At 47.2% G+C, this 72,089-nt stretch overlaps 1 protein-coding gene across 3 annotated transcripts; it reads right to left on the minus strand.

The window, feature by feature from the left end:
- Positions 1-14,727: 14,727 nt before the first annotated feature.
- On the minus strand, positions 14,728-47,554 carry LOC138580139 (myosin light polypeptide 6-like). 3 transcript variants are annotated; one of them, XM_069650455.1, is made up of 6 exons: positions 47,438-47,554; positions 44,280-44,307; positions 35,188-35,331; positions 33,285-33,458; positions 32,169-32,246; positions 14,728-15,058 (listed from the first exon to the last, which is right to left on the minus strand). In XM_069650455.1, exons 1-6 carry the CDS (start codon positions 47,438-47,440, stop codon positions 15,030-15,032), a joined length of 456 nt encoding a protein of 151 aa, XP_069506556.1. In that variant the 5' UTR covers positions 47,441-47,554; the 3' UTR covers positions 14,728-15,029. The 3 variants fall into 3 exon arrangements, with proteins under 3 accessions (XP_069506556.1, XP_069506555.1, XP_069506554.1); XM_069650454.1 differs by lacking the exon at positions 47,438-47,554 and adding an exon at positions 46,021-46,050; XM_069650453.1 differs by lacking the exon at positions 47,438-47,554 and adding an exon at positions 44,416-44,538.
- Positions 47,555-72,089: the final 24,535 nt, after the last annotated feature.

A 72,089-nucleotide genomic window follows, 5' to 3' on the forward strand; every position in this document is an offset into this window, starting at 1 on the left:
TTTTGAATGCATAACCTTATCAAATATTCATTATTACAAACCTCCTCCCACTCCATTTCTCACATTTCTCACACAATATTTCCTTTCTCTCAAGGTCAAAAAACAATTGTCCCATGCGTGGGCTTCCTTAGCTCGCAACCAAAAAAAAAAATCAAAGCTGCTGACCTTCACTCAGATTCTGAATACATGTTCACTTTGCAACAACATGGCTCAACACATTCATGAATACTCGTACTCGCATACACGTGCACGGCCGCTGTTTCCATCAAACACAGCCTCAGATGCCAAACTCTAGGGGGCACCAGTCTGACTCCAATATTATTTTAAATACATTGTAACACAGACACATTAGTCCTTCACCTGTACTTTACGCACATTATATTGAGGAACACCTCCAAAAGTACCGTATGACTTTAGTGACAAAAAAACACCTCTTTTTTACTTCTTGCTGCCACATCCCATCCCATCCTCATCAACCCTCACCTCCCCAGACAGTATTTGATAAGTTTAACAAGTGCAATGTTGTGTTTTTTTTATATGTTTTTGCGGTTATGTCCGCGGACACCAAAACATGGATCAAAGATGGCGGACGCATTGGATCAATATGACGCACTTCACCATCCAATGAGCAAACGCGTCACATGTCCGCGGACATGACGCGACTGATTAGGCAATCGGTATCTTGTCCGCGAAGAGCAAACAGGGAAGTGTGTCCGCGGAGCGGACAGATATCACAAATTTTTTTAGACCTACTTTTTAATTGTTTAAAAAAAAAAAAAACTACTGGACGGATTTTCACCAAATTTACAAAAGCACGCTTTCGGGACCAAACCGCAGCTCCTGCCGCAAATTTGGTGAAAACCCGTCCAGCGGTTTGGGATGTAGGCGTGCGCAAAGTTTTTCCCCCATTCAGTCTATGGGAAAAAAATAAGTTTTGGGACCCCCCTATACTTTTCCCCCCCCTGGACCAAACCTTACCAAACTTTGCACAGAAATTCAGAGTGGGCCATATACTTTTTTTTGCAAAGTTTGGTAAGGATTCGTCCAGGGGGAGCGAAGTTATAAGCTGCCAAAAAAGTGTTCTTCCTATGAAAACAGCAATTTAACCATAAATACACAGCCACTACTATATATATATATATATTTTTTTTTTTTTTTTTTTTCAGTAAACACAACTTTGTTAAGGGACGTTATGGTTAGGTTGCGCTACTAAAAACCTATGAAATGCAGTAAAAAAAAAAAAGGGACGTTATGGTTCCAAGTAAAACCGAAAAACCCCTGAAATTCGCCAGTTATGGTAAGCTAAGCAACCATAATTCGCGCCTCCACCGTGCACTGGTAACACTAACACCCAGGACAAACATGACATCACAAATGTCATTGATGACATCACTGATAAGATCACGTCTGACTCGCTGTTTTTTCCTTTAGTGATATCTCTTAGACAGTAATAGTTAGGCACAAAAAAAAAATCAAAAAAGTACTATATTTGTAGACTTATACTTTAAATATGTTCTTACAATAATTCTCTTAGGGTCCACTCACACCATATAAAACATATACATAGGAAAAATACACAATCAGTAAGGTTATCAACACTTTCTTATGCTTTTGCCGTTTTTTATTACTGTACTTTCTCTGGATGTGCTCATATTTGTATTTGCATTAGTTTCTTTAGGGTGCAGTCACATGTGATATTTGTACATAGGAAAAGTAGTAGGTTTGAAGCAGAGCAACCCTTTCTGTGCATAAAGATAATCAGTTAGGTTGTGAACACTTTCTGCTTTTACTGCTGCTTTTTTGCATACTTCACTTTCTCTATATATACTCATATTTGTATGTGTTCTTGTGGCTTTGTGTTTTGTATGTAATAATGAAAATATGTAGTAAGCGGTTTTATTAGCTTCTTATTACATTTTGCACAGTACACAAAACTCATAAAAAAGCATTTCACTATTCAACATGGTCAGATTATGAATATTGCACCTCCACCATGTATACTGCACACAATGCTTATATTTATACTTGAGTCGCTTAGTATAGTGTAAAGAACTTCATAATGAAATGCTATTTATAGCAATGCATTGCCTAATCCACTACATAGCTCAAGACATCTATTCCAATTATCCTTCAAATTTTCTCTGTCAACATTATGATAAGAATCCCTTGTACAGAGTTTTCATGAAAAGTAAATGCACATGTGATGTTATCAGTGATGTCATCAATGACATTTGTGATGTCATCTTTGATGTCCTGGATGTTAGTTTTAGCATTGCACGGTGGTGGCGCGAGTTATGGTTGCTTAGCTTACCATAACTGGCGAATTTCAGGGTTTTTTCGGTTTTACTTGGAACCATAACGTCCCTTTAACAAAGTTTTTTTTACTGTTCCAAGGAGAACTATTGTTCCTTCTGGCTAGTCCAATTGTGTTTCTGGCCGAAACGAGTATTAGTTTGGAACTCGCCACGCTTTCCCTGCGATAGCAATATCAGTCCCAGTATGCATGTAAAGTAAAGGTAGTGATCTCCTATAGTGAGATATCAGTAAATGGAACCACTTCCCAAGCCCCAGAGAATCCTTGAGTGTTCATGACATTGCCTGACAATGTAAATGTTCCTTCCCTAATGCATGACATAGTCGTCCCGGTGTCCTCAAGAAAGGAAGACATTTTGTCACCCATCACCACCCCTATGCGAGGTTACTCTGCTGGGTTGGGTGTGATCGACAGGATGGGACACATCAAGTTAGTCTGTGGGCTGTCCTATTGAGGGTACATGGACAACCCATTTCCTGTAAAGGGGTTGTTCCCTACCATGGCGACTCCTCCCCTCCCAGTCGGATGAGTACTGTTGCCACTGTGTCCATGTTTGCTGGTGCGTCGTCATTCTGTATCTGTGCTAGTTGGGGTGTGCTCCCTCTAATCTGTGGTGCTTGTAAAAATTGGGGTATTGGTGCCGGCATCTGTGCTAACGGTGCTTGTGGCATTTGCTGAGTCTGCCCTTGTGGTTGCTGGCCCTGTGCATAATCATCTTGGCCTCCTTGATATTGCTGTTGGTGCTGCCCTCCCCCCTTTGTTACGGCACTCTAAACAGGCATACCCTTGAGATGTGCCCTAGCTGCCCACGGGTCCAGCACTGTGGTTTTCTCCCTTCCTTGCCCCGGAAAACCTCCTAAAATGTTCACTGGGTTCTGCTGCACCTATTGTCATATCTGGGAAACCCCCCTTGATTGTGATGCATCTGTAGCCTGAAGCTACGCCCCCTTTTGTAGGCCTCCCCTTCCTAAGAACCCCTGCTGTGGGCTGCCTCCACCCCATGTACCCTGCTCCCGTGAGCAGTGCAAATTGTTGTGGCTGTTGATGCTGCTTTGCCTATGGGGTGGGGCTGGGCTGATAACCACCCCCTCCATTCGCATATTTCCATAGCTTTCCTCTGCACTAGTTCCGCCTCATCTGCATTCCTGTCTTCCGCTCTTTTCTTAACCTTCTCCTGCCATAGTCTACAATATTGTACCATCATGAGCTTTTATCTATGGCCATCCTTTCGCTTCCATCCCTACCAGTTTCTTCAAACTATTCTGAACCATCTTAGGTAGCCCCTGCACTAATATGTGATAAAATATTGCTACCGTTTTGTCCTAAGGCTCTCTAGTTTGAGGCACCAAAGCTCTTGAATCTCCTGAATGTACTGCACAGGATCCCTTCATCTTCCCTCATCTCACGTGACGTAATCGCTCCAATGTCTGATGTGTCTGGGTATGATGTCCTTAAGGCTTGCCATACTGCCGCACTGCAGTTTGCAAATGACAACCAGTAGTGCGCTGTGTTCTGCGTCATCACCCCCAAGAACCACACCATCTTCCATAGGTCATCAGCTGCGTCGCCAAATATCGACACCAACATTCCCTTTACGTCACCCACTGCTAACTATGGCCAGATGTCATTTTCTCCATCTCAAAAATCCATTTTCCAGCTCCTGCGCGCAACAATGTTAACCTACACTTCACATTCTCCTGTCTGTGTGCTTCCACTGCATGTACTGACGTCTCACCCCTCCACTCTCCAGTAAAGGCATCTGTGTGTATGCCATCGCCTCCTCAGGCGACCTCTTCTGGTCAGTCTAATCTGCCGTGGGCCCCCCCTCACTTTCAATGCCTACACATGCATCTACTGGCTCCAATATGGGCACTCTCATTGTGTTGTCATAAGCTCTGGTCAATCGTCCCCTTGAACAAGCTATGGCCATCTCCTCTCTTTCGTTCTGGGAGATCCCTTAGTCTGTTAATGTATGTGTTGTGTGAGGTGCAAAAGTCATTGCCTGTTGCCCCATCTCATCTGATCCACCTCTCCCTTCTTCCAGTGTGTGTCCTGAGCTCCCATGACACCAGTTTGTCTGTCCCCGTGGACTGTGATCGGTACTGCTCCCCCTTCTCGTACCCACTGTTTTTGTCCGCGTTTTCAGAACCTGTGTACATGTTGCTACAAAAATCGTCTGCAAAACTCAATGTCAAGTATGTGTTGGGCTTCATGCTGAGACCGTTGTCTCAAATAACCTTGGCATCCTCCTGCCGAGGCCTCGAGGCCTGCTCCACCGCCCTCACTTGCACTCCCGCCCGAGAGTTAAGGCTGTCTGGTTCAGTCTGTCCTCGTCAGATCTAGTCCTTCCACCATCCAGTTTTACTTGCTTCTTCCCCGCCTTATTGCTTCTTCGTCGTCCTCCCTGCTCGTTCATTCCCTTGCCAGTCTGTCTAACTGCAACTTCCGCCGTCCCCGCTCAGCAAACATGCGTTTTTCTTGCTATGCTAGCTCTACGTCTCTGCCTTTTCCAGCTATTTCCCTTTTCTCCTGCATCTCCCTTTCCACTCTCTTCCTTTCCTTGAGGTCTCGAGTTTCTTCCTGCTTCCTTTCCAAGTGTTCCTTCTCTTCCTCCCTTTTTCGTTTCCGTCTTCCCATTCCAGTTTCTGTTCCCTCTTTCTGTTTTGCGCTGTAATCTCACCTCCCTGTCCCTGTCCTTCCTGTCCTCCTCGTCCATTAGTTCTGCCCAATCTGTCGTGGCATTCCTCTTCAGACTTATCACCTCAGTTGACCCTTCTGCCTCTCCACTGGTTTTCCCTTGGAGCTTCAAAAGTACCTGCGCTAGCCATTTGTTCACACTTATGCCCGCTAGCTCCTCCTTTGCACGCTGCTGCGCCTCACTGCCACACCTCACTGCTCGGCCCTGGATCACTAGCTGGCTACCGTACACCCGTCAGCTTCTCCTCCTTTGTATATGGTGGAGGCTTATATGTCAGATTTGAATAACCCTCTGCTGCCCTTAGTTCCCTCATTGGATACATTCCCTGTTCGTCTATCATCAGAACCCACACTTGGAGGGGCAGGGGGAAGTGCAGAGGGATGGGTCCCTTTGTCCTTCACCTCCTGCTGGTTTAGCATCCACCGACCCCTCGCAGCATCCCCCCACCCTCCTGGAAAATGCGCCACAACTCAAATATGGCCATGCGTTTCAATTTCTTACCCTTGTAGGTGCCCTGTATGTGTGTCAATGGCACATATTTGCAGAAACTTCCACAAGGTGGCCATGGTTTGGTTACTTTACCCTCAGTACTTTTGGACCATTCTATGCTATATCTTTCTCCTATATGGTGGAAGTGTCTTACACAGGTGCTGAAGGGGCATATCTCCTCCACTCTTGCCTTGATACATCTCAATACCTTTTTACCTGACCTCAAGTTGAGGGTTTAGATAGTCGCTGTTTGGGGAAAAAGGCACAATGCTAATACTTTTCAGTTTCTACAAGCCTCTCTGGCTCTACAACTCATCAGGCGTGCTCTGCGCACAGCCCCTCCTTCACAACTCCTGCCTCCTCAGGTACACCCACAATCTTGCGCATGCGCCTTTCATGCACCGCCGCTGGTTCACCTGGTCTGCAAAACCCAAGTTTCCAATACCAGCTTCTCACCGTCTCAAGCTCTGTGTCCTATGTGAAAATCTACAGGCGACGTTACCAAGCTACCAAAACAGCATAGGAAAATCAAATATCAGGCGCACTGTAGTAACCAGTTACTCCCAAACCCACACAAAAACCCCACCGCTATCTTCCTGCACTCCAGGCAGAGTATACCAATATTGTCTTGCGATCAAAGGGCACCCTCTGCGTCGCCTAGCATGCAAAACATCTCAATTTGGGAGACTTAACCAGTCAGTTTATTCAGCAATCTAGGCCAGCTCCAATGCAAACCCTTACGGGGATACCGTCATCTATGACCCAACCTAAAACGATCAACCCACAGGAATACAGTTATTTACAGAACTTTTGTCATCCAAGCCTCCAAGTCGATAGTCTAGGTTATTTACCAGAACCTTTTACCTCCAAGACCGAACATGCCCTAAACATAGAAAAGGGGACTTCTAGCTTCGCTCCAGTCCCCCATCACTTTTGACAATACTTTAATACTAACCAATACTCCACAATGCTCAACCTCCCTCACACCCACAGTTGCCGTTAGACTGGGTCAATACTTACGCTCCGTGGTGTGCTAGCGCTGCTCGGCTGCCAACTCCCTGTCAATGCGCTTGCCTCCCCGTCTTGGTCTGCCTGAACAACCCGCCGACTTCAGGTAGGATGATTCACATGGGGCTCCTGACGACCTGTAAATGGGCATGCGTTTCGCCAGTTTTATATGAGAGGGTCCTGCAGCCTCTCCAGTTCAGCAGTGGAGAAGACCCGGTGCCGGGCTGGAGCAGCCAGCAATACCTCGGCTACCAACTTACTCGGACAAACTCCCAGGTATGCCAGAGGGTCACTAAAAATGTGCAGACTTTCGGAAGGCCCAACACCTTCCACAGGACAAACTGAGGACTCAGTCAACAGCAAGTTCAAACTGAGGTTTATTACAGGCAAAACCAACAGGGATCAGCACTGGGACAGAAGAAATCCATGGACATGTCAACTTCTCCAGCAGGCCGGATTTGTACCCTAATGCGGCACAGTGAAGTTACAACCTCGGCCCTTCTCCAAAAAACCTATAAAAGACCACTGGATTGGCCGTCAGGAGCCAAATAACCTATATGTTTGCCTATATATATGTTATTCTACTGGCTCTCCCATATCAGGTTGCTGGCCTGGTCCATCCATAAATCACCATCTATAACAATGTTGCAGCATGAGGTTCTTGTGAATTGGTTCTTGCCTGTTGCTACCCTCCCCTAGGATACTAAACAGATTTGCTAGAGCCAACGTCCCTAGGCCTGGGAAAGGTTCTCAGCTCTTGGTGTACCTTTTCAAGGTAATAAGAACGACTCCATCTGCATTGATTTAATTTTGAAGAATTTTTAATGCGCACCAGACAGAGTGAACCATATTCGGGCGCAGAGGACAACTAGAGTTTAGCATTCAACAGCCAGAAGAACGAATTAGCATTGCAGTTCTAAATCAGTCAGTTTCCTCCTTTAGTTAAATAGGAACGTTTTCATTTTCTTCCTAAATATATCAAGGGTTTCACATGTTCTAATTTGTAATGGGAGTTTATTCCAAACTCTGGGGACAGATGCTCCGAAGCTTCCATCTCCTCTTGATACGAACTTTGTTTGTGGACTACAGATGAGGCATTTATCCTCTGAACGTAGATGCCTTTTGGGGTGAGCCAAATACCCAGGCGCTAGCCCCTTCAAACATTTGAAAACCAAACATGCAGTCTTGAATTTGACTCTGTCCTCCACCCTCAACCAGTGTATGGATCTCTGCATTGATGAAACATGATCCCATTTCCTAAGGTTCCTAATTACTCTGATTGCTGCATTCTGTGCTCTCTGCAGTCTGTCCATTTGTTTTTTTGGGATTCCTGCTAACAAACTGCTGCAGTAATCCAAATGGGGGTTGGTCATTTCCCCCACCACAGCCGCCCTATCTTCTATTGGAATGTAGGCTAATATACTCCGTAGTGAGCGCAGTAGATTGTTTTTACCTTCACTCCCACCCGACTCTCACTCCCCAGATTCTCCTGCCACCAGCAGCCTAGATGCTTTACTTTTTTGGCGTACTGTAATTGTTCACCTAGAATCAATGGTGGTGGATTTTGTCTTTCCTGTGACCTTTTACTTTTTGGATCAAACAGTATGATTTCTGTTTTTGCCGTATTTAACTGTAACTGATTGTCAGTCATCCACTCCTTGAGTTCTTCCATACATTGATTTATTAGTTCGAAGGCATCCTGACTATTCTGAAGTTATATATATATATATATCTGTGTGGCATCAGCGTATGAGTGAAACAGCAGGACATACTTTTTAAATATTCTTAAAACTGGACGAAAATACAGATTGAAGATGAGAGGGGATAAGGAGGAGCCTTAGGGCACCACGCATTCCAGCTCCGCCATCTGGGAAGTAAATCCATCTAGTATAACCCTTTGTGATCTGTCTTTAACAAATGATCCAAACCATCTCACCACTTCCTTAGATGCTTTTCCCACTTCCCCAATACGCTGAGCCATTGTCTGGTGGATCACGGTATCAAAAGCCACGGACAGGTCCAGCATCAACAAAAGTGTTGATCTCCCCTTGTCCGCCGCTTTGAGTAAGTCATGTACAGCTAACAGAGCTGCCTGTGCCATGTTTTGGCCGAAATCCTGACTGAAGATTATCTAATAGTTCTTCCTTATCTACGTATGCTTGGAACTGTGAACAAGCCCCTTTTTCCAGGATTTTAGTTGGCCACATCAGATTTGCCACTGGCCGATAGTAGTTCATTATTTCCGGATCTAAATTGGCTTTCTTTAAGAGTGGTTTTATTAACGTCTTTTTTAGGGCTTCAGGCACGAGAGTCTTGTAAGGACTAATTCATAAAGGTTTTTATAAATGGTGTAAGCTCTTTTGCTAGCCGTTTGGCGGCATATGCTGGTATCCCACAAGAAAGATCATTTGTGGGTTTTAATTGACTCAACAGCGTGCAAATCACCTTTTCGTCCACCATTTGAAACTGAAATGCTGTCTCTCCCTGTATTGTGTTCTCCTGTTCTTTTTCCTCCTCCAACTCTTTCTCACGTTTTAGGGGCCTTCCTCGTTCTATATCCTCTAAAATCGTAATTATCTTTTCTTTAAAAAAAAGTATTAAATGTATATGCTTGTTCCTGTGATGCGGCTGTATTCACATCTAAACAAGATGGTTTACTAAATCTTGTGACCGCTTCAAAAATGACCTTTGATTACCAGCTTGCTTAATTTCTTTATGTAAGAAATCACGTTTAGCTATAAATAACATGGTTTTATATATTTTCAGAGTTGCCTTTGCTCTATCAGCATCATCATCAGACTTTGAATATCTCCAGGTATCGTTAGCCTTGCAAAGTTGTTTCCGCAACAATACAAGTTCTGGACCAAACCAGGACTTGGATTTTAGTTTTTTTCTGTTTCATGGGTGCATATTTGTAGCAAATTTCCTCCTATATCTCGATACCTTTATCAATAAATTCCTCACAAGTCAATGTATAATTTATTCCTTTCAATTTGTTCTGCACATCTCCCCCTGGAATTTTATCCAGATCGGCGACAGCACGTTTCCACATTGATGGCATTTATCTCCCTCCGTCTTTTTGTGGCTCCTTACAGGAGAACACGAAGGACTGAATGTAATGGTCAGACCATAATATTGGGCATGTCTCTTTAAAGGTTACAACTTGTCCCCTAGTTGCCAAAATATCAAGACAGTGTCCTTTGTTATGTGATGGTGCGGTTGTAAGCACCATCAATCCATGGTTGTCCAGGATTTTTCTCAGAGCCATTGCATCTGGGTTAAACTATCCACCCAGATATTCCAATCTCCACAACAATGCAGTTCTTTATATGTGTTCCCAGTTGTGGTCAAATATAGGTCCAATAATTCCAGGAAATTACCTAATGGTCCTGGGGGCCTATAACCTAGCATCACTTTTATAGAAGTAGAGTTTGACATAGTAATAGTAAAGTCTCCCATTTGTGTCTCTTCTCCCCAATCCAATTCTACCATATGTGAGAGGTTTATTGTAGATTTATAAATAATTGCTATACCCCCTCTTTTCTGTGTACGATCAATTTTCTGGATAGAATAGTGATATGGGACCAATGTATGAAACATTGATTGGCTCCCCTCAGAGAACCATGTTTCTGTTAACAGCATGATTTCCAAATCATGTTCTTGGATAAAGTCCTTTACTTCTGCTGCATGGGCCACTGCAGATTGTGCATTGACCAGTGCCGCCTTAAAGGTAATAAATTCCTCCTTTTGGCTCTTACTTTTCTCCCCTTTTAAAATGTTACTGTTCATTTCCAAGGCACCGATCTTATTCAGACTTCTTAAATCTATTTTCCCCATCCCATTGTTACATTCTACCAGGTATTCCTTAGTATACATTATAACACTATGGGAGAAGTAGAATTAACTCACGAAAAATCAGCGTTCCCTGCCGACTTCCGGCAAACCAGGCCGCAAACAGGCCTAAACAGGCTTCGCGTCAGCACTTTGCGCTGACGCGAGTCAGTTAAAGCCTGTGTAGGGCGGGAATGACGTAATCCGCGCCTCGACAAAGACAGTAATTATGGGAAATGTAGTCTCCCCCTACACGCACATACGCAGCGTGTTCCGAATTGCAGTTTTTGCAATCTTTCGACCTCTGCACCGTCTTATTCAATGCCCAAAGGTTTAGCCAGAGTACAAATACAGTTCAAATTACATACACAATATATTTGTTAAAATGGTTAAAAAATTCGAAACTTCTAAAATAGCCTAACAGCTTAAGGTAATTCGTAACTTGTGCAATAAATTCAATATTATTGTAAATAACGCCATCCTGGACAAGCGTCTAAGAATCCAGTACAAGTTACACATTGTAACTTGTGTGTACCACCTTAGGCTATGAGAGTGCTCATTCGCTCTGTGCAACACTTGTCTCACATTGTAGCATCTTTGTTGCAGTCGTCTGCCTGGTAGCGGGAGATCGGCTCCCTTTCCCAGCACCAGTCACTGTCCATTGTCTGCGTTGGCCGGGTCACGTGTTCGGAAAGAATGATTTGGAGCTGTGCAGTACTGAATTATTTGTGCTTATTGCAGCTGGTGCTACTGTCTTTCAGGGAATGGAATGTCATCTGTATCTTGTGGCTTTGGCAGTGGGCCTTGTGCCACACGTCTTGCTCTCTGTTCAGCCTGAATTCAGCTGCGCTCTTGCTGAGGCCTGTGGCCTGCTGTAGTTTTCTTTAACCATAATGCATGGTCTACAGTGTTTGTGCTATTCTTTATTCTCCATAGGTTAGTAATACTTGGTTCTGTCAGGTCCCATAGGTGCTCCTGCAGTTCCATAAAGTTATTTGCATTCAAGCATCTGTAAGCTTTACTCAGGATCTCTTGCTTCTCGCAGTTGCTGCATTTGGCTAATGGCAAAATAATAAAAGCAATGTCAGTATGTATATGTATTTGTCCTCCATAGAACTGTACGGTCGTGTATTTAAGTGAGTGTTTGTGTCCCGATGTGCGGATGGCAAGTGTGCTTCATGACGAAGACCAAGTCATGGTGTCTAACGAGGTTGCAACATGGTTTCTTGGCGCTTCGATACGGTCTATTGAGGCGTCTTTGGTTGCAGCCTGGGGTTCCCATTATATTCTGGGGTAAATTTGTACCAGCCCTGGCCTGCAAGGCTGGCTGAGAGGGGGCATCTCTTGACATTTGTCAACCAAAGGTCTGTTGGGAATCCGTCCGAAACAGGATGGGTAATTGCGACTTTTCCAAGTCTTCTTCTGTGTCATGCATTTCATAGGAAGGGGAGGCAGGGTAGGCTTCCCCATCCCTCTTCAAGACCAATACCCTTCAAGCTGAATCTACCAGTGAAACAGGAATTAAATAAAGTGTTTGAAAGTGGTGTGATAGAAGCTGCTGAATGGATTTGTCCCATTATTGCACAACAATAATGGCAATAGTTGCATGTGTGCAGACCATGGATAACCCAAATGTTCATTTAGTGACCAAACATCCCTTACCTAGAGTACAAGAATTATTAAAAGTATTACCGGGTGCCAAATGCTTTTCAACTCTATTCATCCAATGTGTACCACCAAATTGAACTGAAGGGACAATCAAGGCATCTTGCATCCTTCATAACCCAGTTCGGAGCATGTAGATTCAAACAAGCCTTTCGGTCTACCTTCTGCAGCCGCGACTTTTCAGGGACAACGCAAATATAATTTAAATGTTTTCAAGACGACATTTTGGCCGTCACACGCACTGAAGAATGCAGGACGTCTCAAAAGAGAGAAATGTCACTTTAAAGTACCTGAGGTAACGTACCCGGGACATGTAATAATAACTGAGCATATTCGCCACAAATAAACTTGCAGCTATGCAAAACGCACCCACACCTCCCGAGAGCATTCCTAGGTTAAACTGAATTTTATTCTAAGCCCATAGATAATTCGCCAAGTGTGCCCCTCTTAAGAGAATTGCTCGAAAAGGGCGTTACAAAAAATATAGTAGAAGACCCTACTCTAGTAATGTTGAATCCCCTAGAACAGACAATCTTAAACACTGATGAAAGTAATGTATGGTCGAGAGCCATTTTTAGATAAAGCAGGGAATTGTAGCTTTTGCTTCTCACACTCCAAGGAGCCAAAGTTCTACAGTAACAAAAGACTCACAGCGTGCAAATGGGCAACGGAACCGTTTCTTATGGGGCATTCTCGTCACTATATGCACAGATCATAAACCACTCATACATGCTTTATATAATACAAATAGGTGTCTGCCTCATCCAAAATCAACAGATGAGTGCTTGCCTTCAAGAATGTAACTTTAGAATGAGCTACACCCCAGGTGCAAGCAATGTGGTAGCCGATGGTCATGATTGCCAACTGCAAACTACCCCATAGAGACTAGTGCGGAGGGGGATTCATGGCCCTCTATAGCTTAAGTGAAGTGGGGTCCACATTTAAAACTGAATCATGGCAAAAAGCTTATGAAAAAGGATCAGGAAATACTAAAGGGTATGAGACTTATTGAAATCAGGCTGGTGATCGTCTTCCAGTGAAGGGAAGGAATAATTTCACTGTGGGGAATTGTGGGTTGAGGGGGGCATGCTTTTTAGAGGGGGTCGGGGGAGAAGAGAAATCATACCCCAAGGGAGTCGGGCACCAAATCATCAGAACAGCTTATGCGGGACTTTTGGGCAGAAGTCTAACTATGCATGTCCGTGAGTGGGAATGGTGGCCCAAAATGGACAGTGAAGTGGTCCTTACTGTGAGAAACCAGAGGGGGTCTCACGGACTGGACCCCAGGGATCTGTCGCCCAGGTGGACATGGCACGGCCACCGCAATTAGATCCAGACCTTGGAAGGATGGAATGTTCATTGAAGAATTTGATGAAACGCGAATAAAAGCCAGATGGCGAAAGAAGGGAATCAAAGAAATCCTTTGAACTGTATATAAGATACAATACCACAAAGTGGTCCGGCGCCCGTGTGTGCCCAGTTGAAGGTCTCCGATACACGTAGCTTTGTAAGAAGCGAAAGTAGCGAAAAGCAGGGAAAATATCGAAGTGGTACTGTGAGCGTATAAGACAAATCCCTATCAAAAGTCTTCGATCTACAAAGAAATGTAAAACAGTGAAAGACAGGCTGGCGACCGGTCGGGGGAGCCCATATTTTAACAAGAGGGTCCGAGCCTGGCTGAGAGAGACCCGGAATGGACGATACACCCAATTTTTGCAGCAAGAGAACTTGGAGTTGAACTTGTTAAATCGCAGCATTCTTCAACCGAGAGACTTTTTGGTATTGGCAAGAGACTTGGTCTTCGAAGGCCCGGCTATGCAATAGACTGCCTCCTCGTGCCAAGAGGAATCCAAGTGGGCTCAAGTGTGTCGGCTTACCCTGTGCTGGAACATGGGGGGAGAAGGTTATGGTCCAGCAATCCTGAGCTACCATATTACCTGGACATATTGTACAAAGTTTCTTTTCACATGGCATTACCCCCACATCCTTTTAGTTCTATGAGTAAGGTTTGGCAATTTCTTTTTCTTTTTAGTATAGGCCATTTATTTTGACAAGACTAGAAAAGGACTGCTTTATTATATTATGGTCGTAGCTTGGTCCCATCTTTAGAGTTGGGTTTAGATATGGTTTCAAGTTCAATAAACACCTGTGAACTGTACTGCATTGTGTTGGTTGTACTTTTGATACCATACCTTCCTTACGTGACCATGTGTTGAGTGATAGATCTCACGTGTGCACTGAAACTCCTCTCCAACCAACAATGATTCCATCAACTAAACTTGCCTTCGACATCATTGGACAGTTGGACAATGAAGCGTACAAAGGCTGGTTCATCTTTGTTCTTATGGATTATCACATCAAACGGCCATGTGTGGTGGTCCGGTGATGGCACAGTCAATTGTGTAGTGCAATTTCGAAGTAAAATATTTCATGAGGAACGGGGGGCACCCCCTTCAATATTGAAGACTGACAATAGGGTCCAATTTAGGTTTAAGGAGTTTGTATGGAATTCCTAAATAAAGCAGGAGTAAAGCACAAGATCACAGCCTTATACTGTCCGACAGAATGGAATGAAAGAGGTTCAACAGTGTGATCAAAAGGGGAATTACAGCTGGGATGAATAGGTGCTATATGAAACAATATTTGTTCTACATGCAGAGCCCCCACCACACTGAGTCCTACCATCACACCCTTGCTTACAAACCATACAAAACACAAGTCAGGCGATGTGAAATTGTTGCCTTTATTACAGCAAACCTAGCAACAGGTACAAGAAACCAGATGTCCCCATACATAGTTCTCTGCAGCCTGTGCACACAACAGGGCTACAATTGTCAATGCATTCCAGAGAGACCAAAGGAGCAGTTGGCGCAAGAGCAGTGTGTTGATGCAGCATCCGAAACCAGTCTTGATAACTTGTGTTGGTGGGAGGTGCTCAGCAGTTGAGAAATGCACTGAACCAAACAAAACGCGTGTTTGAAATTGGTGGGTAAGTCAACTCCAGGAGATCCAGCAGCTGCTGATTTAACCATTAAACACCGTCCGGACCAGTTCTGAGGAGAGAAAGGGAGACAGTTAGGAGGGACCAATGAGCAACAGAGCATCAAGGTTTGGACCAGGTGGTGAACAGGCTCCCATGACGACTCAGGAGAAGGATACCCAGACTTCTCAGAACTGTGGCTTAGCAACAATTTTGGCCCATGTCAAGCCAATCTGATCCCTCACCACCACAATCTCTCTCTCAGTCACAAGTCTTCTCAATAATACAAAAAATGACTATTGCAACACAGAGCAGTTCGGTCATTTGAAAGTCTGAGAGTTAAAGGTGTCAGATGCAGTTAGCTCCCAGATCACCTAGTGACCCTTCACTCTAGCAGAGACAGTAGTCATACACAACTCTAGTCGGTGGGCATATAGAAAACCTCCTGCAGCAACAAAGCTGTAGAAAATGTAGCTCTGCTACCTCCCTTTAAACTACACTACACCAGGGTTCCTGGAATTACTATGAAGATCAGGAACAAGTGCTATGCACAACACCTCATAGATCAACAATATTATCACTGCATTTACAATGTCACTATTTAATGGGAACCAACTACTCACAGGCCTGTGGTCCCGTTGTGCATCTATGGGGATGGGAGTGTGCCATCTGGTGATTGAACCTACACCCCTTAAACACATCCTAGGTTTTTAATGTAGCGCATTGGCACACAGATGCCTACTATGCCTCAATGTTTACCTGATGTCCAACATTTTATGTGATTTGTTGTTTTTGTATGACCAATTAACTAGGATATGTATTGTATGAATTCAGTCTATTGCTGTTTTTTTGCACTCCCGGGTCCGACACTTATTCGGAATATGACGAATTTGGCTCACAAGAAATAGTGACAGTGTAAATGTGGTAGTTATGTTGATCTATGAAAAAGTGCTGTACATAGTACCGCCCCTCCGAAACGAACGTTTATATATAAAAAATAAGAATAAAGAGTGCCTGCCCCCCCCCAAAACCACGCTCCCACATGTAGCAATGGGATGTAGGATCTTAAGGCTCATACTTTTACAATACTTTGATAGGCTGTCAGAGCCACTATTTTTTTATTTAAAATGATGTAGTTTACAAAAGAAACTTTTCATTTTCTAAATCTTATCACATTATTTCATTAAGAACCATTTCAAATGAATATGGTCTATTCACCCAGCCAGGGTCTCAGCCCTTCTCATTTTGTTCCAGAATATATCAGGTTCTTGTCATGTCCTAAGAGGATCTGAGCCCATCTAATTTCAGCACCAGAGCTTGTGTGATTGATCTTAAAATAATTTCTACAGACATCTGTTTGTAGCTCAGGACGTTCCATGATGATGTGAAAATCTGCAGTATTGTTGGGAAGTTTAAGTATTTGTTTTGTAATCGCTAGGCTGGATCTTGTAGGTGATGTTCAGACGTTTTCAGATAGAGGTTCCTGATGGTTTTGTCCGGAAAGATCCTCAAATAATTTGGTAGTTGGTTCAAAGCTCCAACGTCTAGTTTGCATGTTAGATTTTTCATTCATTTTCTTTAACCGGTCATTGCGCATGATTTTCCACTTTGCTTCTTGTGGCCGATTAGCATTTCAACTGATATTTCCTCATTATTTAGGATCACTGCGATCTGTACCTTCCACTCAGACAAAGCTTTGGAACAGATGACATCTTTGTTCTTAAGATGTCAATAGCTGGAATCACATCCTCGCTCGTAACTTTGCGGAATAGGTCAATTTTCTTCCAGCATACAATCGAGGTCAAGGGTTGTGTTGCAACCTCAAATCTTATTCTTGTAATCAGGAAGGAAGTTGGTAGCATCTCGAATTTCCTCCGAAAGATGGCTTCCATTTTTGACCATACCGAAGGTAAGAGGTTAATCAGCGTTTCACTTCCATAAGTTAGACACGGTACAACTTTATTTCTATAGAAGGCTAGAATTGGTTTAAATGAAAATTTCCCAAATTTTCCATGCAGAACGCTTCCTTGCCGTGCAAGCGAGTGCATCTTGATCAGCAGATGGGCTGCCCATTCTTTTCCATCTGAGGACTGGTTGATCAAATTTAGTGTTGCGACTGCGGTTAACGGCGTTCCTTTTATATGTAAAGACGGCATCTTCACTTTTTTCACACAGGTCAGCGACACGATTTTAGTTTTTACGATGTTAACTTTTAGCTTGTTGCATTCCATGTACTCCCCCATCAGTTTGAGATGGAGTTGGAGTCCCCGAGATGTTTTGTCCAGTAAGACAATATCATCCGCATACATCACTGGTAACGCAGTGGAATTAATTATTGGTGGATTTAGAGTCATTGACGTCATCTCATCTTCAAAGTCAGCGGTGTAGAGATCAAAGAGTGTTGCCGCCAGCGGGCAACCCTATTTTAATCCATTCCAGGTTTCAATGAATGCGGTTTGGACTCCTTAGTCAATCTCACCCGTATCTTTGTACTCAAATATAGCAAGAATGGACCCAAAGATTTTTCCCAGAGGATCGAGCAGGGCAATGGGTCTATAATGGACCGGATCTTTGTTGCCTTGTTTAAACGGGAATTAACTAGCGTTCTTCCAGGACTTTGGGATTTGATTATGCAGATTGATTAATCATGTCGGACCAGACTTCTGGAGCTTGCTTTAAAGTTTCATTCCTTAGGCCATCCAGACCAGGGGCGCGTGAGTTGCTCAGGTGCTTGATGATCTTTACTAGGTCTTCTTTATTCCAAGTCACCTTCCATTTCTCTTTATTTATCGCGCTACTATCTGTCATACCTGGTCTTTTGCAGTGTAGGGCAGTGAAATGTTCTCTCCATGTTTGTTCTGGTACATTCTGTATAAGGTGATGTGGACTACTGTGCGTTGGGTTCAACAAACTCCAAAGCTCGCGAGTGTTCCGATTGAGAGCATCAAGGATTTTTTCTGCATCTTGTTGGTATAATGTACTTCGTCATTTTTGCCCAGTTTGATATTGTTGGTGCGGATCTCATTTGATTTAGATTGTCTTCAGTATTATTCTTTCGCAACCTTCTCAGGAGTTTACGTAGTTTTTTTTCCCCTTTATTTGTGAATTGAACTGATGGGTATGTACTATCGGATTGCTCTTTACTTTGTTGGTATGGGTCAAGAAGCTATCCATAATTTATTTTGTCAAGCCCTTCCATCTGGGTTTGTTGATACTGTTCCGACAGATTTTCCAGTTAAAACGGCTTGATTCGAAGCCTAGTTCTTGGGTAGTTTTTAGTTTGCGTCGTTGGTGACCTGCGCCGGACCATGTGAGAGTTTGTATTTGATGATCGCTCTTCTCCATTGTAATCTGGGTCTTGATTAATATTTATATAAAAAAAAAAAAATTAAAAAAATCAAGTACAGCCTTAGACGCACAACGCATCCAAGTAGGGATGATTTGCTTACTTGCACCTTGAGGATTCCCTGCACTGGTCATCTTTCTTAAAGCCATTTCTTTCTTCCATGTACTTGCCCTTGAGGTTAGTTCCATTTGATTCAGTGGATTACCTTGTGTGTCAAAAATATGAATGTTCAGGTCTTCGCAAATAATAAACTCAATGTGTCGATGTCTGGCTGAAAGTGAGTCAATCACAGTAAGAACTGTATCCAAGAATCTTTCCTCATTGATCGCCAGCGGGTTCCAATATATGTTAAAAATACCCAATCAGGTATCTTCTGCGGTGATCTTACTAGAGGTTTTCTGCGAATCCATCCTCTGCAGTATCATGTATTGGGCCCATGGATTCAAATTGGTGGAGGCTATTGCCGTCCAGACTGAGTCAATATTTATCAGGATCAGTATACCTGATGATGGCCTGTCTTTAGTCTGGTGAACTGCTGGATTCATGTAAACAGTAAAGCCGTTGCAAATTGGTTCTGTTAGCCACGTTTCTTGAAGGCAAATTATGTGACTCCTCACCAATTCTGGGGCCACTTGTAGAAAAAGATGCCCGTGTATTCCACAAGCAAATAGTCCAAAGTAGATTGGTGTCACACTCGCCTGTCTCTGCAGGAGCGATGGATGAGCCTCCTCGACCCAGAGTTCTCAGTTTCACCCGTAGGAACACCTTGGTTTTTAGTGTGGTGTGCACTCCATCCTGCATACGCAGGGTCGCGAGTCTATGGGAGTCACAGGCCTACACTTGTGGGGATGATGCCAATGTCTGTTTGCCGGGTTCCGATGCCACACGCTGTTCTATGTCTTCACAGCGAGGCAGAGTGTTCCATGTGCTAGTTTCTTCGCTAGCAAGAAAGTCCTTTCCAAACGGCGAACGTTGCGTGGTGGATTTTGAGAGTCCCGATTTGTCCGAATTGTCTTCATTTTGCCAAAGGTATCTTGGGTGAGTAGCGCTGTGTGTAGAACTCAGAACCGCCGGTAGGTATGCGTGGCGATATAGGTTCGAGCGCACCAAATAATCTCTCCTTTTGTTTGCAGGAGTGGATTATGGAGTGCTGGGTTCAGCGCTACTGGAGAGCCTTGGAGGTCCGGTAAGTATGCACAGAGGCTTCAGTAAGTATGCATAGAGTTATTGGAGCGAGCGCAGTAAGTAATGTCTCTCCTTTCTTTTGCAGGAGTTTGGGTACTCGGGCTACGAACCTAGATTCCAGCGTGGCAAGAAGATTCGGTGAGTATGCGCAGCGTTACTGGAGCGAGGGCACTAATGAAAGTTCTTCTTTGTGCTTACAGGTGCCGGTGTAGATTTCACCTCGTGTCCGGGGAAAGCTGCGGCTTGGAGAAAGCACAGAGGTTGATCCGGAGCAGGTAAGCAGAAGCAGGATGATCCGGAGCAGGTAAGCAGGAGCAGGTTGAGAGTGTTGCTGATGCATCTTACAGAAGCAACACGAAGCACTGGAAGAATCTAGGGTGTGGCTTATATAGCCAGCCACACCCGAACACTAGAGAGCTCATGGACCTTCATGCACTTCCTGTTTGGCAACAGGAAGTGGTAACCAGTAAGTTACTACAAACACCAGGAAGGAATTAAAAGAAGGTATCTGCTATTGGTTTTTTGTGTGCCTATGCCAGGCCTGCCAAGCCTCCACCCAGCTTGCCCCGACTACATGCCTGGTACCCATGACATTTGGCCTCTTCCATGATAGTTATAAATATGACGCAGTACTTCGGGCATCTATATCAGAGTTAGTCATTTCTCTCCTTATGTGGAGAACTTGCATGATTTCGTCTGGTATAGAGTTTTTGGTATCTATCAGATCTGTCTTCATTCAACCAGTAAGACGATTCTTCACTATCTGGAGAAACCATACTCATCTGATCAGATGGAGATTACAGAGCTTTTATTCTTTTGCTTCTGGTGTTTTAAGTTGTACTGAATTGCTCTGTTTTAACGGCTGCCGTTCCACAGGTGCACAATGGAAGCCCAGATATGCTAGCTTCGCCATCTTTGTTATCTTGTGCATTATGTCCTGGTTGAAAAATTCAATGTCAACTATATTGAGCAACTCGATCTACAAATCTGACTAATTTTAGATCCTGTGGGTGAATATCCTTTAATTCAGGGATGACATTGAATAGGCGTAATATATTTGATCGATTTAGGATCACTGAATCACTCATATTTTAGTAATGTGAGAGGGACATCAAATATTTCCTGCATTATCCTAGGATCTATGAAGGTAGGAGCTATCAAATGTGCATACATCAATTTGTTGGTACATGATGAGGCTCCATTCCTGTTTTTTGCTCTGTTAGATCGCTGTGAAGTAGTCTCTTTGCTTTGTATGCTCTTGTTCTTTTCCGCGGTTTGGTGTTTTAGTGTTCTTTATCGAGCATACCAACTCATCTTCGGAAAGGACTTTGCATGAGAGTTCGATAGCAATGGAATATACAGTGTGGTCATAGCAATGGAATATACAGTGTGGTCATTTGGATTCATCTCCTGCTCAGACTCACAGGTAGCTAGGTCCTCACTTTATATTGAGAGGTTCATCAGTTCTGCCAATTGTCTTGCTTCTTCATCATGAGGGGATTATCACGAATCTCTCGGTGGCTCAATCTGATGAGTCACTGATGGGCATCTCTGATTTTATGATTGTTTTCTTACATTTGTCTTGTGGACATTTCGGCTGTCCTTGTGGAAGAGTTAAGTTCCTTAAGAAAGCACGGGATCCTGTCTGACGTCTTTGGGTTTTTCGCTTTCCCTTTCAAGTTTATTTTCATAGGATCTTTTGCTGGGGAAAAGATGTCAAAGTTTGTCGTTCTCTTACCACATGGACTTATTTTCAGCTATATTCACAACTTCGTTTGGGTTTGTAACGGCTCCAATAGCAAAATTGATGCTTCACCAGGTTGAATCTCCGACTGTGGCTGGTCACGTATTGTGGTACTTTTGGTTTCATTGGTTATGGATGATGGCTTTGTGATCTCTTTCATTAATGTCATCATAGCTGCCGTTGTGTGTGTTCTATCTGCACGGTCGGCACTGGCTATATCTGCAAGTCTAGTTTGCCACATACGGCTCATTTCAACTTCCATTTCCAACCGTTGTTGGAATTGTAAAATAAAGTTTTCAATATGGATTAGTTTTGCATGCATTAGCGCAATGAGAGTAGCTTGACATTTAATGGCATCTACATTGGCTTCATGCAATTTTAGAAAAGGTATTAGCGATTATGATGTTGCCATTAGCAGGTTTTGCAGGTCAAGCATCGTTGTTGGGACGCGATATACATTATGCCCGTCAGGCTGTTCGCATAGGGACTTATTATTGTGCAAGTTTGCTGCTCTTGCTTCATCTCTGGCTGATGACAGCCAGCTTCTTGCTCATAGCTTTTATTTTGGTTTAGAGCTAAGCTTCGACACAGAAATAAAGTTCTTATCCTCCTTATGTTTGTTGAGTGGCGTGGAGGTGAAGCATTGGCCCCGCTTCTTCGTGTCTAGCAGTGCAGCTTCCTCTCTCGTTTTTTTTCATGGATACTCATCAGTGAGTCAATTTCCATGAGAGAGGGACAAGCAAGTCTAATGTGCACCGATGGTTGATAAGAATCCGATTGTATTTCTTTGTTTACCTTTCTTGCGTGTAAATGCATCCACAGTTTCTGTGCACGCAAGGCTTGTTCTTTCCTTTAACATACCTCTCAGTCGGTGTGCCGGGCTTATCAGTGCAGTCAGGAATTAGGTGAGCATCAATTACTGTATCCTTCTCACAGACAGATATAGGAAGCGTGTTTTTTTCCCCCCAGTGTCGGTAGATCTCCCTTGCTAACAGTACAAGTATCAGTCGCTGGACCCTCCAGTGGATCCGGGCTCCCGACGCTCCTGGAGCCGTCCAAAGGCTGCTGTTCGCCAGGTGTCTGCTGGATTTGCTCCGATCCATTCCTGGGACTGTCTTGCATCACAGGGTCCTCGGTACTAGCCGAGACCCAGTCGGGCACCCTTGCCGGAGTTTCCTCGTGGTGTTGCACCGCATCCTGCGGTTCCCGCAAGGTGAGCTTTGTCACTGTCATTTTACCGGCGGCGGCGAACGGGGTGGTTCTTCATCCGATTTATCGTGCAGGGTAGATGAGGTGTGTCAGTTGGTTTGTGGCGGCCTGCAGTGTAGGGGAGAAAATCTCCCAGTGTAAGTACATTTTTTCGTTGGGGGGAGGGGGGGCAGGGTATGCATTTGGGCTGATATTTAAAGCAGGTGTTGCAGGGGCCAGAATTGTAGTGTTGCTAACGTTAAAGATGAAACAATATTAGCAGCGGGGCTTGCCTTTTGTTTTGTACACAGGTCAGCCATCGCCTCATAAGGAATCTTCTGCAGTGATTTTGAAACGAAAATTCAATAGACGTCTGCTGGACAGGCTTTCGACCTGGCACCAAAGGATTCATGTTGGCTTTCCCTCTCCGCCTTGTCCAGGGGCCCAATGCATTCGCCATTTTGCAGTTAGTTTGAAAAAATAAGGGCGCTCCGATCATCTGTTCACAAAGTCCTGATTCTCCCAAAATCCAATAAGATTGATATCACCAAGTTGTTAATACAGCCATGAAAGTCTGTGGCGCCGATGAGCCCGAAGACCCTAAGACTCTACGTCCGGACTCCACGGCCGCTCAGCGGTTGTTGGGAGATTTTAACAAGCAAAGGCAATCACCATAGAAAGGACTGTGTGGACCGTAGGCAGTCCTCAGACAACACTGGACCCAAGACTCTACGTCCGGACTCCGCCACTTATAAATCTCTTCTGAGACTCCAAGTGCAGGTATATTTTCCTCAGACATACACCTGCAGTCCCTTTTTCAGAACAAGGATTGGAAAACTACCAGAAAACATTTCAGAAAAGTGGCAAATAAGCACGTTTTGTTTTTGCACCACAATCCAAAGACCTTTAGGATCAGATGCGTGCCTATAGTTATGGGAACCTCTCCCCCATCAAAGCCCACACATTTCCCTACGTCATGAAAGCATGTTCCCTTCCAGGCGCAGCACTGCAAAAAGGAAGGTTTGCTTCTACAGCTCTAGCTAACAGCCTACAGTATAGCATCTCAGTTGTCTGCAGAAGGCTCGTGCATATTCGACAGCAGGGCTGGCAGGGAGAGCACAGAGACAGGCCAGTCTTCAATAGCAGGCAGGATGGGAGGGCAGGGCATTTGTTAACAGCACAGATGATGGCATGGCACGGAAAGGCACAGCCCATCCGAGAGTTGGGTGCAGAAACAGAGGAATGTTAAGTCAGCTATAGAAGGGAGCAGAGGGTGTCCCTCGAGGTCTCTGAAGGGAGATGCACTGCATTGCTTCTTATGGTCCATTTCCACTTAGTCTAAGAGTTAGGGGATAGTGTTCAATGCACATGCAGAAGGTCGCCTCCTTTCATCCTGCCAACCTACATAACTAAGTCATGTGTTCTGACTCAAAAGCCAACTGAAAAAGGATACCATGTACCCAAAAAATGCAGTGCCCATCAAGCAATATGTAAAAGAGGGGCATGCTTTCCTTGCGCAGACTAGAGTTCAGCAGCACTAGACTTTGGAGAGGGAGAAGAACGTATAGAAATTGGCTAATTTCACAAGGGGCACTAGAAGTGGTAAAAACTGGCAGTCAGCGACTGGGCAACAAAAAAGAAGAAAACAAGCAAAGGCTGCATGAGTAAATATCTTTACTAGTCAATAAAGGTGGTCTATAATGCTTCCATTGTTTGGTGAAAGCTTCTATTAAGCCAAAGCCACAAGACCATCAGTGTGCCCTTAATGCACACCACTCCGAGTTAATGTAACTAGCAAACCGCTATACACTGAAGAGTGTGATGAAAATGCAATAATCACATGTGACGAATAGGGGCGGATAGTCATTTTGGAGCCATGTCCCCGATAAGCTGTAGTGAATGGCTCTTACCAAACGTGTGCTAGGGACAGTTGAGCTCTACAAAGAAACTAATCACCATTGACCAGAGAGTGGAAGCCACTGGGCATTGCCATAGTGATGGGCCAAGTGACAGAGCAGGCAATTCAGAGCAGCCATGCGCGGTACTGGCTGAACACTGCACTACTGCGAGTTGGCCACAGCAGAAATTAGCACAATGCATAGGGTTACACTAAAGGATTATGATGTTACGGGAGAGACTGACAGAAGACTACTGCAGAAGAGTCCATGGGTTTCATTACGCTAACAAAGTCGCACCTTGCTGATCAAGTAAACAAAAAAAAAAAAAGCCACCCATTTTCCATGGCGAGGAAACGGGACAGCCTAGGGTCAGTGGCCATGCCAGTGACGACGAACAGCCCCCAACAAAATGGAGGAGGCACCCCCGATAACCCGGGCAGTGTCCTCCTCCTGTCTTCCCCCTCTTGGGACAAAGGGGAGGTGCCGGCCAAAAGCGCGGCGAAAGAAGGAAAAGCCTGCAAAGGGCAACAAAGGAGAGGGGAGGGGCTACCCCCTTTATAACAGGCGGGCTCCTTACTGCAGGCAGCATCCAGCCTCAGCAGAAGGACGCCCGCCCGCCATCAGGAGAGGATTTCGTTTGGATATCTGGAGTGCGCGGAAGCAGCTGCCAACAAGAGGGCCAGAGCAGCGAAAAGCGGGCGTTAGCTGGAAAACCTGCTGACCTACCGCCGCGGGATCGAGGATGCACTTTGCAGGTGGTGAGTCGGTGGAAGAGGAGCCCAGCTGCTGAACCGGCCGCGGGACCAGAGCAGGCATCGGAAGGGGATGGCAGCGGAGCTCAGCTGAAGGACCGACCTCGGAGCGGAGCTGAGCACCGGAGGCAAAGAGAGAAGAGGACGTAGCAAGATTCATCCGCCGCGGGACCGGAGCAGACCGAGGAGCATCGAGGGACCGGAGCAGGCTGAGGAGCTTCGAGGGAGGCCCGAGTGCCCAGGAAGGTGAGCGCTCGACGGGCAGGGGGACCAGTGAGCATCACGGGCTCACAACAAGGGAAAGGATCCCGCCTCGCCCGCGGCACGCTCCACGCTGCCAGTCTCACAGCGGTAGACTGAAGGTAGCTGTGCACGGCAAGGAAAGCCCGCCCCACGCAGGCAGCACCAAGGCGGTGCGCACACAGAGGACTCCTGCACATATCCAGCGCAGACCACCCGGGCACCAGCTCCCACGAACAGGGGCCAGAGGTATAAGCACAGGGCAACAAGGACTATCTAGGCGCAAACGGGCAGGACATAGAGGGAAGAGTTTGCCCGATAACACTGACAAAGCCCGGAAACCTGCCTCCCACAGTCATGGACTTGGAGGAATTCATGGCCATGGCCAAATGGGCAGCGGGCAAACACGGCCCAAACTGGATGGAGGCCCCGATACCGCAAGGGGAGCAGCCATGGCCCAGTCAGAGGCCTGACTCCCCATTGATGTTCCAGGACAGTGAGGAACCCCAGGACCTGGAAGGAGAAGAACTGGGGGAGGAAGAGGAAGAACCAACAGGGAAGAGAAAAAGAGTTATGACCCAGAAGGCCAAGGCAAGCAAAGAACAATCCAAGAACTGCAAAAAAAACAGGGCAACTGGGGCAAGGGAAAGACACAGGAGGTTGTAGCCGTACCGGCACCTACATCTGTGGAAGCACTAAGGAACCAAGGCTCACCCAGCACGGGTGCAACCAGACCGGTGGCTGCGAGGGAAGAAGGGCCCGCAACCTTGGAGGCTGTGAAAGGTATAATAATGCAATGTATGCAAGCCTGAGGGAATGGGGGCAACGGGCAATTATTGAGTGGAAATGTCAATGCCTTTAACCAGATGGCAAGCGGGGCAGCAGTGACACAGAGGGGGGGGGGTGTCTTTGGGTCCAGGGGTGACGGGGCTTTGGGGTTATGAGGTAGGGAATCCTCCCAGCAACCTGGTTCCGGGGGGGTGTAAACCAGTGGGCGGGCTCCTACCTCAATGCATTTCCTGGGGGGATGGCACAGTTTGCTCATGGACAATAGGCCAATGCAGTGACCACAGCAGACACCGTAGGCAGCGTTAATACAGCACAGTTTTCTCAAGGGCAACAGCCCAATACATTGGCCAATTCTGATCACATAAGGGGGTCATTGCAGCAGCCCAAGAAGGGTTGGCACCAACAGGGGTGGCTCAGGCACCCACCTGGTGGGGGCAAGGGGCGTCGGGCCCAGGGGTGCCAGCGGTCGCCATTGCCAATGGGGGACAGGAAGGGATGTGGGGACCCATTATGACGTGGTATGGAAGGCCAATGCCAGGTTTTGCACCAGTCAGGTTAGCAGTAAGCTCTTTTTCATGGCACATACCAGGGGCCATCAAGGAGAGGGTGGGGAGAAAAGAATTTGTGGAGATCCTGGATTTTGTGGGGATGGAACCTCTGGGTGAAGGGTTGAAAGATTTATCAGAGAAAGAGAAGGAGAAGAAGGACAGAGAGAAGCCCAAAGTGGAAGCATCAATTCATAACTGGCTAAAGGCCTTCAAAGTGTATACGTCAATCATGATGGAGAAATACCCACAGGAAGCACTAGCAATGATGGCATATGAACAGTATATCCGTGAGCTGTATTTGAAGCATGGGGGTGAAGGTTGGTTGCAATAGGATCGTGGTTTCAGGTTGAGAATGCAGGTATGGCCGGCCTTGTCTTGGGATGAAATGGACATGGGAGGTTTTTTGGATAAAATGGTGCCAGCAGGGGAAGGGGGTGAGAAATCCCCATGGGAGAAGCCTCAGGTCTGGAGGGACAGGGGTGGGTATACCCGTCGAGGGAGGGCGCCCTTTCGCGGGTACTCCTCTTGGAACAGCAGGGCCAGCTACCAAGGGGAGCAAGCTGATTGCTGGAGGGTTAATGCAGACGGGGGGTTGCACCTTTGGCAAAACATGCCGCTTTAAACGCCCACGGGGTAGAGGTGCCGGAGAGCACGGCTCCTCAACCAGCAAGGGAAAACGTAGGAGCAGCCCCCTATCAAAGGACAAGGTCAAGAGGAAATGAAGTTAACCACAGCATGCTAAAGGCGCCTCACCACCAGATATGTAAAAGTGTGATTAAAATTGGGCTGCCAACCCCGGTTAACCTACAAGCTATGACTCCTTGGTTGAATACTTATCAATACTTATCACAATGTTGGGGATGCAAAGTTATTGTGGGAAGGTTTCAGGTGGGGGTTCAAAATCCCTTGCGCAAAAGTCAAAGGGGGCAAGGAGGCGCTCAACCTGCGGTCAGCACTAGGGATGCCAGAGGTAGAGGCGCTAAAAGTGGCCAAAGAGGTCAGGTTGGGCAGAGTGGCAGGCCCATTCAAAGAGCCACCAATGGCAGATTTGGTAGTGTCGCCTTTAGGACTGGTCCCTAAGAAGAAAGAGGGACAATTTCACCTGATATACCACCTCTCCTTTCCTGAAGGGGAGTCTGTTAACGATGGCATTGCTGAGTGCATTATTCATCTTTTGAGGACACAGTGGAGGTTGTGACGGCCGCCGGGAGGGGAGCCCTTATGGGGAAGGCTGACACTGAGTCGGCATTTCGGTTGTTGCCCATTCACGAAGATAGTCAGCACTTGTTTGGTTTCAAGGTGCAGGAACAGTATTATGATAAATGCTTACCTATGGGGTGTGCCATTTCCTGTGCATATTTTGAAGCTTTTAGCACCTTCCTAGAGTTTGCGGTCAAACAGGAGTGTGGAGAAGGGGTGGTGGTACATTACCTAGTTGATTTTCTGTTTATTGGCAAAAAGGGGGCCAAAGAGTGTGGGGGGTTCATGAGTACATTTCCGAGGCTGATGAAGGTAATGGGGGTCCCGCTAGCCGGAGAGAAAACTGTGGGACCAGTGATCTGTCTGACGTTTTTAGGGATTGAAATTGACACTGTAAAAGGGGAGTGCAGGTTCCCTCAGGACATAGCGGTGAAATTGAAGGAAACCATCAAAGATTTAAGGGGTAAGAATAAGGCTACCTTGAAGGAACTCCAGGCGCTGGCAGGTAACCTCAATTTCGCAGGGAAAGTTATCCGGTAGGCAGGGCATTCGAAAGGAGTAGAGAACTCAAAACGGTGGGGTTTCAACATGCAGCCCAGCATGTCAGGCTGGGGGGGGGGGGTGGTGAAGTATGGGAGTACCTGGCCATGTGGGACACATTTTTGGACAAATTCAATGGGGTACTTTTGTGGAGAGGGGATTGGAATAGCAATGACAGGCTCAGGCTGTTCACAGATTAATCAGGGGCCCTGGGGTTTGGAGCAATTCTGCACACCAAATGGTGTGGCATGGCATGGCTAACTGAGTGGCATCAGCAGGGTATCACCAGAGACATCACGCTGCTGGAGCTCTTCCCCATTGTGATTGCGTTTAAACTGTGGGGGGGAGCAGCTGAAGAACAATAAGGTATTGCACTGGTCCGACAACCTGGCAGTAGTCCAGATCATAAATTACGGATCGGCTAGCAACACAAGGGTGTTGCGGTTGCTAAGGGAGCTCAACAAATGCATGCTGGAGCTCAATATCGAGGTGCGAGCAAGACATATACCGCGGGTCAAAAATACGGCTGCTGATGCTCTCTCTCGTTTACAGTGGAAAAAAATTCAGAGGGAGTTGCCCGGGAGCAGAGAGGGTGATGACCCCGTTCGAAACTCGGTGGTGGGACATGATTGGGGCAATCCGAGTTCCTTGATTCACACGGCGCTAGCACCAGGCACGGCAAGTAGACACAAGGCTTGCTGGGAGCGGTACTTGGCCTTCAAGCAGGAGGCGCTAGGGGAAGGTCAGAGGGAGCTACCAGTGAGGGCCTTTGTGGGTTGAGGCTGGCGGGAAGGGAGAACCAGGTCATGGATGGTCTACCACCTGGCCGCCATCGCCCATTATTCCAACTAGAGGGGAAAGGTGACCCTACAAAGGAACACTACATTGTTATGGCCATGAAGGGCTGGGTTAAGCAAAGAATACCAGAGAGTGATGAGAGAAGGCCGATAGACATAGTCAAGCTTCAAAAACTGGAAGGATGCCTGGAGGAAGTCTGCCAACGGGGGTTTTGAAGTAGCATTGTTCAAAGCAGCTTTCACCTTAGCATTCTTTGGGGCATTCAGGGTGAGTGAACTAGTGCCAGAGAACAAAGGGGCTAAGGGTGCGGGGTTTTTACAGTTGCAAGATGTACATTGTTCAGGTGTACAAGTGGCGTTGTGGTTAAAAAGATCAAAAACGGGCCAGGAGGGCAAAGGGTGCACAGTGACCCTTTGTCCCATCCCGGATAGCAGTTTGCCCAGTCAGGGCCATGTCGGGCTTCCTCAGGCTAAGACCGCCATCGGCTGGGGGTGCTCCGCTTATCATCCGCCAGGATGGGTCAGCACTCAGCCGCTTCCAATTCAGAAGGGTGATGGAAATGACACTGGAGGAAATTGGGGAAACAAAGGGAGTGTTCAGGACACACTCATTCCGGATTGGGGCAGCCACGTCAGCCGCAGCCATGGGCATGGGGGGGAAGTGGTAATTAAGCAGATTGGGAGATGGAAGTCTAGGTGTTTTAAGAGGTATGTCAGGCCTGAAAAACTTTAAAGTTGACATGCCGCCTTCTCTCTCCACTAGCACCAGCCCAGAGAAGGAGATGGGTCTGGGTAGTAGGACATTCATTTGTCTAGGGCGGGGGCAAGCTGGACGGTGGAACAGGAGGAATTGACGGCCGGCAAGTTCAGGATTGGGTGGCACGGGGTGCCAGGAATGAAATGGGCACAGATTGCTGGGGAAACAGCAAAAGCCTGACATTTTGGTTAATCATTGAGGAGGTAACAATCTGACCAGCCTGGGGATGGGGGAACTTATGCGGGAAATGATGTTCTCATTACAGGATCTGGCGGGTTAACTGGGGGATACCGAAATCATCTGGTCAGAGATAATTCTGAGGAAAGAATGGAGAGGCGCGGATAATCACACGGCTGTGGAGAGGTCCCGGCGGAAGCTAAATTGTGCAATGGCTAAATTTTGCAGGGGCTTTGGGCAGATCAGGCACGGCCTGATTAATTTGAAATCCCCAGAATATTTTCTCAAGGATGGGGTGCACTTGTCACCATCAGTGATGGAGCTTTTCTACTGGAACCTCTGCACAAAAATCCTTGAAATGTAAGAGGAGGAGCAGGGGGAGCCACGGTGGGCTGTAACCCACCTGTGGCGTGGCAGTGTTTGGGCAACCAAACACAAGAGACAGACTTCGGAGGAGCCAGGAGAAAGCCGGAAGGGTCTTCGCTCTTCGCAGACCAGCGCACCTTGGGAGCCTAAGCGGCAGGGGCGTCTGGGGGGGGCGGGAACAACAAGGGCTCAGCTTCCCCCAAGGAAACGGCACTCTCCCCGCCCAGAAGCACCTGCAGGGGCAGGAGAGGCTTGGACGCAAAGGGTTGGGAGATTTGGGACTACTCTGGACTCTTTGGAAGAAAAGGGGGGGGAAGCCGGTTAGTTGGTCACGGAGCAGTCGCCACATCTTCTGAGTGATTTCCACTAATGTGTGCAGTGTGGTTTTTATGATATTGTGGAAAATAACTCTGCGGCCTTTTTATGCCAAAAACAAAGCAAGACTCATTCTACATATTTCTGGGGGGGAAAAGGAATGAGCTATTGCTATGTGATGGGTCCAAAATGAACAGATGCACGGGTTATTGGACCTCCTCCACACAGGTCAGTTTAAACACTGCAAAACCAGGTGTCACCAACTGCACTGAGCAGCACAAAAATGAGAAGAGTGCGTTGGATGCTGGGAAAATGTTATAAACGTGAAGTCCCATCACTCATTTTGGACTACTAGTCACTCACTGCAAACCCCGTCCCTAAAGTTAGCGTAGCAAACAGCTCAGGTAATCACTGATTCTGACTGGTAGATCTACATCTGCATTCGCTGAACACCAATTTATGTAGCATTGATGGGTCGTCGCTACATTGCTAGAAGATTTCCTGCAGGTCAGCTCCATGCAGAGACATGCTAAAAGGAATGAACAGGGAGAAGGGAAGAGCGTAAACTGAGAAAGTAAGAAGGCAGAGTGATTCATACCCCGGAGCCCATCAAGCAGACATGATATGTCTGATAAATGCTGTGGGAAAGGAAGAGACATGGTTAAACACAAGACATTAGATTGTCCACCTTGCCACATCCATTGCCTCAATTAAGAAATGCATGTACAAGAATCTCCCACCACTCCAAACACTTCTCCAATATGTATAGATGCCACCGGGCATCACATTCTCCACATGTGCCCTTTAGTGGGGTCCCAGTGCACTCCTCATAGGGCACGCCATGCATTCTTCTTACACAACCCTCACTGAGCTGCTGTCTCTGCTCAGGTGGGGTAGGGGGAACCAGTTAGACACCCTCTTATCCCTCCTCCTATTTGCCAACTTCAATCAGCAAGGAAACATGTTTCAGATCTGCTTGATTAGCTGCAGCATGCTGAGGCACACAGGCATGTTACCATTCTACCAACAGAACACACACCAACACACCCCGAATGTGCAACCATCAGACTACTCCAAAGAACCAGAGCAGACCTCACTGACCTGTACCAGACACTACTTGAGTACACATACAATGCTTTACGACCCCATCGGGAACAGCAAGATGGTTAAATGGATCTCGTTTGGTTTATTGATGTAAGGGCCTGTAATTCCAAGACCTTAATTAAAAGGGTGCATTGGTTCCCAGGCACTGCTGAGAATGAACCCCTGACCGAGACTCCCACCCCTTTGTTCCAGCCCATATTAAGACTGTACAAATAATGAAGCCTGGATCAAACTCACCTTCGTAATTGACACAGCCGTTTGCATCTTCGTGCCCAGACAGGAGAGTCTCCACTTCCTCCTCAGTCATTTTCTCACCTGCACCAAAGAAGGACAGCTGAAAGCCAACGCACAGCACTAGTTCTACCTCCATCCAGCATCATTGACAACCGGATGTGCTCCAATTATGGTCTGAAGGATCAGGCCCAAAAGGGGGGGGGGGCACACTTCATACCCATTCAGTGCCCTCTGGTAAACTTGCCATTCCACTTCCAACAGCGGCTTTTCTGAAGCAGCCCATCACCCACAGGAAAGGACACAAAATCACAGGCTGCGCAAGAAGTCACAGTGAAGACTGAAGCAGTGATCTGCTCCTTCACAACAGTCGTTATGTTTAGGCATGCAACAGGCATTTGCAAGATGACCAACGGTGGCAAAAAGGTGCAAATAACTGGGCTTATGATGCAGTGCCTGGCAAATAACACCTATAAGAAGAGCCAGAACGGTTGGCTTTCCCCAATGCTGGTTTTCTTTCAGTGCAAGGACCCATTGCTCATCAATAAAACTTGGCTGAAGGCACGCTTGGGCAAGATTTTTATTAAACCTGGAGCTGATTTACAGCTGTAATTCAGTCATTACCTTTCAGAACATGGATTAGAAAAAGCAATGCTAGCCCCATAAAAGCCCATCGTCTGATGCTACAGAGTGACACAGCGAGCTGAAAGATCCCCAGGATGGTAGAACGCTCATAGGGGTTAGTATGGCAATGGGCAGTCTGGGTAGGTAAGAAGCCAAATACTTAAAGGCTGTATGTTCCTTCCCACATCCCCAATCACCCACCCATCTGTAATAGTATTGCCCTTGTATAACCTGAAAATTTTAGCAGCCAAGTGAAAGGACACAAACCCAGAAGCAAATAGCCAACTGAATGGTCATAAGCCAGAGTTAAAAACCTACCCATGCTGCCATCCACCGTCATCTTGGAACGCCTTCCCAGTCTACCATCAAGTTCAAATCGCAATGACAAAGTCAGACTAGGAGCATGCAAGCACGCTGTGGAGCCTGAATCGTGTTTCAACTCTGCACAACACCCACAACCAACCCCATCAACCCATTGTCCTTCACAGCTATACTTACCCAGCGACACCAGCACATGCCGCAGCTCAGCACCCATCACTGTGCCGTTGCCCTCCTTATCAAAGACCCGCAGACCCTCCACGTAGTCATCAAAAGTACCCTGGTCTTTGTTCTTGGCGACAGTCTGCAACATGGGCAGGAACTGGTCAAAGCCGAGCAGGTTGGTGTTCAGCTCTAGAAGGGAAAGGAGAGTTTAGAAACAAGGCGCTACGTTGGCTAGGCAATGCTAATGAGGCAATGAATCCACAACTATGCATAGGTGAGGCAGTGGGAAGGTGAATGCCAGCAAAGACACCCACTTGAGAAGAAACCGTATACCCTCAGAAAATGCTGGTGTTGAGGAATGCACCAGCAAAGACCAGTTTGCTACTGAAACCACATTGAGGGAGGGTAAGAACTAAAACAGGTTTTGGAGTCAAGATGGATATATATCTGTGACTGATGGGGTAATATGGACAAGGAATTAAGCTTTAGGGGTGTGTGCACAAATGGGGCTGGGGAATTTTTGGACATAGGGTCCCCGCGAGATGGCAAGCTGTCCCCAACAACCACATACAGTGAAGTTTCACATGTTGCAGTCAATGCCTCAGAAGTATTAAACCCATGAGGAATTAAAGCACTAGCCAGATACAACCCAATGTTTAGAGAAGGAAGCTGCCAGAGCAGATCCTCAACAGCTACGTATACACTCTGCCCGCCACTACTTTGCAGGAACAGGGGTTTGAACTCCCATGGAGCAACAGTCTTTACATACAGCGAGCCCAGGCTGTGGCTAATCCCATTAGTAATGGCTGAGGCAAATAGAAAAAAAAACGTGGAACAGAGAAAAAACATTCAGCATTAGAATTGCTGTGATTAACAGCCTCCGAGTGTGCCCTCTGTAACCCCCAAACCTACATGCTTTCTTGCAATATCATGAGAAAAATCAAAGAAAACGCGTGCATAACACACCCAATGTGGACTTTGTCCATTAGTAAACTTGTTGAATGGAATGGGGGGGGGGGGGCCGGGAGGGGATGCCATTTGTTTTGCGACACATACTAAGCCATATGGCAACAACAAAAAAAACAGGAAACTAACAGCTCCCGTATAAGGGCTTGTGCAGCCAGTGTAATAAAGGGTCTTCATTCGGGTCAATGAACACACATTACGTTAGATAAATTGATTCAACATGTACTCAATTAAATGTCATGTACCACAAAAGGGCCAGCAGACGGAGGCTTTGCTCCCGGTAAGATTACCTTTGAGCATGGAATACCATCTTGATGAGTTCTGGGACAGCTTAATGCCCTCCTCCCATTTCCCCATATAAACATGCACACAGATCGAATTTGCATTTTATTCAATGCGGTTTAGATTTAAATATGTTTTACTTTTTATGTGCACATGCAAGGCAGCGGAGTGCATAATAGATGCTGGAAAAAATAAATAAATAAATAAATCTAAAAGAATCCCTCCCGTCTCCCTGGACACACCCTCCCATCCATTGAAGAGAACACGTTTATTCTGCGCTCGCACTTCATGCGGTTTGCTAACAATGCTTTTATCTGGGCGACACTACAGGTCTCAAAATAACAGGGTACACCAATTGTCTTACCATTACACGGAGCTCTGCAGCAAGCACTCCACTCACTGATCAAAGTACAAAATCATGTCAAGATAGCTCAGTGGGATAGGATTTCTGCTGCAGAGGCCACCTACATTGTGGTCGTGGGTGAAAAGACTGCAGGTCTCAGTAAGTCTATGCTTCTGCTGGACAGGCTCCTCCCCCCTGACAATCAGTGTGCACGTTTGAATCCCAGTAAATAGGTAATAGTGACAAAAGGGGATGTGTGGGCAAGTCACTTAAAACGAAGCCCCTCAATCCCACCAATTCCCTAAAAGTGGACGGGGGTTCACTTGCCATCAGATTTAGGGTTCCCCAAGATCTTGAGGACTTCCGCATTGGTGGGGTTCTGGCCCAGGGCCCGCATAACATCCCCACACTGGTTGACCTGGATCCGTCCATCACCACTGCGGTCGAAGAGGAGAAATGCCTCCTTGATGTCTGAGGAGAGAATAAAGGGAACAAACGTTGAGAGTGAGGGCTGCGGGGTGGGTAGGAAATGGGAGTTAAAGAAAGGACAGGATGGTTAGTAAGATCGAGAAAAGTTCGAGTAAAACGTGCCCAATAGCAAAAGTACATAGGTGTCCAATGAACAAGGCTGAATAGAGGCAGGGAGGATAGCTCAGGGGCAACACACTCGCCTTGGAAGCAAGGCGCAGCCGAGCAACACAGGTTCAATCCCCACGGCTGCACTTAAAAACCTCTGAATATTAAGCGAGTTATAAATAACCAATTACAAAAGGGAATTACAGAGCGAATATCCTGATCTATTGCATGGGTACACACACACACACACACACACACACACACACACTAAAATAAAACCATGATAATATAAACCCTGAAGCTTTCCAATAGAGACAATTGACCAATGGATAACACGAAAACGTGATACTGACATTTGAAAAGTACTTAATTCAAGATGAACCAGTCAAAGTGACTTGGGTATCGTCCCCCGTGCCCAGCTGGTGATTTCCTGGATCTCCTATCCATTATTCTTCCTTAGTCAGCTTTTTTCCTTTTGGGCGACTACTTCCTTCTTCCAATCCTTCCTGCTCTCAGTTGATCTCACTTACCGACTGCTATTATCTTCAACTGTTCCCATCCCTGCCCCTCCCATCAGTCTGGCTCTTCTCTTGACCCAATCTTTTCCTCAATTCCTTCAGTCGAGCCTGTGTCTGGTCCCCAATAAGCCTTCTTTTCTCCCTTTACCCTTTCTACCACTCCTTCACTTACTTTTACTCGTAATGATCTTCGGTTTTGACCATCTTTCCTCTCTTCTCTACGCTCTTCCATCTATTTCTACTTGCTCTTCTTGGTCTCCCGTTGTGGCTGCTAGTACCCTTCATTCTACTTTGATGTCTGTACGTTATTCCGTCTCTCCTCTGTTTTTACTCACTCTCATAAATCTGCTCAGCCTTGGCTTACTTCTCCCCCTGCATAAAGGAGAGTAGCACCGAAAGAAAAAAAAAAAAAAATCTATATCACCATCTGATCTTACTGCACTTTCATCTTTAAACTCTTGACTCTGCCCTACTTGTGACAAAGAAATCTTACTTTTTGGATCTTCTCTTTCTCACCACCCTTGTCGTCTTTTCCAACTACTCTGCAACATCCTGTCTCCTAAATCTCCCGACTCGTTAGTTAATCTTTCTTCCTCCAACATTGCTAGTTGCTTCACATCTAAAGTTGCTAATCTTTCTTCTGCTTTTGTTTCTTCTCCTACCTCATCCTTCCCGTTTACCTTCATACTCTTCATCCTCTCCTCTTAGCGATTCTGATAGTTCTGCTCTTCTTACCCGTGCTCATCCAACACGGATCCTCTTCCCCTTTTCTTATTCCACATGTCGATCCCCATCTTCTTCACTCATTAATTCTTCTCCTTCTAACTCATGTTTCCCCTGCTACCTTTAAGCATGCTCTTATTCTCCAGATTCTAAAAAGAAACGACCCTTGCACTCCTGCCAATTTTAACCCAATTTCACTTCTTCACTTTCTCAAAAAATTCTTGAGCGCGGTGCATATGCCCAGGTTGATAGTTTTCCAAATCTTAATTCTCTCCTACCACCTCGCCAATCTGGATTCCGTTCTTCTCATTCTACTGAGACTGCTCTTTTGTGCGTCTTTAACACTACCCTCTGCTTATTTTAAGCTCTCCTCTATACTTATTCTTCTTAATCTTTCTGTAGCATTTGATCCTGGTGATCACCCTCTTATTCCCTCCCTTTCTGCTTTGGGTATCACTAGGTCTGTCCTTGAATGGTTCTGCTCCCATCTTTCTCAGTGGTCCTATTCTGTAGCTTGGGCTGGACACACCTTTCTCACTTCCTCTTCACTATGGTGCCCCTAAAAGTTCTGTAGTCCTCTCCTTTTCTCCCTCTACGCTGCTTTTTATTTCTTCATTTAATCTATCATTTCAGTACTCACAGATACAAATCTTTTTTCTTCCTTTGACTCAATTCTGCCCTCCACTGCATCAACTTGCCTTTCTGCTGCCCAAAACTGGATGTCTTCCAATTTTATACACCTCAATCACTTCAAGACTGAAGTTCTGTTTTTTTTCGGCTACAACTATTCTGTCTACTCTACGCTCTCTCTTTTTCCATCTACTCTTACCCTCTGCACTTTTCCTTTTCTGCGCGCAATTTGGGGGGGCATAGGGCGTTATCTTTGATCCCTCACTTTCTTTTAAATTGCTATCTTTTCTATTGCTCGCTCCAGTCAATATGCCCTTTTTTTTTTAAACATCCGGTGTGCTCGCCCCCATCTCTCATTTCATGCTACTAAACCGCTTCTGTGCTGCCTGGTCTTTTCTTTTTTTGGCCTTCCTGCCTTACATCTTCCTCAGCAGTCTGTTTATAATTCTTCGGTTCGCCTTCCCTTTGACTTTTCTGCATTTCACGTCTTCTCTGCCATTTTCTTTCTATTGATTTTAAATGTACTCACGGCTTGGCTCCTCGTTTTAGCTAGTCTCGTTCTATTCTCCCTCTCCGATCACAGAATCGGCTTCTTCTCACTGTCCCCAAACCTCACTGTGTTTCTTCCCATTTCCGATCTTTTGACCTTTTAGCCCCTAAACAATGGAATTCTCTCCATCTCTTATTTTTCAATCTAACCTGAAAGCTCATCAGCTCTCCCTTCTTTCTACTTAGTGACTTTGTTTCTCTCTCCCTCCTTCTATTTTTAGTCATTTTTTGCATTATGTAAATGGTGGCGTTTTCTAATGGCGCTTTTTAATATATATTCAATAAACGAAATGAACCCATTGTGGGGTTCAATGGCGTTCCATTGCCTAAATTTACTTGCTGGAACCGACAACCCCGCTATTTACGGAAAAAACAAAAAAATATCCCGAGCTGGGTGTTGGGGTAGTGGTGAAAAGGAAAAACCTGCTCCCTGGAAGGTAGTGGCACAAGTAGGAACTATGCCAGAGGGTCCCTGGTGCGGCTAAGGAGTGTTAGCCAAGTGGGAATTATTGGTCAGTAATGAGGGTCAATTGCCAGGAGTGAGGCATAGCACAGCGACATGTGGCTGCGGCGCTACAGAAGTCAATCCTTCCCGGTGGCTATGCATATACTGATGCTCAGTGGAGGAGGGAACAGTGCGAGTGTGAGCAACACATGCCCGGAATGGGTGTGGAAGTTAGAGTGCTTTGCAGGGCTGTTGGGTGCTTTGTGGGGCATGTGTGCAGCTGATCAGTGGTAGCAGCAGTAACCAGCTGCAGCCCAGGCCGTCATGCTAAAGTCCAGACATGAATGGTACGGGGCATATTGGAAATGAGTGCACGGCAGAGAAGCAGACATTGGTTCCTGAAGATTAAAGGATGTGAGACGGATGAAGATGAGGATGTTTTATCGAGCCATGTCAAGGTACTGTAGATGGCATAGTGCCTCAGAGCCAAGTTCAGGGTGGTGCTGTTTGTCTTGCAATTGTCAGGCGGATTAGCAGGCAGACAGACAGTGGCGTGCATTTATCCATGCTGCGGGAGTGGGAACTTCTGCTGGAGAGAAGGGGGCTTGTGGTTCAAGAGAAATAGTAGGGTGTGACTGCAGGTCTGGAGGCCTACGTTATTGATTATGTTTGTAGGTGTGGTGACCTTATGGTTAGGATTGGGTTAGTCCCAAGGAGGAGAAGAGGGTCATGGCAGCTGCATGTAATTATGAAAACCTGCGACTGCACACCAGACCAGAGAAGTGGTATGTATGTTTATTTATAAAGCGCAACCAGGAGGGCAACCGGGCGCATAATCTTGGATACAGGTTACAGTAGATATACAATATACACAGATTACAATTTACAGGTTATAATACATGTACAATATCACGTATGTACACAGGTAAAATATATTTCAAGTCAGTAGCCAATCATATGTGAAGGAGTTTGAAAAGAATGTAGAAGCTTTTAAAGATGGCACAAATGTCCTCGTTATTGACCGAGTCTCCACGGAAGTTACCCTCACAGAATTCGCACTGACGAAGGACCAAGATTGTAGGTCTGAAATGCATTGGCAATTGTTTGGAATTCTGCCTCCTCAACCAAAATGAACTTCGAAAATTAAAAACAAGCCACAAGCAAAATTGCAAAGAACCTCTGCCTATTTCTTTTAGATCGGGGTCGAACTATTACCTTCTGCTTAAAGCATTATATGAACAAATTAAACACGTCTCAGTAGTCCTCACTACATCACTAGCGACCCAAGGTCTGATGAAAGCTTTTCAGACACATTTTGCTGTTAGGATTGGGTTAGTGCCTTTCTAGGGGTTGGAGAGGGTTAATGTTAGGTGTATTACATGCCGCGGCCATGTTTAGATTACCTGGGCTCAAGATATTCATTAGGGGCTATTATTTTGGAAACAAGCAGATTGAGGACATTAAGCAGGGAGGTACGCATTGATATTGGGTAAATACCAGGGTGCATTGGTTTAGGTGATCCATTCTAGTTCACCCTAACCACTAGGTTTAGTGGTGTTCAAGGGAAAGTTTATTTAGTGAACATCCTGCGCTGCTAGATACCTGCGGCCACACCGAAACGCCCAGCCCCTAAAGGCTTGCGCCGAATCATTCTCTTCCGCCAGTGTGGTACTTACCTACAAGTAACCTGGTCATATCAAATTAGCATCTTTTATTTGTGAAATGTGGCATGTCACACCCAAGGAGGAACGTTATCATGCTAGTACCGATTGCGAGAACGCAGCATATCTTGCCCAGCCATGACCTTAAGAGAGGGCTATCCAAACGCTATGCTGTGCCCCCCTCACTGACCTAGAGTACAAATTAGTGTTGCCTAGCCCCTCCAAATAACAGAACGGTTTATATTTTCCATTTAAAAAAACGCAACCAACCCACACTTTAAGAAGCTTTGCTCCCCCCATTGGGATTCCTCCGGGACTAGGGAACAAACACCACAGTTTGAACATCATTGCCTTAAGAGACAAGGTTGCTGAAAGGAAGGAGTGGCGAACAAGAGGCGGGTTTTGCGAGGGAACCAACAGCAGATCAGGTGGCGGGGGCATGGAGGCTCACTTATGTGGAGGTTGCGAGCCTCAGTCTCACTCCCAAACAGATGAAACTCTGGCGTACAGCAATTTCATTTCAATGGCTATGTCCGCATATGGAATGCAAAACTTCAGCTTGTCTCGGTTCGTCTAAAAGCCCCAGAAGGGGAGGTGGCCTCTCTGCAAATCATTTAATGGTCACTCAGTTTGTCGTGTGGGAGGAGGCTAGATGGCGCTTTGAAGTCAGCCGGAGAAGCGCAACATTGTGGAAATGAAGACTCCCTCCGGATGCGAGCTTATAAAACTAAGGTCCCGTCTACATCAAACAGCGTTACTTAGCAAGATGGCATGCGGGGACTTGAAAGCTAGCAGCCAAACATGGAGATACTAAGCGTGGGCACCACTATCAGCTCACACATCCACGCTGGCGGTGCTTCCGTCCGTACGGTTGCGCCTTCAAGCCTTCCCACTAAGACTGGAGTGTATTGGTGAATGTTCCATCTCATTCATGATAGCACGTACTTCACTTACTCATTTTCAATTGTTGTGTTCCTGTATTGGTTCAGCCTTGAGAAAGACCTGTGAGGGTTCAAACACGTGTTGGCAGATACCTCATCTTTCAATTAAATCTTAACCGCATACTTAATGAAATCCCTGTGACCAATGATTAGGAGGACCAGCACAAGATATCCAGGTGCAACCATTACTATACTACCTTTAGGTTTGTCTAATTAGATTAGGCAAATTAAATATAGGGCCTCTACTACACATTCCTAAAGGAGCCTGCTCCAGACAAGTTCCAAACACAGGGCTAAAGTCAAATTTGGGACTAGTCCAATAAAAGTACTATGCAGAATACCATAACCAAGGCAGATGTGTGCAACCACAGTGCCTCCAGACGTGAACATTCATACAGGCAAACAAAGCTAAGATTGCTCGAGTATCACAGCCACCAGGCAAGGCGTTAATCCAGGTAAAACTATGCAGGCAGTCCTCCAACCACGACAGGAAGGCAACAGTGCAGCATTTGATGCTTTGTTAGCTAGAGCATGTACAATACATCCAGGCTCAGTTAGTAAAAAGATATAGGGAATGCACATTACCAGAATTTGCTACGAGTTGTAGACGCCAGAGTAAGCACCAACTTTACTATTCAAAAGGCCCAATGGGATTTAGGCCCCATAATACACAGCTACAGGAAATGTGTTAGTTAAGTACAGTATGGGAATTGTGAGGGATCAACAAAGGGGGGACTTGTCACCCCTGAAACCAGGTACCCAAGCCCACAGGATGCACAACGTATCCTACTCACAGCCTTCAAGTATTTAGTATACTGGGAAAGTGGGGCACAAGGTAAATCGGTTCCACACCGTGCTCAACCACATCCCACAGATGAGGTTGGGGAAGGGGTCCTGGCCCACCGCCCAAGAAGATAAACCACTCACATAAGCCTGAATGGCACGAGGAACGTTGAGCCCCCAAGGCTCCATGATATATCTAGGGAAGGGCGAGTTATCCAATATGCAGGAATAGTGACCAGGAGAGCAGCAAGGCCCAGCCTCATTCACAAAGTCGGAGAAAGTTAATAATGGTGCGAGGGAGCAGTGAATGACGAGTGGTGAGGGAGAAGGGTTACCATAAACCTATACATGAAACAAGCGCACAGCACGGTGAGATACTGTCAGTAGGCAGACACCAAAATTTCAACGCAGTATCGCACAAGCACGTCACTCTGCTTACATTCACACATCAAGACAACGTAGTTTCGGATATGTACAGTTGGGGAATCACAACTGTTTTCTAGAGTTGATAGTGTGAAATCTCAGTGACCACTTAAACGGTAAAAACAGAAGGTAAAAGCTGGAAGACCATAACTAATGTAGAGTTGGTTAAAGTCAAGAGGGGGATGAGCGCTGCACAGTAACACCAAAAGGATGCACAAAGCCCTCATTGGTGGCACTATGATGGGAGTATTTAATGTAACCCCATTGCACAGATAAGTGGGTGAAGGGATAGACTCTGTATTAGGGAGTACAAATGGTTATATCTTAGGAACACCTACACCACCAGCCTGACAGCACTTCCCTGGACGAACCTACTAGGCCTTATGAACGTGCATGTTCTTGGCATGCAAGGACTATGAATGTAGAGAGGAGAGCAACCTAGTGGGCGATTAGCAAACATGGGTGCTGGGGTGGATCCCTGGTACAAGCCTAGCCACCACAGTATTTACACGATTTGTTGGCTAGCTGGCTTTCCAAAGATAAAACAGAACATATTTAATCAACCATAGTGCTTTGGCGTCATCACAACATAGCATATAGATTTGTCATCACCAGCAAAGTTAAAGGCAGTGTAAAAGCAGCTCCTTTACATGCCACAGGACTCAGACCCACACAATTAGTTTACATGGACCTGTTGGCATTGGAAACGACTTGGAGTTTTGGTCTGTGTGATATTGCCCTGTGATGGTTGGGTCACCCCACACCTCGACATGTGATATGCAGAGTACCTTGGGTGCTCACCTATATTTTTTTAACCTGTACATTAAAACTTTGGCAAAGTGGATACAGAAGATTGGGTTTAGTTGCCGAATTATGCATAAAAAAAACAGATTTAGGTCTGGTGCAGAGATCTGTATCCTCACAAACTAAGAATGTCTTGACAAGAACATTGATCCTAAGGACAGTCACTAGGATGCCCCGTTTTGGAAACACCCATTCAGCAACTGGCCCCCAGCCCAGTGCGAGTAGGACTGTTGCGCATTCCAATTTGTCAAAGACTTCAAATATCTGAAATAGTGAAAACATGCTTCTCCCACCTGCTCTTTTGGTCTTTCCCCACACAAAATAATAGCTATAAATGCTTTCACCATCACTGCGGAGGGACTATGGGACTGTTTATCTGGGCCTGCCAGAAAGGCAACCATCGCTGCTTCACATGGTCCATAATACGGTCAGAATACTCACCTAAAGGGTGAAGTGAGACGATCCCGCCTAGACTAGCCTCTACACCTGCCCCCCCATCACTATATGTCGATCACATAATGCTATTTATGTCGTTAGTGAAACTATTACCATATCTTCTACATCCAGCATCATGGACACTAGAGACCATGCTCTAGTTGCCCATTCATTCTGCCCAGATTCAGGAGGGAGCGACCCAGTGGCAGACATTCTCACCATGCTGCCTCCAGGTGTAAGGAGCAGCCATCTTCACTGCCAGCTGTGTCCAAGAAATCTGAAAACGTGGCAATACCAGGAGGTCTGCTCCTCATCGCCTCTAAAGCGCTACGATGCCCCGGGGTGACATGGGCGCTCTTTAAAACCCCCTACATTACTATTAGCTTCCAACGCTCTGGAGGTTGCGTATCTTTTAGCTGCCTAGTGAAGGGGCTTCGTTGCTTTCAAATTGTCAAGAAGCAACATGATTCGCCCCTCTGCCCCCGCACCCAAAAACAATTTTAAAAAAAACAAAATGACACCCAAGAAGTACTAGAGGGGCCCTAAAATTGCACATAGACACCCAATTCCCCAGATACCATAGCTGTCAAAACACACCAAACTAGAAGCCACGAACAAGTGATTGAAGAATTGCAACCACACATGGAAATACCAATGTACGTTAGTGTTACGAGGAGGCAGGCAGAAAGAAAAAAAAAAAAACCTCAATCCAAGTGCAAGAAAGCGCCATGTCATGAAACGGAGTTTCATCCGCACACACCACCTAAAGGAAGCCAACACTTACCAGCTAGCTGGTCTGGTGTGAACTCAATCTGCAGAGAGCATAAGAGAGATAGGGGTGAGGCAGAGACAGGAGAGGGCATGCAGGGTTCAAGTGAATCAGGAGAGGACCCCACCCACACATCAAAAAAGTAATGCAGACTTCACTTACCACAGATCTGGTCTTCTGAAAAGTCACTCTGTTTGGGGCAAAACACAAGTGTGAGTGTTGGCAGCTCTTGTATAAAGTCGGCGACCACCAGGTAGGGCAACAAGACACCCAGAACAACATCTGTGCAGCCACCTACATGTAACTTCTGACACCCACGTAATCTGTAATCTTTTGTCAGCTGAGACAGTCGTATGAAACTGCAGTACCAAACTTGATAATTCACCCACATGAACCAGAGGGCCATGATCTATACAAACTAGAGGGAAAAATACATAAATGTACCGTGGGTTTAACTAGATTGAATATGGGGAGAACATCTCTTGGAAAGGGACAGAGCAATGCATTTTCCTCCAAACGATTCTAGATGGGGTTTGAGCTCGAAAACAAACAGCAAATGTTGAGCACGAGACAATTTTTTCCCCTCTTCCTCAGCGCTGTAAAGATTCCACAGAGCAGCATAAGAGCTACAAAAGCAACCAACACTGCCATCTTCTGTGTTCCGTTAACAAACGCTCTCAGCGAGATGAAGTCCCACACACAAGCAGCCTCCAACATCTGGTTCTCCTTTTACGGGTATGCAGAACCCTTGGAATGTGACCAGCACCAAGCCCTTCAAGGTATGAATTGAAGGACAGTCAACCTATCCAACAAATGCATCCTATTATGGAAGATACTAAGAACTGTGGCCCCTTTTTCTAGGATACATGCAAAACTGGCAAAGACCCAAACATGCTCTCCGATTAAGGTCAGAGTGGATGCTCACAAACCGAGTCAGTTTAAAAGACTCCCGGGAAGATAGCTCAGGGGCAACGAGCTCGCCTTGGAAGCAAAACGGGACAGAGCAGACACAAGTTTGATCCCCAGGTCCGTGCTTAAGAAACCTCTGGATATTAAGCGCATTATAAATAACCAATCATATCATGTCAGGTAAACAAGGTGATCAAAAACACCCTCTCACTCACCAGGCCGACCAACTAAAAGACCAGCCACCAAAGTGGTTCTCGGTCGCATCAATTATTGCAGCTGCATGTACTTAAGCTTCCCAGCCCAAAGCGGCAGGCAAATTCCAGATGCAGTGGCCTCTTTGGAGTACCTCTTAGGGCGGTCGCAAAGTCACTAACATGGTTGTTGCCCCACGAACACACCTGTTGTGTGGCCCCTTTAAAGTAAATGTATTGCCCATTTAAGAGTCATGACTCCAGTTAATAAAAGGGGGGTGTGCTTGCGCGTGCGGCAGTGCAGCAGCAGACTCCAGGAGTGAGCAACTGGTGTCTGGGTCAGTCATTGTGTGGTCTGCCATATTAGCCGTTAGGACAGCCCAATCCCCCTACCCCCCACCCCCCGCCACCCACCATTAGTGGACCGGGTGAGTCTTGTCTCTGGTAGGGGCCCCCTGCCTGCGTCTGCTCGACAGCAGTAGGTGGGTGTCTTGCTCGGTGCCCCAGCAATGGTGTGTCTTCACCCGGTACACCAGGGCTCCAGACAGAACACCTACGGTCGGCTGCCTACAACATGGCACTGTTAAGCCTAAAGCTTTACAAACATGTTGGTCTGCATTTACGCCACTCGATCTACAGGGACAAAGCACCACCAACATCTTCCACCTTAAATTGGATATGGGTCTGGGCATTCGGAAAAAATCTCTCTTCAGCCAAGCAACGCACGGACTAGTGCCAATCCCTCCCCGATGAGGACCAACACCCTTCAATGTTCTTGGTATAGCACTCTGGTTCGTACTCACTTCCTCTCCTCCCATCCAGCTTTTTCATCAGAGTGGTGAAACTGGCCCTATAGCCACGGGCGCAGCCGTCCAATGCCTCAGAGTGCAGCTGGTGACGCCATTTGCAGCCCCCCCTTTCAAAAAAACAATTCAGGACAGATGGTATCCAGTTTATGTGCCAATGCATCTTACGTTAATGCTACCCACTCCCTCCAGGTCCCTGCACCCAGGGCCAGTGCTAGGATTTGAGGGGCCCCACGTGGCATAAGTGTTGCAGGGGCCCCCTTATTTGCATAAATGGTGACCAGTGAGATTACAGAAAATTATTTGACAAATGAGGTTGTCTTTAATGCCATGAGTAAGGCAGGAGACAAATGCAATGTGACGTCCAGTATATGATTTGTCACTGGTAACATTTACCTATGTGGCAATATCAGGAGCGAGGCTTTGTTTTGAAGTAGCAGACAAAATGAGAAGGGAGCCTCATGAATATACTCCCTGAGCGCCTTCATTGGACGGTCGAGCAGGTCAAAACGGTTTGGCGGGGTGCATGAATTTAAAACATTTGAACAAGGTTGCCAGAATCAAAAACAACCAAGCGCGGTAGCAGCCACCCTCTGAGATATATATATATATACATATACACATACACACACGCATGTCCTAAAAAACAACACATGGGCACAATGTGGGAAAATAACTTTTCCAGGATTGCAACCGCTTATCAAATCCTGAACATTTATAAGTGACTTGCTTGCCCACTCATTTACCCCTCAACCCCATGTTTGGTTTTGAACAGTACTCGGTTTTTATAAATAGGACTTAAAAAGTACACACATAGTTATGTATTTACACAAATCCTTATATAAACAGGTTAAGCAACACAAAAAAAAAATCTATTGCAATATTATTCTCCCCATCTTGAATGGGAGACTACAAATACCAGAAGGCAACAACATTGCATTGGAGTTTTAAAATTGTACTTTCAAGACTGGAGTATTGTGAGAAAATGGGAACTGCGTTTAATGACAAATACAGGCTTTATATATGGTGTGATGAGAATATTACATTCCAACTATTTTTGGTGTGTTAAATATGAACATCATAAAACAATTAGTTTTAAGTGGCCTGGAGGAGAGTGTAGATGTAGGCAGCTAACTGGCGCTTTCTATGCGCATTTAGAATAAAAGGACACTTGCATTTTTTTTAACACTGAAACGTCTTGTCCCAAAACAATGGTCTCTTAAACGGGCAATGACGTGTAAATTGCTCCAAACGGTCTTGCAGGGGCAGGCACCGGTTCCAGCGGTGTTCCCCTCCCTGGCAGCGCCCATGCCTCGGCTCTGCCTGCGCGCCCTCCCTGCACAGCCTCCACACACGCTCGCCTGCTGAGGCTCCGCCGCTTCTCCTCCCTGCACAGCCCCTGCCCCTCTCTCACCATCTCGCCACCGCCTCCCCTGCTGCTGCTGCTGCTGCTACTGGCGCGTGAAGCCTCTTCCTGGAATGCAGCCGCTTCCTGTCAGCGCGAGACCCTCTACCCACGGCGACGTCACGGCGCGGAGTGGCGTCTCCGGCGTCCAATCACCGCGCGGTGGCTGAGGCGGGCGGAACGCCCCGCGTTGCCATGGGCATCTTCTCTCCATACACGGTAATGTCTCCTCAACCTTGGCCATAGCTGGCAGCATTACTCGGAGAACGGTCCCATTAGGAACAAGCAAGGGCAAAGCCCGCAAGTTTGGATGCTGTTTAGGCTTGGGAAAGTATTTGCCAGACGCTACTATAGTGGTACTACCTAGCCATGGGATGCCAACAGCTGGAAAATGTTAGTACCTAGGCATGATGTCTATAACTGGCGAATGCTCTTTAAAAAAAACATGTTTTATTTACTTTTAAGCACTTGGTAAAAGCAATATAGTACACATTGTAAAAAGCAACATATGACACATACCCTGCCCGTTACATTTTGCCATTTCATCCACTTCGGAATTTGCAGCCTCCTGCAGCTCCATTACTATGTATGGAGACACATACCCCCCCCCCCCCAGCTCGGGACTACTTGCAGGAAACTGCTAATCCCGAAACTGATGAAGTGGATGAAATGGCAAAATGTAACAGAAAAAAAACAGCTTTTGCCAGTTATAGACATTGTTGCATGTCACCCCTTGTGGGGGACATGGTACGTCCCAGGTTTTGCGTCATGGTCACATGGGTTAATCCATAGCTCTCAACCAATTGTCTTGCAAAGGCGGGTGAAATCACCCGATTTTGTTTCTGGCGGGTGAGACGCCCATTGGAATGAATGGGCGTGCAGGAAGCCTGGCGGGTGAGTCAGCCCTTTGCAAGGCGGGTAACACCCGCCAAAAGCGGGTGAGTTGAGAGCTATGGTTAATCATGCGACCAAGTAAATAAAGAGGAAGAGCCGTTTCCGGCTCGTCAGTCGAGCACAAACAGACTCCTGTGCATCTGTGCACCATGCTGGTGCAGCCCAGCGTTCCGGCGGCCTGCCACGTGGCCCGGCATGAAGACGGTGTTCCTGCTGGGCAACACCGCCTATACTGAATGTTGCTGCCATGTGATCACAGCGATTGTGGTACCCCGGCCTGGGTGCCCTCAGGGCCATGGCTGATGGGTGTGTGGCCCTGGAGCTCAGAAGGCCGCAGGGTGCCCCCTACGGTCCGCAGGAACATAATGTCCTATCCGGTGATCCGGTTACTGGACGGTGCCCCCTCTGGTCCGCCCCTGTGCATGGATGCAGAGCGTGTGGAGGCCTGGTGATCCACGCCCCCCAACAATGGCGACAAGGAGGTCCAGGGCCCTGCGTACGTTTACATGGGCCGCCTGGTGCCCACATGGTGGAGGTACGGCGTCAGCCGCCGCCTAGAGGAGAAATGCTGCCAGCTGCTTTGCTGTGTCTGGTGTCTCTGAAAGGTGCTGCCGTACAGCTGGGCAGCCCCAAGTTGGAACAGCGGTAGCTTGACGGAGGTCGAAGCTCTGTGGGTGGTCCAGGGCCCCGTGTACATGTACACGGGCCACCTGGTGCCCGCAGGGAGGAGGCAGCGTCTGCCGCGTAGGCGGCGAGGGTGGCCACAAGAAAACAGCTAATCAGAGCTCCTGCAATCCTGGTGCCCGTGCTTGCACCACCCCGGCCATGGCCCTCATGACCGGGGGTGCTCGTGCGGCCAGAGTCGGTGGGTGCCTGTCCCTCTGCCATGTGCGCCGCAACATCAGCAATGAAAAGGAGTGCCTGCAGCAGCTGCGGATGAGTGGGAGGTCCGGGACCGGAGCGCAGAGAGAAAAAAATGCAAGTTGAAACAGGAGACCCGCGCGGCCCAAGAACAAGGGAGGTGGCCGTGGCTGCGGTTCCATGGCTGCAAGTGCGGAGGCCAACACATGGAAAAAAATCTTTGCTCCGTACCGGAGCTCGAAAAAAAATTATATATTTTTTAAAAACAATTTTTATTAGTTTACAACACACAAATAACGAACAACTCGACAGTTTCGGTTTCCAGCTTCTTAGCATACAATTTGCATATCTTTATTACTGTCATCCTCCCCCCTTAACTCAAGCTTCCTCCATTCTTTCTCCAAGTGTCATGTCTCAGGGGGCTCCTCCCCTTCACTACTCTCGGGCGTATCTTGTTCGCTTTGGCTGGTTTGGGTGGATCCCATCAGTGTGGCCACCATTTGTCTCCATGCTACCAGAGGTCCCACTTCGTTTTCTTCCCCTTTGCTGGCTGCCTCATACCATACCACTGTTTCGGCGTCGGCCCATTTCAAGAGATCATGCCACCACACCTCTATTCTGGGACTGTGGCTTGTTTTCCAGCCCATGGCAATTCTCCGTTTAGCCAGAATGTAGGCCAGAGCCTTGAGTTTGCTCACGTGTTTCAAATTGCGTGGTCTGGTGAATCCCCCTACCATGCATGCCCACACAGATCCTACATCTAGCTTAATTCCCTTCTCAGCTAGACGTAGGTTAACTTCCCTCCAAAATTTCCCCACCTCAGGGCATGCCCAGAACATATGAATCATCCCCGCTTCCACCTCCCCACACTGGGGGCATATTTGTATTTCTGTGCCACCCAATTTGGCGATCTTTCATGGGGTCATGTATGCCCTGTGGGTTTTGTACAACTGAATCTGTTGCAGCTTTGCATTTCTAGACACCTTTTTATGATATCTCTGTGCCCTTTCCCATAGCCCATCTTGCATGGGTATTCCCGCCTCCTCCTCGCAGTCCAGTCTCAGCTGGGACACCTCTTTACCCACTCTAGACATCACCAATTCATGGATCCGGGATACCTCATGACCTCCTTCCGAGATATCATATATCGTTTCTATAGCCATGTCAGGTTGTTCTGCTAGCTCTATTTCAGACCATGTCCCCTTCACCCGATTGACCACTCTGGTGTAAGTGATGTATTGCCCCTGGTGTAATCCAGTTTCATCGAATAACGTTTGGAAATCCAATGCCTTCCCTTCTTGCCATATATCTCCCAGAGTTGCTATGCCTATTGGTTCCCAATGTTTACAAATCCCCTTTCTTAGTTGCTCATCCACCTCGCGTAGCGCCACAAGTGGTGCCTGCGGGGAGCATGGGGATGGGTTGCCCATAGCCCGACATGCCTTGTGCCATGTCTTCCAGCCTACTTCCAACAATCTCGATCGCCCTTTTAGCTCTGATTTGGGTAGCCAAATCAGTTCTTTCATAAAGTACGGGTCTCATTAACCTCTTAGCGGTCTAGATTCTGCTGTCATGTCTTCCGACAGGCACCTAGCAACATATTGTAGTTGCCCGGCCAAGTGGTATATCTCAAAGTTCGGCAAGTTTATGCCCCCTCTGTCATACGTGTTATGTAATTTCCATAAGGCAATTCTGTTTCTGGTGTTGTGCCAAAGAAAGCCCCTGCATAGGCTCTGAAGTTTAATAAAAAAGCGTCTAGGCAACATGTGTGGGATGTTTACAAAAAAGTAGCCTGGGCAAGACCACCATCTTTAGCAAAACCGCCCTCCCCACCATGGCTAGGGGGAGCTTTGTCCAGAACCCCATGCTGTTTTTGATGTTTTCTACCGTTTTCTCAGTGTTATATTTGTGTTCGTCTCCTATCGTGTGATATATGTTGATCCCCAGGTATCCGAACGTTCTAACCTCCCAGGCTATCTGCAGGATTGGTAAGTTTTCCTGTGGGACTCCTTTGTATCTACTTAAGGGAAACATGCACAATTTTTTGGGGTTAACCGCTATACCGGAAAGTGTCACATAACGCTCCATCACCTCCAAAATATATTGTAAATTTCCCTCCGGGTACCACAGATACAGCAGCACATCATCTTTGTACAATGATATCAGGTGTGGTCCCCCCTTGGTGTGTACCCAGATCTCTTCATATTGTTGCCTTAGGTAGATCTCTAGAGGTTCTAACGCTAGGATGTACAGCATCGGGGACCATGGGCAGCCCTGTCTAGTGCCTCTGCTGAGTTGCCATTTGTCTGAGATGATCGCTCCCGTTTTCACTCTAGCCAGTGGGGAGCTATACAGCAGTTTTACCCACCTCAGGTACCCGGGTCCCATCCCATATTCCTTCAAGGCCGCTATCAGCTAGGACCATCTTACAGAGTCGAAGGCTTTCACTGCGTCTAGTGAGACTATTGCTATTTCACATGGGTCACCTTCCACCTGTTCTGTAATGTGGTGGAGCATTCTATGGTTATCAGATATACTCCTACCTGGGACATATCCAGTCTGGTCGGGGTGTATGAGTTTATTAATTACCCGTTTTAGTCTGTTCGCCAGCACCGCCATAAGGATTTTGCTGTCCTGGTTTAGCATACATAGCGGTCTGTGCGATCCACAGTCTGTGCTCGGCTTATTGGGTTTCAGGAGTAGGATAATTAACGCCTCCCTCAGGGATTCTGGCAGTCACCCTTTTATGAAGGCCTCATTTAGCATTGCTAGTAGCGGGGGGAGTACCTCCTGCCTGTACGTTTTGTAGAATTCGCTAGGGAGCCCGTCTGCCCCTGGGGCTTTGCTGGTGGGCAGGTGTTTGACCACTGCCTCTAATTCCTCTATCGTGATTGGAGCGCCTTGGTTCTCCCTATCTTCTGTATCCAATTTAAGTAACCCTATATCCTCCAACGTCTCCTGAATCTCCTGCTCAGCCATCTCCCCAGCATCCTTGTATAAGTGTTGGTAGAATTTAAGTAAACTCTCATTTACTTGGGTGTCCAGTATTTGGTGTGTTTCTTCCCTTGTCTCTCTGATCACTGTTCTGGGTGTCTCGGTCTTATACAGCCATGCTGCAGCCTCCCTGGCATGTCTCCCCCTGCGTGTTGTCTTTCAATGTATTTTTTATAATTTAGGTTGCATAGTCTTTGCCAGAGCCCGCCACATTCTTGTTGCAATTGGCTCATGGTCCCAGTTTCCTCCTATGTGGTGTCCCCTCCTTTCATGATTGCTTCTATTTTCTATTTTGCCCCCTTGAAGCCCTTTGGATTTTGATATGGTCGCTCCCCTCACCAACACCTTAAAAGCCTCCCACAGAGTGTCCTCCGACTCTACACTGCCGGCGTTATTTTAAAGAATTTGGTTATCTCCTCCCTTAGGTCTTCCCGGAATGCATTATCTCTCAGTGCTTTGGCTCTGAGCCTCCACGTTGGGATCCTGGCTCTGGGGGGCTGGTGTCGCCACGTCAGGACCAAAGGGGAGTGGTCCGATAGTATCCTCACTTTATATTCTGAACTCTCAATCTCCCCGATGAGTTCCGGAGTGGCGAACATGTAGTCCAGTCTAGTGTATAGCTTTTGTGGGGCTGCATAGTGTGAATAGTGCCTATCGTTCGGGTGTTCCTGCCTCCATACATCTTCCAGCTGAAAATCTCCCAGTAGGGCCTGCAGGCCTTTAGCTGCGGGGGTGGGTCTGTCTAGTTTTGTGTCTGATCTGTCCATTTTGGGATTTAGCGTGCAGTTAAAGTCCCCTCCCCATATGACCGCTCCTCCCAGGTGGGGGCTGATTTTGCTGTATAATGTCTTAAAGTAGGTCACTGTGTCTTGGTTTGGGGCGTATGTGTTGATTATGCTCAGCTCTCTAGTCTCTAACATGCCCCGCATCACCACCATCCTCCCGTCCGGCTCCACTGTGGCCTGCAGTAGCTGAAAGGGCACGTGTGGTGCTACCCAGGTGATTACTCCCCTGGCATATGCCGAATACGTTACTGCAACGGTGGTCCCTCTCCATTTTTTTTTATCACCTCCTGTTTCTCTTTCGTGAGGTGGGTTTCTTGTAATAAGGCTATTTCTATCTTTTGCCTCCTCAGGTACATCATGACCTTGTTCCTCTTCAGGTAGCTGTTGAGTCCCCTGATGTTCCAGGTTACCTAAGGTCTCCCATCTTCATCCATATCTCGTCCCATCTCCGCCCCCACCCATCCTTGGCCCCATAGTATATAGGTATAAACTCCCTCCCTAACTATTAACCCCCACTTCAAACCTCCCAACAAATAACACTGCAAATCCCCCAACTCCCACCCCCCACCCCACCCCTCCCATGCCCACCTGCCCCCATTTCCCAAACAATTGCCCAGCTCCATCCCTGGATCTCAGGCTACCCCGCATCTAGTCCCTTTCTACGGCCTAGCCGATACTCAGAACCCAGCAGGGGATACTTTTCTAGTAGTATCCTACCTAATTCGACTGCTGGGGGTGTAGGTGGGTCTCCTCGCTCCTTCATTAAAGCTACAGTTTGTAATACGTTTCTGTATGTCCATCTTTCGGGTCCACTATCTTCCCATATGTTATAAATCTGGGGTTTGGATATAGTGCGCAATTATAATCTAGTCCCAAAGTCAATATGCATGCTGTACTTATCTCCATTGGGTCTATATGTCCACCTGTGTGGCCTTGCGAATGTGCCGATTCACTTCTCCTCCTCCCTTTCCGCCTGGTCTCCCGTTCCTGATGGGCAGTTCCTTGCGTCTAGCCATGCCATCACGTCCTCCGGTGAGTCAAAAAAAGGGCCTTGTTTTTATGGAGCACTTTCATCTTTGCCGGATACAGCAGCATGTATCGGTAGCCTGCCTCCCGCAGCCTCCTTTTGACCACAACATAGTTCATACGCTGTCTCTGCACCAAGAGAGTGTAGTCCGGGTACGCCGTGATGGTTGCCGACGCTCTGATTATCGTCCCCCCTTTTGCGGAAATGTTCCGAGATCTCTGTCTTTATAGTTTAGTATTTTGGCAATGATCGCCGCAGGGAGGCTCCCGGTGGTGGCTTTCTGGCCAGAGCCCTGTGCGCCCAGTTCTACTGCAAATCCCTGGCTGAGTGCTCCATCCGTTATCTCTTGTAATAACATATTCTCAACATAGTTTGTCGGTTCCGATCCTTCCTCTCCTTCCGGAAGTCCAACAATACGTATATTGTTCCGATGCGCACGCCCTTCCACTTCTTCAGCTCTGCACTCGAGGTTGTGCACTTGTTGTTGTAGCGTGTGGATTTCTTTGGCATTGGTCGAGCACGTGCCTGTGTTGGCTTTCACTTCTTTTTCCAAGTTTCCTGTGCGCTCGGCTATCGCTCGGACATCTTGTCGCAGCAGGTTTACGTTCACACTTACTGCGTCAATTTTGCACTCAAGTGCCGTCTTCAATTCCTGGATAGCAGCGCCCATCTTGCTCTCCCAAGATACTTTCAATTCCGCTATGGCATCTGGTATTTGTCGCTGCGAGCTGTAATGTCTTCCTGTTGTGCGTGCTGTCCCTTAGGTCTCGCCCCTTCCGCTGCTGGTGGTGATTTGGCGAACTCTTCCAGGGCGGGTTGTTTCCCTTTTACTTTGGGCACCTTAGATGCCATCGTTCCACGAGTAGGGTGAAGTGTCCGGTGCTGCTTGTGGTAGGTCTCTCTCCGGTGGACGTGCCCTCGAACAGACGTAGTAGTTGCTGTTCACTGAGTTCGAAGGGGGCACTGTGGGTGTCAGTTGAGTTGATGCTGTTGCTCTCAGGTAGCCTTGCTCTCTTCAGGGCTCAATCTGTGGCCGCTGTGTTCTACCTGAACCGTTTGCAGCTTTGTGGCCACCTGAGATACACCGTGTCCATGTGGCACCCTTTTGACTGTGGCGCGCATCCTCTACTTCTCACCATCTGCCAACCGGGCGCTTGGGTGACCCTGGCCATCGGTTCCAACCTCTGTACACCTCAGGTTTTCCACTATGCCATTACTCTTTGCGGGTGCCCTTTCTCGGTTGTATGATATGGGGGCGTTCCACTATCCCAGGGACCGTTCATTGTCTGCCGCGCATTCAGTCCTGCTTGGTTCTCCCCACACCCGTCAGTGCCCGCCTTATGTCAGCAGTGCCCCACAGTGTTGTTGACAGGGCTGTGTTGTGTCGGGCTGTCATGTTTGTCCAGATCTCGGCTGTTGCCCTCACTTGCTATGCCACTTTTGTTTTGCCTGTTTTATGCAGCATCTCATGGCTCTGCATGAGCGTGTCTTCACTGCCTTCTCAAGCTTTATGTTTTTCAGTCCCTTCTGGACCGTTTTGCTCCTTTGCTGTGTTCCAGTCCGGTTCCCTGCCCAGCTTGCTTTTTGGGGTGCTTATTTTGCACTGTAGTCTATGGCTGTATTATCACTGTCCACCACAAGCCACTGGTGCAGATATTCCATGGTCAGTCCCTCTAGTTTCTATTCTTCCCCTGTTGTCCTGCAGCGGGCGCCATCTTGGTTCCAAGTCTCAGGATCCACACACTGTTAGTGTACATGCCGCAATGAACAACCTCCCACAGGGCCATGTCCGCATCTGAATTGGGCTGGTGTGATGCTCTCCAGTGTTATATGTCTGATCCCTGTGTGGTCCATGGGTCATGCTATTCCTTCATGCTCCCAGTGTTTCCTATGGGTTTCCAGTATTCCCTGCTCAGATTGGATCTTGCTTTGGCACACTTTAGCAAAGATTTGTGTGCTCCGGCAATGCGACGGGTTGCTCAGCCTCCCTGTGGGTGTCAGTTTTATTGGCTCGCACTATTAAGCACTTTCTTCGATTGGCGAGCGTGGATACATTGTGTCTGCCCCTTGCGTAGGTTCGTAGCAGACCCAGGCGCCTAGGGGATTTCTCTGCGTGGTCTTCTGTCAGCTGTTCTCCTCATCCGAAATACGGCTGCACTTACATTTATTTTGTGTGCTGCAGTGAAGTCCTGTTATGGGCGCGTATTCCTTGTCTTGTGGGCGCGCTCCCCTGGACACTCTGTTCATTTTGTTCCATGCGGAGAAGATGACGCGCATCTATCCGTCCCTTCGATGTCACTTTCAGTGTTCCATAGTGCCGCCGTCTGACTTTGCTTGCACTGCCGAATGTGTTGGCTGCCGTTCGGGGTGTAGGGCGCCAAACCTACTGTTACTCGAATGTCCAGCCCTACTCAAGGGCACTGGCTCCTGGCCACATTATATTCCCCGCACTACGGTTAACCAGAACCCTCGTCCCACCCAATGTTGTGTGCTAATTTCCTTCATCAAGTGCACATGTGTGCTTTCATGTCGGCTGAGGTCCGCTTCGTCTTTCGTCTTCATCGGCGTGCCTAGCCCTCCTGCAATCTGACGTGGCTGGGGCTATTCGTTTGTACAGCCTTAGCGCTTCAGACTGCGGGTGTTGTTTAAAACTCATGGGCTCCTTCTTACTGGGCATGGGACCACTCTGTGTTTCTCTGTATGGGATGCGCCCATGGTTTGTGTTGGTCTATTGAGAAGGTTCACGCTTCCCATGCATGCTCCTCCTCACTTGGCGCCTCAGGCACCCAGAATTACAATCCACCTTCGCCCCTAAGGCATCCTGCAGAGCTGTGACATGTTGTTCATGTGCCACCACCTTTATCCCAGTACACAGTGTCTGTTGCCGGAGTCTCTGTGTGTGTTACTGTACTACTTGCTTGTGTCTCTATTCCCCTTCCTTACTCGCTCCCTTGTCACCGCTCATGCAGCCGGCGTGGCCCAGGGACCTTACTTATCAGTCAGCTATTCTGCGGCCACCATAACCTAAACCTTCTTCCCAGCTGAACACAGCCATCTCCATCTCTGGTTCATGCCGCAACGTATCCTTCGTCTCTCCAGGTGGCTGTCACGTCTGTCCGGCATTTACATAATGCTTCTCCAGTCCCACTGTGATGAGCGCAAGCTGCTTTCCCTTCCTCAAGGGCTCCGGTGCACCTCATATTGGGACCGAAGCTTTGTTTCTCCAGGTGGCTGTCACGTCTGTCCGGCATTTACATAATGCTTCTCCAGTCCCACTGTGATGAGCGCTAGCTGCTTTCCCCTCCTCGAGGGCTCCGGTGCACCTCTTATTGGGGCCGAATGTCCGTCCAAGTTCGTACCCACTTCCATTATTCCACTGTCCTTTGTTCTCGTTCAAGCACCATTTTGTTGCGCGCACTGCCGATCTCGGCCAAACTTCTCTTCCTCACGTTCCGTTTAGCTGGTAGATACCATCACCGCTTTGTTTCTCGTTATATGCACGTCATATTCATAAGGCTGTGTGTTGCATGTCACCTCTTTAGGGGGACATGGTACGTCCCAGGTTTTGTGCCATGATCCCATGGGGTAACCATGTGACCAAGTAAATAAAGAGCACAAACTGACTCCTGTGCATCTGTGCACCATGCTGGTGCGGCGCAGCATGCTGAGGGCCTGTCACGTGGCCCGGCATGAAGATGGTGTCCCTGCTGGGCAACACCGCCTATACTGAATATTGCTGCCGTGTGATCACGGCGATTGCGGTGCCCCAGCCTGGGTGCCCCCAGGGCCGGGGCTGATAGGCGTGCGGCTCCGGTGCTCCAGAGCCCAGGAAACGACAGGTTGCCCCCTGCGGTCCTCCAGAAACATAATGTTCTATCCAGTGATCCGGATACTGGAGGGTGCCACCTCTGGTCCGCCCCTCTGCATGGATGCAGAGCAGGCGGAGGCCTGGTGATCCAGGCCCCCCAACAGACATCATGCCTAGTGTAAGGAAGGCATGTTATCAAAGTAAGATGCACATGTAGAGGAGGAGTCAAATACCCCTAAAAAAAAGCTCTGCCCCCATGTTGCCTATATGTTGGGAACAAGAAATTTCGACATGTGCAGTACCAGTGAGGATGCCCATACCGCAAAGAATCCTTGAGACAAGGTAGCCATTGAGAAAACCGTACATGCATTCATGAAGAAGTAATGGCCTTCTGGAAAAAGTCCCGGAAGAAGTGTGAAAATGTACAGGAAAGAAGACTGGTGACGTCACACAAAACAGAACTGATGCACACAGAAAAGACACAAATGAAGAAAGAATACAGACATTCTATAAGACCCCTCATTTTAGAATTGTACAGATGCTGTAACGCAAGTAGACAAAGTAATCCTAAGGCTGCTTACATAGTGAATAGATTGCGGCGATGCGCAAATGTATACTCATAGGAATGTATAGAATCTGGATGTTCCACAATGCACTTTAGCAAAGTTTAACGCTGTGAATGGAAGGGCTTGAAGTGTGGCGCAGTTGAAAATAGCTGATGGCGAAAGAGAATTCAAGAAAGGCTGGCTCGCCCGGCACTAAGAGTCGAGGCCACCGTGAGCCTGGTTGTCTCTCAAGAAGCGAAATGAATGTGAGAAAGAAACAAACTTCTGTTTGAGGTAAAATGGAAAAACACTGAAGGTGTCAAGAGTTCATCATTTAATAGTATTTTATGAAAATGTGGTCTCGATGGAAATAGACTGTGGGTTGAGCCAGACAAAAACAGACAATAAGACCATGCCACACTCCCTTTTATTCTCAGGCACAGGGAGCTTCTGCAAGGCCAAGTTCAAAGCCTAATTGAATGGCAGACCGCAGGAGTAGTGATAGATGTTGTGCTAATTGGGTAGGGAGGCATGGCCAGGCCGACCCTGCCAGCACCTGGGGTAACCAGCTTGCATGCTACTAGCAAGTGGAATGTTCCAGAAGGGTACAAGTGTGCCAACCAATTATAGAGGGCCACGTATCAAAGAACCTTATAGTTTGTGTAACCAATAAGGTGTCGAGTATTAGTATGACACATAAAATGACTTGCAATTGGGACAGGCTTAGTTTCCCACCTGCCAGTAGAGACCCAATCACAAACCCCGTCAGTATAGAACGTATACCCGGATGTTCACTTTAAGCATATTATATCCACAAGTAGGTTTTCTTAGTTTGCCATATAGGATGATGTCAGCAGTAACGAATTTGTAGTATAAGAATTTTTTTCATTAGATGCTTTGAGCACGAGAAATCGAGCGAATGTCCGTTGATGTCCGTTGTAACTCCCTGTTTTAGATAATTGTTAATAAAACAGTACTAAGTTTTACCAACTTCCTGAGTCGGTTTGATTATTGATGTATGAGTACATTCTGTATCCCATCCATTTCTAAGTATTGCTACCTCGTCTTAAAGGGCCCCATGTCCTGTGGTTCACGTGATAGCAGAGGTAGGATGGTTAAAGACCCATTGACCCAGCAGTCTTTTAAGCAGACCTTCCAGGATTTTGCGGCATGAAATGGCAAATTTTGCAGCATTAAATGACAAATTTTGCGGCACAAACCTTTATTTATTGCTGCATTTTTGCAGGACATTTTGTATTAACTGGAGGGTGTAAGATTGCCACATTGCAGGAAATAGGCAGAGTGCAAGGCTACAAGAGAGCCAGGGTATCATTATTATGTATCTTTTGTATTAATTTAATAGGAAGAGTCCCAGATGTCTCTGGCTTGGCAGAACAGTGTTTGATTTGGCTACATTTCTGGTTTAATGTTCATGCCTATTTAATAGTATTAACTAAATTGATCATTATCAATTGTAATGCTGAAAATATTCCCCTTCTATGTTCTCCAATACCCCAAACACCCACACACCTCTCTCACCAACACACATCTCACAAACTCTCCATCACAACTTACATTCCTTAACCTCTCACTCTGTCATACAAATACTCACGTGCTATGTCACACTGTCAAGTCACAATTTGCACTGCCCAACCCTGCCACACTCCAAATCATACTCCCAACTCACACCTTTACACTCTACAATTCCTCCCGCAATATACAGTCCTTCATTCTTTTGTGCTGCTTCTGCATCTTGCATCCTTTCTGCCATTCTATCGCACTCTTCCCTCATCCTTTTCCACAATCTGCAGCTCACTGCCTCTTTCTGGCCAACCACTTCCTCTCTGCTTTCTGGCTCACTGACCACACGCTCCCTCTACTTTCAGTACCTCTGCTCGCTCTCAGATCTCTGGGCCACTGCATCACTGCTTCCTCTGCTCTCTTGTGCAGCGCTTCCTCCTCTGACCCACTGCTCTCCCTCTGCTTTCTTGCCTATCACTTCACATCTCACCCATCACTCTCCCTCTCTCTCATAGTGTAACCATTTTTTTTTTTTTTTAAATGTACATTTTGACCCAGTTCCTCAAAGAATGGGGCATTTAAAAAAAGAATGGAAGATATGCTATGATTAGACAACCCATTTTTGGAAATGAGCAGGTCACCTTATTCTCGAAGGTGACCGGCGCATTTCCACAGGCTTGAGCTGTAGCGCAAATTGTGCACTGGCCAGCTGCCTTGAATGGTGTTCTGGGTTGTTTGACCGAAGTGTAATTATTTGGGCAGAATTGACCGTAGTCAATTTCGCTGCGAATTGATTTGCACTTCAGCCAAACAACCCAAAATGTACCTTTCACCACCACCCCACCCCTCCCCTACTTAACTGCTTGGTCGCTGCCGCTTCCCCTGCAACCCTGCGGTGCCAGATCCGTCCTTCTAACGCGAGTCGGATCCGACTCCGCAGGGTCCCTTTTTCGATATTTTCTTTTTTTTCTGTCCCCGCCTCCAATTTTGAGGAAAAAGGGGAAAACACTTCTGCAACCACCCTAGACCAAAAATACTGAACAAACATGGGGAGTGGGTGACACCCCCGCAACACATGTTCAGTATTTATAAAAATCGATCGAATAGTACTGGACGAAGTAGGTCAAATTGTAACATTCGATAGATTTTTGTCATCAAAATGGGCAGTACTTTGAATAGAATCGCTCTCCCGACAGTGTTCTGCAAGCTCCCAGCGCCCTTCACAGGCACAGGCTCTCCAGGTGCCTGCTGCTGTAAAATGCGACCCAAAAAATGCATTTTTATCCTGTTTGAGGAACAGAAATGCAAGCGACACAGCAGCGGTTCATACCTTAAAAGAAATGCATGACAGAGTCAGGAAAGATGCATGACAGGGTCAGGAAAGACCCTGTCATGCAGTGGCAGCCCCACATCCCGCGCGCGTAGGGTTGCCTACAATTTCTGCACATTTAACAGTGCATCTTGCTTGGAAATGAGGGATGCGCTTTTAAATTGACAGAAACGCCACTTTATTTGATCAAGGAGGTGAAAAAGGCCATCTGAATGGGCGTGCATATAAAATGTGCCCATTCATGTGTCCCTTGTGGATTGGGATGCACTTTTTTGGGGCACAAGTGATGAGATGTGTTAGGGCATTTCATTTCTTGTGTAAAAAAAAGTTGAGAACCTGGCACCCTGAGTATTATTTTTTTTAAAACAGTAATTTGTGCCTATTACTTAAAAAAATGTTTTTTTCAAAAAACATTTTTTTTAAAGATGATGTTTTTGCTCAAAACAGCCGTTTTTTCAGCATTTTGAGCAAAACAGCTGTTTTCGCGGCATTTTGCGTGATCGCAAAATCTCTATAAGATGGAGGGTCTGTTTAAGGGTCTCAGAATATCGGACGTCCTCTGCCATTTAGCTGGAGGACCGCGAAGCTTCCTGTGGATAGCGGCCAAAAAAGTTCCTGCAAGACATTAGAGATAGGTGGGACGGGTCCCTCTTTCACAAAATCCCCTCCTGGTTTCCACAAGGAGCTGAGCGGAACGAAGGCGATGGTGGCCGGTTCAGGAGGGGACGATCCCGAGGGTCAGGCACTGAAAAGCGTATGGTGAGTAGACTGAGAAAGGTGGCAAAACATGAATAAATGTTAATTGGGAAAACTGATAATGGGAAGAAAGTAACAGAGGGTTGGTGGGGTATTTAGTTAATGACGAAGAGCGTCATATAGAGGTATATGATGAGCAGCGTCACAGATAAGCCCAGAGTCCTATGTTCAAGGAATGTCACAGGGGCGTAGGAGACATTAAAATTCTGGGGGGGGACAGGGCATAGCCTGGGGACAATACTACTCAAACAATCCCCTATCTATCTGCAGGATTGGTAAGTATTCCTGTGGGACTCCTTTGTATCTACCTAAGGGAAACATGCACAATTTTTTGGGGTTAACCGCTATACCGGGAAGTGTCACGTAACGCTCCATCACCTCCAAAATATATTGTAAGATTCCCTCCGGGTACCACAGATACAGCAGCACATCGTCTGCGTACAATGATATCAGGTGCGGTCCCCCCTTAGTGTGTACCCCGATCTCTTCATATTGTTGCCTTAGGTAGATCGCTAGAGGTTCTAACGCTAGGATGTACAGCATCGGGGACCATGGGCAGCCCTGTCTAGTGCCTCTGCTGAGTTGCCATTTGTCTGAGATGATCGCTCCCATTTTCACTCTAGCCAGGGGGGAGCTATACAGCAGTTTTACCCACCTCAAGTACCCGGGTCCCATCCTATATTCCTTCAAGGCCGCTATCAGCTAGGACCATCTTACAGAGTCGAAGGCTTTCACTGCGTCTAGTGAGACTATTGCTATTTCACATGGGTCACCTTCCACCTGTTCTGTAATGTGGTGGAGCCTTCTATGGTTATCACATATACTCCTACCTGGGACATATCCAGTCTGGTCGGGGTGTATGAGTTTATTAATTACCCGTTTTAGTCTGTTCGCCAGCACCGCCATAAGGATTTTGCTGTCCTGGTTTAGCATGGATAGCAGTCTGTGCGATCCACAGTCTGTGCTCGGCTTATTGGGTTTCAGGAGCAGGATAATTAACGCCTCCCTCAGGGATTCTGGCAGTCGCCCTTTTATGAAGGCCTCATTTAGCATTGCTAGTAGCGGGGGGAGTACCTCCTGCCTGTACGTTTTGTAGAATTCGCTAGGGAGCCCGTCTGCCCCTGGGACTGGTGGGCAGGTGTTTGACCACTGCCTCTAATTCCTCTATCGTGATTGGAGCGCCTTGGTTCTCCCTATCTTCTGTATCCAATTTAGGTAACCCTATATCCTCCAATGTCTCCTGAATCTCCTGCTCGGCCATCTCCCCAGCATCCTCGTATACGTGTTGGTAGAATCTAAGTAAACTCTCATTTACTTGGGTGTCCAGTATTTGGTGTGTTTCTTCCCTTGTCTCTCTGATCACTGTTCTGGGTGTCTCGGTCTTATACAGCCATGCTGCAGCCTCCCCGGCATGTCTCCCCCTGCGTGTTGTCTTTCAATGTATTTTTTATAATTTAGGTTGCATAGTCTTTGCCAGAGCCCGCAATTGGCTCATGGTCCCAGTTTCCTCCTATGTGGTGTCCCCTCCATTCATGATTGCTTCTATTTTCTATTTTGCCCCCTTGAAGCCCTTTGGATTTTGATATGGTCGCTCCCCTCACCAACACCTTAAAAGCCTCCCACAGAGTGTCCTCCGACTCTACACTGCCGGCGTTATTTTCAAAGAATTTGGTTATCTCCTCCCTTAGGTCTTCCCGGAATGCATTATCTCTCAGTGCTTTGGCTCTGAGCCTCCACGTTGGGATCCTGGCTCTGGGGGGCTGGTGTCGCCATGTCAGGACCAAAGAGGAGTGGTCCGATAGTATCCTCACTTTATATTCTGAACTCTCAATCTCCCCGATGAGTTCCGGAGTGGCGAACATGTAGTCCAGTCTAGTGTATAGCTTTTGTGGGGCTGCATAGTGTGAATAGTGCCTATCATTCGGTTTGCTGTCTCCATACATCTTCCAGCTGAAAATCTCCCAGCAGGGCCTGCAGGGCTTTAGCTGCGGGGGTGGGTCTGTCTAGTTTTGTGTCTGATCTGTCCATTTTGGGATTTAGCGTGCAGTTAAAGTCCCCTCCCCATATGACCGCTCCTCCAAGGTGGGGGCTGATTTTGCTGTATAATGTCTTAAAGTAGGTCACGGTGTCCTGGTTTGGGGCGTATGTGTTGATTATGCTCAGCTCTCTATTCTCTAACATGCCCCGCATCACCACCATCCTCCCGTCCAGCTCCACCGTGGCCTGCAGTAGCTGAAAGCGCATGTGTGGTGCTACCCAGGTGATTTCTCCCCTGGCATATGCCGAATACGTTGCTCCAACGGTGGTCCCTCTCCATTTTTTTTTATCACCTCCTGTTTCTCTTTCGTGAGGTGGGTTTCTTGTAATAAGGCTATTTATATCTTTTGCCTCCTCAGGTGCATCATGACCTTGTTCCTCTTCAGGTAGCTGTTGAGTCCCCTGACGTTCCAGGTTACCTAAGGTCTCCCGTCTTCATCCATATCTCGTCCCATCTCCGCCCCCACCCATCCTTGGCCCCATGGTATATAGGTATAAACTCGCTCCCTAACTATTAACCCCCACTTCAAACCTCCCAACAAATAACACTGCAAATCCCCCAACTCCCTTCCCCCACCCCACCCCTCCCATGCCCACCTGCCCCCATTTCCCAAACAATTGCCCAGCTCCATCCCTGCATCTCAGGCTACCCCGCATCTAGTCCCTTTCTACGACCTAGCCGATACTCAGAACCCAGCAGGGGGATACTTTTCTAGTAGTATCCTACCTAATTCGACTGCTGGGGGTGTAGGTGGGTCTCCTCGCTCCTTCATTAAAGCTACAGTTTGTAATACGTTTCTGTATGTCCATCTTTCGGGTCCACTATCTTCGCATATGTTATAAATCTGGGGTTTGGATATAGTGCGCAATTATAATCTAGTCCCAAAGTCAATATGCATGCTGTACTTATCTCCATTGGGTCTATATGTCCACCTGTGTGGCCTTGCGAATGTGCCGATTCACTTCTCCTCCTCCCTTTCCGCCTGGTCTCCCGTTCCTGACGGGCAGTTCCTTGCGTCTATCCATGCCATCACGTCCTCCGGTGAGTCAAAAAAAGGGCCTTGTTTTTATGGAGCACTTTCATCTTTACCGGATACAGCAGCATGTATCGGTAGCCTGCCTCCCACAGCCTCCTTTTGACTACAACATAGTTCATACGTTGTCTCTGCACCAAGAGAGTGTAGTCCGGGTACGCCGTGATGGTTGCCGACGCTCTGATTATCGTCCCCCCTTTGCGGAAATGTTCCGAGATCTCTATCTTTATAGTTTAGTATTTTGGCAATGATCGCCGCAGGGAGGCTCCCGGTGGTGGCTTTCTGGCCAGAGCCCTGTGCGCCCGTTCTACTGCAAATCCCTGGATGAGTGCTCCATCCGTTATCTCTTGTAATAACATATTCTCAACATAGTTTGTCGGTTCCGATCCTTCCTCTCCTTCCGGAAGTCCAAGGTTTATAGTCAAAATATCGAGAAAAAAATATCGAACTACAAAAATCTCGAAAAAAGAATATTGAAAATGAAAATATCGAAAACGTATACATAGAATTAAAAGGGTCAATATCTCGAAAATGTTAATATCGAAAAAAAAAATTACGAATATGAATAAGTGTAAATAAAGAAAAAAACAAGAGTATCATTTACTATGAGGGGGGTTCCCCCACCAACCCCCACACCACCCCCTCACCTGGCACCCCGCGGCCAACGGCCCCCCCCCCACCCATCCTCTCACCCCTCATACTCTGTAAAGGACTTACAGAATGAAGAACAACACCAGCTATTTATAATAGCACAAACAGTTTCTTTGGCTAACCAAGCACAAACAAGAAAAAAAATATAGGGACTACGAGGGAAAACTGGTACATTTAATACACATTTTTGACCCACAAAATATGGAAACCTTTTTAGACTCGGTAGCATTTAACTTAAAATGTTACAAAAAAACTTACGGTTCAGGAACATATCCAATCCAGTGTGACATGGCCAAAATAGATCCAAAAACGGCATCCAGGTGGTCCAAAATACGGAATCTGGAACAGAAATCCATGGAAAAAACCCAAGAAAGCATCCGAAAAAAACACAAATCAGCAAAAAAGAAAAAATACACAATCCAAGATGAGAAAGTCCTAGAAACGATGTTTGTAAAATCATTCCAAGTATGCCCAAAAAAGAGAAGAAAAATCCAAATCCACGAAGGAAATAAAGTGCACATCCAGGAAAAGTCCATACGCAAAAAAAACCCAAGTAAAATCCGAAAGCAGGCAGGAAACAAAGTGCGACTCCAAAAAAAAAAAAAAACGAAAAAATAGACGATGCTCCATGATCCAAAGGAAGAGGCAATACGAATCCGTCAAGCCCAGGTAAATCCATTGGAAAAAATAGCAATCCATCGAAAAAAAACAAGAAAAATCCATAAAACGTAACGTTCATTTGCATATGTAAACAAACACAAAGATTAAATGTACACGACTAGTTATTCTTGATGCAATACCACCATCTAGTGGAGAATACATATATTACAAGTTAAAGAAAAGAAAAACAGAAAAGATTATTTAAGTTAATAAGACATATATATATATTTAATATTAAATAAATTACATTTCATTTAATGAATTTATAAATTTAAAACAAGTTGTTAAAACATATAACAGAAAGAAAAATTATTTAAAAATAAAACCTAAATAGTTAAGTGCAGATTGTGTTATTTGTTTCATTACTTGTGTTGTACTTACCTGAAATATGATAGTAAAAAAGTTGCAGTGAGAATTCGAGATTATAGAAAAAAATTCGATATTATAACTTTCGAGATTTATTTTTTTCGGTCAAAAAAATTCGAGATTTTTATTTTCGAGATTTGTAAATTCGAGATTATGACTGACCACCGTATATTGTTCTGATGCGCACGCCCTTCCACTTCTTCAGCTCTGCACTCGAGTTTGTGCACTTATTGTTGTAGCGTGTGGATTTCTTTGGCATTGGTCGAGCACGTGCCTGTGCTGGCTTTCACTTCTTTTTCCAAGTTTCCTGTGCGCTCGGCTATCGCTCGGACATCTTGTCGCAGCAGGTTTACGTTCACACTTACTGCGTCAATTTTGCACTCAAGTGCCGTCTTCAATTCCTGGATAGGAGCGCCCATCTTGCTCTCCCAAGATACTTTCAAATCCGCTATGGCATCTAGTATTTGTCGCTGCAAGCTGTAATATCTTCCTGTTGTGCGTGCTGTCCCTTAGGTCTCGCCCCTTCCGCTGCTGGTGGTGATTTGGCAAACTCTTCCAGGGTGGGTTGTTTCCCTTTTACTTTGGGCACCTTAGATGCCATCGTTCCACGAGTAGGGTGAAGTGTCCGGTGCTGCTTGTGGTAGGTCTCTCTCCGGTGGACGTGCCCTCGAACAGACGTAGTAGTTGCTGTTCACTGAGTTCGCTGGGGGCACTGTGGGTGTCAGTTGGGTTGATGCTGTTGCTCTCAGGTAGCCTTGCTCTCTTCAGGGCTCAATCTGTGGCCGCTGTGTTCTACCTGAACCGATTGCAGCTTTGTGGCTACCTGAGATTCACCGTGTCCATGTGGCACCCTTTTGACTGTGGCGCGCATCCTCTACTTCTCACCATCTGCCAACCGGGCGCTTGGGTGACCCTGGCCATCGGTTCCAACCTCTGTACACCTCAGGTTTTCCACTATGCCGTTACTCTTTGCGGGTGCCCTTTCTCGGTTGTATGATATGGGGGCGTTCCACTATTCCAGGGACCGTTCATTGTCTGCCGCGCATTCAGTCCTGCTTGCTTCTCCCCACACTCTTCAGTGCCCGCCCTATGTCAGCAGTGCCCCACAGTGTTGTTGACAGGGCTGTGTTGTGTCGGGCTGTCGTGTTTGTCCAGATCTCGGCTGTTGCCCTCACTTGCTATGCCACTTTTGTTTTGCCTGTTTTATGCAGCATCTCATGGCTCTGCATGAGCGTGTCTTCACTGCCTTCTCAAGCTTTATGTTTTTCAGTCCCTTCTGGACCGTTTTGCTCCTTTGCTGTGTTCCAGTCCGGTTCCCTGCCCAGCTTGCTTTTTGGGGTGCTTATTTTGCACTGTAGTCTATGGCTGTATTATCACTGTCCACCACAAGCCACTGGTGCAGATATTCCATGGTCAGTCCCTCTAGTTTCTATTCTTCCCCTGTTGTCCTGCAGCGGGCGCCATCTTGGTTCCAAGTCTCAGGATCCACACACTATTAGTATACATGCCGCAATGAACAACCTTCCACAGGGCCATGTCCGCATCTGAATTGGGCTGGTGTGATGCTCTCCAGTGTTATACGTCTGATCCCTGTGTGGTCCATGGGTCATGCTATTCCTTCATGCTCCCAGTGTTTCCTATGGGTTTCCAGTATTCCCTGCGCAGATTGGATCTTGCTTTGTCACACTTTAGCAAAGATTTGTGTGCTCCGGCAATGAGACGGGGTGCCCAGCCTCCCTGTGGGTGTCAGTTTCATTGGCTCGCATTATTAAACACTTTCTTCGATTGGCGAGCGTGGATACATTGTGTCTGCCCCTCGCGTAGGTTCGTAGCAGACCCAGGCGCCTAGGGAATTTCTCTGCGTGGTCTTCTGTCAGCTGTTCTCCTCATCCGAAATACGGCTGCACTTACATTTATTTTTTGTGCTGCAGTGAAGTCCTGTTATGGGCGCGTATTCCTTGTCTTGTAGGCGCGCTCCCCTGGACACTCTGTTCATTTTGTTCCATGCGGAGAAGATGACGCGCATCTATCCGTCCCTTCGATGTCACTTTCAGTGTTCCATAGTGCCGCCGTCTGACTTTGCTTGCACTGCCGAATGTGTTGGCTGCCGTTCGGGGTGTAGGGCGCCAAACCTACTGTTACTCGAATGTCCAGCCCTACTCAAGGGCACTGGCTCCTGGCCACATTATATTCCCCGCATTGCGGTTAACCAGGACCCTCGTCCCACCCAATGTTGTGTGCTAATTTTCTTCATCAAGTGCACATGTGTGCTTTCATGTCGGCTGAGGTCCGCTTCGTCTTTCGTCTTCATCGGCGTGCCTAGCCCTCCTGCAATCTGACGTGGCTGGGGCTATTTGTTTCTACAGCCTTAGCGCTTCAGACTGCGGGTGTTGTTTAAAACTCATGGGCTCCTTCTTACTGGGCATGGGACCACTCTGTGTTTCTCTGTATGGGATGCGCCCATGGTTTGTGTTGGTCTATTGAGAAGGTTCACGCTTCCCATGCATGCTCCTCCTCACTTGGCACCTCAGGCACCCAGAATTACAATCCACCTTCGCCCCTAGGGCGTCCTGCAGAGCTGTGACATGTTGTTCGTGTGCCACCACCTTTATCCCAGTACACAGTGTCTGTTGCCAGAGTCTCTGTGTGTGTTACTGTACTACTTGCTTGTCTCTCTATTCCCCTTCCTTACTCGCTCCCTTGTCACCGCTCATGCAGCCGGCGTGGCCCAGGGACCTTACTTATCAGTCAGCTATTCTGCGGCCGCCATAACCTAAACCTTCTTCCCAGCTGAACACAGCCATCTCCATCTCCGGTTCATTCCGCAACGTATCCTTCGTCTCTCCAGGTGGCTGTCACGTCTGTCCGGCATTTACATAATGCTTCTCCAGTCCCACTGTGATGAGCGCTAGCTGCTTTGCCCTCCTCGAGGGCTCCGGTGCATCTCTTATTGGGGCCGAAGGTCCGTCCCAGTTTGTACCCACTTCCAGGATTCCACTGTCCTTTGTTCTCGTTCATGCACCATTTTGTTGCGCGCACTGCCGATCTCGACCAAACTTCTCTTCCTCACGTTCCGTTCAGCTGGTAGATACCATCACCGCTTTGTTTCTCGTTATATGCACGTCATATTCATTAGGCTGTGTGTTGCATGTCACCTCTTTAGGGGGACATGGTACGTCCCAGGTTTTGTGTCATGATCACATGGGGTAACCATGTGACCAAGTAAATAAAGAGCACAAACTGACTCCTGTGCATCTGTGCACCATGCTGGTGCGGCTCAGCATGGCGATGGCCAGCCACTTGGCCCGGCATGAAGATGGTGTCCCTGCTGGGCAACACCGCCTATACTGAATATTGCTGCTGTGTGATCACGGCGATTGCGGTGCCCCAGCCTGGGAGCCCCCAGGGCCGGTGGCTGATAGGTGTGCGGCTCCGGTGCTCCAGAGCCCAGGAAACGACATGTTGCCCCCTGCGGTCCTCCAGAAACATAATGTTCTATCCAGGGATCCGGATACCGGAGGGTGCCACCTCTTGTCCGCCCCTCTGCATGGATGCAGAGCAGGCGGAGGCCTGGTGATCCAGGCCCCCCAACAGACATCATGCCTAGTGTAAGGAAGGCATGTTATCAAAGTAAGATGCACATGTAGAGGAGTCAAATACCCCTACTAAAAGCTCTGCCCCCATGTTGCCTATATGTTGAGAACAAGAAATTTCGACATGCGCAGTACCAGTGAGGATGCGCATACCGCAAAGAATCCTTGAGACAAGGTGTCATGATGCCTACCCCCGGAGCACCAGGCCAGGCCCAGCACCCCCGGAAGCAGGCATCATGCCCTCGGGTAAAAGCCGATGTTGGACATCAGTCCTGGCGCCATAGGCGCCAGGCTCATAAAGGGAGGTGTTTTGTGCACTTACCTGATGCAGACCATGCTGCACGCTTCAGGCCTCCCTGAGACCTGAAAGGGACTATTTTTTCGTAGGGACTATTTTTTCACTCGGGCGTGGCCAGGGAAGGATACATACCTAGTTGGGGAAGGATACATACCTGGGACTTCTTTGGAGGCTATTTAAGCCACACCCAGACAGCAGCTCATGCTTCGCGTTGTTCTGCTTCCTGCAGCTTAACGCTCACCGTGTCTGCTCCTGCTCCTGGACTCCAGCCACGCCCGCCTCGAACCTGGAAGACCTGCAAGGAAGGAAGAGAAGAGAAAGGTGAAAACCAAGGACTATTTCAAACTTCTTACCTGCATCCGGAATCTTCTCGCCAGCATCCCTGAAGAAAGACTTCCATTTAAAAGCATTGCGTTGCTCGCTGCAGCGCCATGCTTCACTCACCTGTCCTCGAGACATCTCCCGGCTCCATCGCGGCTGTCAGCATCGGACGCCACATCTCTGCACCTAGGGGAGAGAGGAATAAACAAAAGGTGAGCAGAAGGAACACAGAAGGAAAGCCTGATTAACAGCCATAATACTTACCAGTTTTTCTTCCACATTTCGGGTCGGCGCCGCCCCGTTGTCAGGTACCGTACCCCGGCCCCTATGGGGAAAGGACAAGAGACATTTCTGGGGAATGATAAGGACATTTAGAGGGATCGCCCTCATCACTACTCACCTCGGCAGTTTAACCCCTCGACGCATTGCCTTCATTCTGCACCTGAAATAAAGGACAGATCACAGGTTAGAAAGACAACATAAAGGGGGCCTCACTTGAACTTTGAACTTTCATACTTACGGCGCATCGCTCAGGAAAGTCAAGTGGATTTTGCCAGCGCCATTCTGAAAACCAGTGAAGTAACTGGACGAACGCGCGCCCCTGCACCAGAAGCAGGATGGAGAGTTCATCCTTCCAAACCATAAGGTGAGCTTAAACCGGGGTTTGGAGGAAGTTAGAGAGGATCGAAGGGGGAAAGGGGGGAGCTAGCACACTATTCTGCAGACTGTTAATCCCCTTTCTCATCTGCAGAAGGATATTCCTACGGGCCAGGCAAGCACGATTTGGAGGTCCTGTCCAATCGGTATTCCGGGTCCTGCGCATCACGCTAGAAGAGGCCACAGCAATCCAGACTAGACCAGCGCCCCCGTGGGAACCAGGTGAGCGTTACAGAACGCGAAGCCTTCCTACAAATTCCCACCCAGGCGCTATGGAAACTTCCGAAACTGACCAGTTGGCCCAATTACTGGGGGAATTACGGGCCGAAGTACATGCCGCTCGTCAAGAGACTAGTGCCCTCAGGAGGGAAGTGATTGTAATAAAGGATAGAGCTGATGACCTGGCTAGACAGCTTTTGCAAGGTCAAGCTGGACAAACTCCTTTACCCGGTTTCGGGGGGGAACCCCGCTCCTGTGGTTTCCAGTAACCCGGTGCAGATTAATCTACCTGGAAACATGCCGC

This window comes from Ambystoma mexicanum, chromosome 3p, assembly GCF_040938575.1.
Source record: "Ambystoma mexicanum isolate Mex_15411 chromosome 3p, UKY_AmexF1_1, whole genome shotgun sequence".
Taxonomy (NCBI): Eukaryota; Metazoa; Chordata; class Amphibia; order Caudata; family Ambystomatidae; genus Ambystoma; species Ambystoma mexicanum.

Bases quoted from the DNA above. Each gene is read 5' to 3' on its own strand.
- LOC138580139 (XM_069650453.1), bottom strand. From the start codon at position 44,523: ATGGCCCTCTGGTTCATGTGGGTGAATTATCAAGTTTGGTACTGCAGT. The intron at 35,332-44,279 runs GTAAGTGAAGTC...TTCTCTCCTCAG, and splicing joins TTCAGAAGACCAGATCTGTG to ACATCAAGGAGGCATTTCTC. The intron at 33,459-35,187 runs GCAAGTGAACCC...TTTCCCTTCTAG, and splicing joins GGGGAACCCTAAATCTGATG to AGCTGAACACCAACCTGCTC.